General features: G+C 32.9%; 7 protein-coding genes and 1 pseudogene across 9 annotated transcripts; 4 read left to right on the top strand and 4 right to left on the bottom strand.

Moving 5' to 3' along the window:
- Positions 1 to 1,080: 1,080 nt before the first annotated feature.
- On the bottom strand, positions 1,081 to 1,791 carry LOC112093474 (annotated as a pseudogene).
- Positions 1,792 to 2,965: 1,174 nt separating this feature from the next.
- Positions 2,966 to 3,794, bottom strand: LOC21404097 (organ-specific protein P4). The gene is made up of 2 exons (XM_010107755.2): positions 3,717 to 3,794; positions 2,966 to 3,481 (listed from the first exon to the last, which is right to left on the bottom strand). Exons 1-2 carry the CDS (start codon positions 3,768 to 3,770, stop codon positions 3,170 to 3,172), a joined length of 366 nt encoding a protein of 121 aa, XP_010106057.2. The 5' UTR covers positions 3,771 to 3,794; the 3' UTR covers positions 2,966 to 3,169.
- Positions 3,795 to 26,559: 22,765 nt separating this feature from the next.
- LOC21404096 (BURP domain-containing protein BNM2A) lies at positions 26,560 to 29,393 on the top strand. Of its 2 annotated transcripts, none has more exons than XM_024172009.1 (3): positions 26,560 to 26,723; positions 27,366 to 27,476; positions 28,315 to 29,393. In XM_024172009.1, the coding sequence occupies exons 2-3, from the start codon at positions 27,378 to 27,380 to the stop codon at positions 29,131 to 29,133; spliced, it is 918 nt and encodes a 305-aa protein (XP_024027777.1). In that variant the 5' UTR covers positions 26,560 to 26,723; positions 27,366 to 27,377; the 3' UTR covers positions 29,134 to 29,393. The 2 variants fall into 2 exon arrangements, with proteins under 2 accessions (XP_024027777.1, XP_024027778.1); XM_024172010.1 differs by having other exon boundaries at positions 27,366 to 27,470; positions 28,315 to 29,392.
- A 13,010-nt stretch (positions 29,394 to 42,403) lies between these two features.
- LOC21404094 (BURP domain-containing protein BNM2A) lies at positions 42,404 to 46,232 on the top strand. The gene is made up of 3 exons (XM_024171978.1): positions 42,404 to 42,508; positions 42,708 to 43,202; positions 45,996 to 46,232. Exons 1-3 carry the CDS (start codon positions 42,404 to 42,406, stop codon positions 46,230 to 46,232), a joined length of 837 nt encoding a protein of 278 aa, XP_024027746.1.
- Positions 46,233 to 47,756: 1,524 nt separating this feature from the next.
- LOC21404092 (type IV inositol polyphosphate 5-phosphatase 11) lies at positions 47,757 to 50,599 on the top strand. Its single transcript, XM_010107750.2, has 8 exons — positions 47,757 to 47,800; positions 47,945 to 48,128; positions 48,227 to 48,357; positions 48,446 to 48,522; positions 48,607 to 48,732; positions 49,699 to 49,886; positions 50,027 to 50,164; positions 50,297 to 50,599. The coding sequence occupies exons 1-8, from the start codon at positions 47,766 to 47,768 to the stop codon at positions 50,459 to 50,461; spliced, it is 1,044 nt and encodes a 347-aa protein (XP_010106052.1). The 5' UTR covers positions 47,757 to 47,765; the 3' UTR covers positions 50,462 to 50,599.
- Positions 50,600 to 57,141: 6,542 nt separating this feature from the next.
- Positions 57,142 to 61,972, top strand: LOC21404090 (protein DA1). Of its 2 annotated transcripts, none has more exons than XM_024171980.1 (12): positions 57,142 to 57,810; positions 58,313 to 58,473; positions 58,841 to 58,931; positions 59,307 to 59,520; positions 59,627 to 59,747; positions 59,872 to 59,955; positions 60,197 to 60,316; positions 60,403 to 60,615; positions 60,799 to 60,861; positions 60,953 to 61,071; positions 61,265 to 61,323; positions 61,467 to 61,972. In XM_024171980.1, exons 2-12 carry the CDS (start codon positions 58,354 to 58,356, stop codon positions 61,811 to 61,813), a joined length of 1,551 nt encoding a protein of 516 aa, XP_024027748.1. In that variant the 5' UTR covers positions 57,142 to 57,810; positions 58,313 to 58,353; the 3' UTR covers positions 61,814 to 61,972. The 2 variants fall into 2 exon arrangements, with proteins under 2 accessions (XP_024027748.1, XP_024027747.1); XM_024171979.1 differs by lacking the exon at positions 57,142 to 57,810 and adding an exon at positions 58,012 to 58,033.
- LOC21404089 (probable calcium-binding protein CML41) lies at positions 61,887 to 62,964 on the bottom strand. Its single transcript, XM_010107747.2, has one exon. It carries the CDS (start codon positions 62,927 to 62,929, stop codon positions 62,258 to 62,260), a length of 672 nt encoding a protein of 223 aa, XP_010106049.2. The 5' UTR covers positions 62,930 to 62,964; the 3' UTR covers positions 61,887 to 62,257.
- A 914-nt stretch (positions 62,965 to 63,878) lies between these two features.
- Positions 63,879 to 65,944, bottom strand: LOC21404088 (lysM domain receptor-like kinase 4). Its single transcript, XM_010107746.2, has one exon. The coding sequence runs from the start codon at positions 65,875 to 65,877 to the stop codon at positions 63,904 to 63,906; it is 1,974 nt and encodes a 657-aa protein (XP_010106048.2). The 5' UTR covers positions 65,878 to 65,944; the 3' UTR covers positions 63,879 to 63,903.
- Positions 65,945 to 71,839: the final 5,895 nt, after the last annotated feature.

Genomic DNA, 71,839 nt, shown 5'->3' with positions numbered 1-71,839 from the left:
ATTTATAAAAATCATTCTCACTGTTTTTTATTTTCATTTTTGTTTTCAAAAGATTTGCTAAACAAATACGATTTGCAAATCGTTTTCATTTTCATGCCTCAAAAGATGTATAAAAACATTTTTAAAAATAGACAAAAATCAATTCCAAATGCAAACGTATCACTTGTCTACTAAAAGTTTGCTATCGTTCAAGTCACGTGTAACTTTTCTTATCGTTTAGCTCGCAAAAAAAAACAAAAAATCTAAACTCGTACTAAAAAAAAACTAATATAAATGTGGTAGATTTTGGCACCGCACAAATAGAGATGCAAGAATGGGCCAGCTGGGTCCAGCCTAGCCCGTTCTCCTTAGACCCACGCGAGCCGTGGGCCAGGCTGGCCCAACCCACTAATTTTGTGGGTCGGCCTGTATAAGAAGGACCTCGACCCAGCCCAAACCACGGGCCAATTTTACGTGGGTCAGGTTGGGCCGTGCCGCAGACCAAGATGGGCTATGCCATGGGCCTTGAATGGGCTAGCTCACTCAAGGCCCATCTTGGCCCATAATAGGTTTAGATGGGTCAGCCCATCTAAGCATGTAATTTTTAATTTTTAATTTTTGAATAGTAAATGGAAATATGAAAATGGATATTTTATTTACGATTACCTCATTGAATAAAAATCTTTTTAAGGAAAATCCAGTGAGACAAAACCTTAATAAGAAAAAAAAAAGTACAATCAGGATAATTATACATAAGATATTTACAAACTTACTAAAAAAAAAAACATAAAGATATTATGGGCCTAGATAGGCTAGGCTGGGCCGGCCCATTATAGGCCTAGACGGGCCAGGCTGAGCCGGCCCATCATGGGCCTAGAAGGGCCGACCCAGCCCGGCTTAGCCCATGATTTTTTATGGGTCATGCCGGGCTGGCCCATAGACTGATATATGTTGGCCCAGTTCAGCCCGCCAATATTTATGAGAGGGGCCGTGCCTTGAACAGTGACGGGCCGTGCCATCCCGACCCGTCACTGTGTCAGGATGGGCCTGGGCCGGCCCACGGGCCCCGGCTCCACGCACATATGAGTTTTTGTTGTTCCACTAAACATAATTCTCCTGAAAGTGTGCATTAAAAAAAAAAGTGACTGATCATTAGCATTGATATGATCTGAAGCTCTGGGTTGTGAAAAATGAAGAACAGCTGCGTAGTAAACCATAGCTAATTGGAAGTCCGTCAATGAAAAAAAACAAAAAAAAAAACAAAAAACAAAAAAACCATCCACGGGGCTTACCCTTGCATCCCTCAGCTTAAGTGTTTCAAGTACCGGGCAGCGAGAAACCAGATTTTCAAGGACGTCTTGGGCCAAGTTTACATGTAAAAGATCAAGACTCTTCAAGTTACTGAAACCTTTAAATGATGAAGGAGGTTTGAGAGAACAATAAGAAAACCGCAAGTAAATCAAACTTTGGCAATAAAACAAACAAGATGGCATCCTGTAGTAGTCGCCTAGTTCCCTGTAATTTATACAAGAAATGTCCTTGATAAAGCCTCTTGTAAGATGAACAACAATGCTCCATGGCACTATCAACTATGAACAACATTGCTTCAAATAGCTTAAACTTGTGTATTGGGCCGAAGTGAAGCAAGAGAACCTGATCTATGACACTCACAAGCTTATAGTGCTCCGTTCTCTGTTTAAATCCAAAACAGAAAGATAATGAAGTCAAATCAAGATTTGGAAGCATAGCCCATCTATACCACCACTTGCTTGACAAGATACTTGTCCTCGCTGCTTCCTAAATTGGCAAGCATCATATTGCATTATAGACATATGGCAGGTCTTCTTATCGTTTCAACCGGGAATAATTTTGTTGCAGTGTTCCTTTTTATTTATTTTTTATTTATTGTTTTTTGACAATATTTAGTGTTCCTTTAATTGCAATGTTCACTTTTACTTTAATAAATAATTTGAGTATGAGATTTGGCTTGGGACGAGTCTCCCCATTTAGTTAAGAAATGTGACTATAAACCTTTTATGTCAAACGTGGAAGAAAATCACTATATACGGCCGTAAGAAATGGCGGGATTTTCATTTTTTTTATAATTTATTTTGACACTGATTTCTTACTTATAGAGTGAATTTGTCTAAATTGCACTGACATGAAAGGACTACATTCACACAAAACATCATAGATGTTCTGAACTTTTAAAAAAAAAAAAAAATTGAAAACATGAATTAATGGATGACTTGCACACGAATCATTTTGGCATGGTTGGAGTATGCAAAAGTTAAAAAATTGATCCAACAATCACATAACGCAAAAACAAAGTCGTCTTTTTGACTTAACTTCACAATACTTGTTGCTCCAAGCAGATTTGAAAGGTTAACTCCTGAGACGATCCATCGTAACCGTCACACAGCACCATTCTTGCGATATTTGGTCAACTAATTGTTTGTCAGCTCCAGGGAGATAGCTGGTGATTTTGCACGGCCATTTAGAGCAAGCGCCACAACTTCTCAGTTTCCCTTATGCTTACCCTCCCAGGCATGATGAGTCTCAGCCTCCCTTTCTCCCATCACACTTGCAAAATTATAGACCTTTTGTTGCAATACATACATAAATAAATGTATAAATTTAACAAGAGTTAGTTGGCATCAGCTTCGGACTTCCACCACCGTCCCATGCATAATCAATTTACCGAATCCCAAAGTTATCAGAAAGTTTGATTTTTCAATCGACAGGAGTCAGTGTTGATGTGGAATTGCTCGATCAGTGAACTTTCTCAATATCGGTCAATTTATCTGTTAAATTGAATAATATCCCTAATCTGATCAACATTTTAATTGAGGTCAAAAGTCAAGAAAATGATTTTTAGTGCCTCAAAGAAATAATTTGAGGGTAAATGCGTTATATTTTTCATCTAGTCCAATTCCAAAATGGACTCAAACATGAGAAAGAGAGGAATTAATTATCATTACCACGGTCCACGCATGACATACCGTACTTATAATATGTATCAAGATATTCATAGATAAACATCACAAGTATCATATAAAACCAACATTTTTTTTTCACAAGGCGCTTCTCAAACAGCTTATTTAAACTTTAATTAATACATGACTGTTTGAGATCATTAGCGTAGAAATGATCACTATGATCATGGATTTGAATATTATTTTTGGATCCGTCACTCGCTATATTTAGAAGCTTGTGGACCCGGCTCCAAATCTTTAGCAAATTTAAAGGATGTTCCTGCTTGTTTGGCGTCAATATCATCAGGATAAGCTGAGACGTTTGGTGTTGGTTCAAAGTCATCAGTGAAGGAATTCTGATCATGAGTTCCATGACAGTCGGCTTTCTCATTCGAATTCTTCGGTGCCGACTCCAAATGATCATGAACAATAAGCCCTTGAATTTCCTTTGGCATTGGTTGATCTTTCATCACATTTCTCCAGTATTCTCCTTCTGCATCTTTTCTTGATTCTGAAGTACTAGCAAACTGCACCATACAACAGAGAAAATTACTATAAGAGAAAATGTTTTGACACATTACAAGTCATATTAAGTGGACTACTAATAAAAGTAGACTTCGTACTATATAAGAAACTTGAAAAATCATGCATATATAATATAAGTCTTTGTTGGGTTTCGCAAAGCCAACTTCATTGCATGCATTATATTTAAACCGCTACTATATATAATGGTACGTATAAGACATTGGCAAAAATGCTTACTGCTAGAAGAAATGCAAGAAGGAGAGCAAAAACGGCAAAATTAGAAGATTTCATGATGCCTACAACCTATTAAGTGAGGTTTTTGGTTTCTTTGTTTAGTAGGCTCGTGCTATTTATAGATAATAATATCAAAATAATATATGATCACCTGGCGGCTAGTTAGTATTAAATCATCTGAATTAAAACTTGTATTTGATTTCTTGCACAATTCATCCCGTGGGCCAGAAAATAGGCCAGTGGGGATCACTTTCATAAAACTTTTCCTTCAGAGGAAAAAAAAAAACAAAGATATTAGAAAAATCTCTTTACAGCTAACAAGTTTAAGTGCATGACACAAAAAGAAAGTCAGATCCACAATGATTTTTTGTTTTGTCTTTCCTTGCAAAAGATTGCATTTTATATCATTTCATTCTATAGATAAGAAGAGGGGATACCTCTTTCTAACTTTGGTACTTCAACTCTTTGTTTGCTTGCTTTCACTTTTTTTTTTCTTTCAAGCTTTCTTTTTTTTTTAATTTATTTATTTTACTTGCTTGTTTTAAACCTTTTATAAATTGTATTTTTCAGTTTTTTTTTTCCTTTCTCATTTCTTTAATTGTATTTTAAATTTTTGTGCTTTTTTTCTTCTTATTTTTTAAGTTTTTTTTGGTTTTCAAGCTTTACTTTTTTCCTTTTTTTATCTATATCTCGAGGTATGAAATTTTGTACTTCAACTATTTGCTTGCTAGCTTTCTTTTCTTTTCTTTTTTTTTTTTTTCAATTTCCATTATTCTCTTTTTCTTATTATTTTTGTTATTTTTTTGCACTATTTATTGGTTTTCTCTCTCTCTCTCTCTCTCTCTCTCTCTCTCTCTCTCTCTCTCTCTCTTTCATTTTATTTTCACGTTGCTTATAAAATTCTTTTTCCTAAAATTTTCCCTTTAAAGAGTGTTTTATTTTTGGTTTTTTTTTAATTTTTTATTTTAGTGTTGCTTATAAAATTCTTTTTCTAAAATTTTCTCTCTTTTTTTTTTTTTTCTCTCTCTCTCTCTCTCTCTCTCTCTCTCTCTCTCTCTCTCTCTCTCTCTCTCTCTCTCTCTCTCTCTTTCATTTTATTTTCACGTTGCTTATAAAATTCTTTTTCCTAAAATTTTCCCTTTAAAGAGTGTTTTATTTTTGGTTTTTTTTTAATTTTTTATTTTAGTGTTGCTTATAAAATTCTTTTTCTAAAATTTTCCGTTTAAGATATTTTTTTTCTCAATTATGTTTATGAGTATTTTATTTTGTGTTCTTCAACTCCTTGCTTGCATGCTGATACATAAATTGTTCTTCAACCTGTTGCTTGCATGTTTTTACTTGCTTGTTCTTTTGTTTTTGTTCTTTTTTAAATATTGTATTTATATTGTTTCTCATTATATATTATTTTTTGTCCTTCAACTTCTTGGTTGCATGCTTATATATAAATTGTTCTTCAACCTTTTGCTTAAAAGTTTTTACTTTAATACTTGCTATTTTTATTGTTTCTCTTTAAAATATATTTTTAATTAGTTCAACTCAAATTATAAGTTGAATTATTTGCATATTAATTATTTTTATATTTTAATAGAGAAATAACTAGCCTTATGCCCGCGCGTTGTAGCAGGTGATAATGTTGTGATATAGAAAGAATCGACAATTTTTATGGTAATGTATTTATATATATATATATATATATGTCTATATATGAAAAGTTATTTACAATGTTATTTACAATGATGTTGTTATAAAAAGTTATTTACAATGTATATGTACATATATACAATGTGTTTGAGTTTACAGGTATATGTATATATATAGTTTGATTTCTTCTTTTTATTTCCCTGGCTCTTTCTTAGCTGCAAAACATAAATTTTTGAGAAATTAGCATTGATAATTTTGAAGATTAAAAATATTTCAATTTAAGTATGGTTGTGTTACCTGGTTCTTGGACGTTTTCTTAGCTGCTGTGTTTCTTTTGAGTGAGAATTGAAAATAGGAAAATGTTATTAACATATATATGTGTAAAATTGCAGTTATTATTTTTTTATTGATGAGTAAAATAAATAAGTCGATATATTTTACCTTATAGCTGATTCTTTTGGGATTGGTGTCTGTGGTTCAATTGGTGGTAGCACTAATGGTTGTGTTTCTGCTTTAGGGCTGAAACAATAGAATATTATTTAAATATATATTTGAAATAGTAGATATTGTCTTCTATATACAATTGATATAAATTAGTAAAAATATTTTACCTTGTTGTTGGTATTTCTGTGGGAGATGTTTGTGGTGATGATATTACAGGTTGAGTGTCTTCAAATATCTTCAGTGCGATTGTATTTATCTATCCTCCTATTTGTTGGAAGTATATTTGGAAGATTTTTATTTGCCCTCTCAATTGGTTGATAATTGGTGGGATTGTGAACCGATCTGTAAAGCCTTCATCTATTGTTAGAGTGAAGCATGGTTTCTTGATGAGGGCCTGTGCTGCTCTGCCAAATATAGTTACATCCATATTTCTGGTACGGTCCTCGATTTTTGTGATTAATTTGTACCTATATTTTATATAGTAATAGATTGTATGTATGAAACATTATTTATAATAATTAAGGAAGGTACATAGATTTTTATAATAAATAATTTTTAATTTTGATTACCATGGGGATGGCGTTGTTTTTATATGCCCGTGACTATTACACCACCAACCGCTTCCTACTTCTCTTAATTGTTGATAACATTTAGGACATGAATTACAGTACCATCATTGGCTTCCTAAGAATTCAATTATTGTAGCTTTCACCGTAAATTTTAGGTCCTTTATAATTAAGAATAAATTGTCATCCTAAATAGTGTAGTTTTAAAGTAAAAAGAATGTGAAACCGTATAGTACTGACTTGATTAATTTCTTGTTGTAGCAATTTTAATTCATTGATTGTTTTTCTATTTGCTATCCTTTGTTCTTCGATGGATGGTGCTTGTGTTGCTGATGCGATTGGGAATTCAATTTGTTGATTTTGGTGGGCAAATCTGTACATGTAAAGTTAAAAGAAATTAAATAAAGAAGTAGTAAAAGAATTTTTTGTTTTCAGACTTTGTTGATTATTTTAGTTACCTTGTTTTTAGTGTTTTTATTTTTGGTATATCTGGATCAATGTAGAAAGTTGTTGCCGTTGTACTTGAGACATATGCATTGCCTGAAAAATTTATAATAAGTTGATTAGTGCTTTGTTATACATATATCTAAGTATTTTATGTCTATATAAAAATATTGTTTTGAATTGCTGAGAAAATACCTAAATATTGCTTAACCAACATTGATGTAAAAACTGCTACAACTGGTCCTTGCATCAATTTTATAACATTTTCATCAAATTGATCGGCTTTGTATCCCCATAATGTAACTTGGAGTTGTTCATTCCTGTTGGAAAGACAAAATAAAAGAAAAAGATTGATGTAAAAATCTGTTAAGTATTGCAAAAAATTTTGGTTTTTTGTAATTATATGTTTTCTCCATATGGTCAAAATAGAATTTTTGTAGAACTTATTTACCTTATATTTTGGATCATTATGGTGCGCCGCGTTGTTGAACTTCTGGCAACACTTGCTTGCTCGAGTATTTGCACTCCTGCTAGATAGCTATCACATCTGTATGCAAATGAATAAAAAATGTTAAGAATATATTGTTAAATTAATAAATGTTTCTTTAATCATAAAGAGTGATTGACATTACCACTTAAGAATTCTGTTGTTTCGATTATGTGTTGGAGTTGGTCGAATTCAACGAAGTAAAACCTATGAAATGGAATGGGCAATGGTTCGTCTGTAACTGGGGTAAAAGATATTGCACGTGCGAATTATAGCATTACATTGTGTGGTACAACTTTGTATGTTGGTTTGTTCTCACAAACAAAAAAGTTGCTGATGTCATATATATTGTCCAATTGGATTTTTTTCAGAAATAGTGTCTGAGTCACGTGCCTGAATTGATCCCTGGATTGCTTCATGCTGCGAGTGACAAAAATAAAAATGTTATTTATTTTATAGTATTTAATGTTAGATCAAAAATAATATAATGTAATATTTGCGAGAATTGTTACCTCTTCATCGACTAAGAGACAATCGAGGCTGATTAAACGTCCTGTCGTCAGATCATTGTTTGTCCATAATCTGAAAATTCTTGCCCTAATTCTTTCATAAATTTCATTTGGTTTCAGTGCATGGATTGGTGTTGTCATTTTGTTTAACTGTTAAAGAAAAGAAATAATTGTTTAATAAGTAAAGGAATAATTTTATTGGATATGTTTTTAGTATGTTTATAATAAAAGATTTTAATTATATAATAAATGGTGCATTACGATGATGGATATGTTTTAATTTTATTGATGATAAAATACTTTTGCTATATAAAAGAAACTATAATATGTATGTCTTATTTGATATTGTGTAGAATTTCTTTATAGATAATGTTTTTTTACATGATTTGGATATTTATTAATTGATTCGTGAATTAGTATATGCAATCCTTTTGGGTTTGTCTCTCGTGATAAAGCTACATATAATTGTCCATGTGTAAAAATTTCCCTTTCTAGATATAATCTAATTTTATTCAATGATTTTCCTTGGCTTTTATTTATTGTCATTGCATAACAAGTTTTGACGGGAAATTGCTTCTTTTTAATGTAAATGGCCATTTAGATTCATGTATGATCATTTATATTCTTGGTATATAGACTGTTTAAGTAATATCATTTGAGTTTATAATTTGTCCTTCCATAATTTTACTTGTTAATTGTGTAATGATAAGTCTTGTTTCATTACACAATCTGATGGATTGATTTAGATTTCTTAATAATATTATAGGAGTTTCGAGTTTAAGGTTTAGTTAATATGGTGGTATTCTATTAAATTCAAGGCTGTGTAGAAATTCTTCACGATATCAGAAATTAAGTTCATCTATGTTTCCAGATGAAGATACAATTGTATCATAACTATAATAAGATTTTAATTCTGTTGGGACCAAAGATAGTAGATAATTATTGATATCGTCTGCTATTTTATTTTTTGGGGTTACTATTGCTCGTTGTTTTAAATATTCAATGTTACTAAAATTGTTATTGAAATTGTCATAGATTGATGTTGAAATTTTTTCAATTGGATTTGATTGATAATGTAATATATATTTTTCTAGTATTTTTATCCATGTAACATCTTCATTTTCTATATCTTTTATTCCTTCATCGGTACCATCTCCAACGCTTAATATCTAGTTTGAAATGGCTATAAGTTCTTTTACTTCTTCACTTGTGTCATTGTGATGTTTTAATCTCATATTTTTCGTCAATGTTAGAATTCAAAAATGTGGCCATAGATAAGAATTATTTATAGTTACATTTATTATGTCCTCTTTTGTTCCTATGGGAATAACTGGTAAAATTTATCAAAAATCACCTCCTAGGACAACTGTTATTCCACCAAATGGATGATGATAGTTATTTCTTAAATTTTGAAGTGTCTTGTCTAATGCTTCAAAAGAATATTTATTTGTCATTGGTGCTTCATCCCATAATATAAGTGATGTTTTTTCTATTAATTTTTCTAATTGAGTTCCTTTTTAATGTGACAGGTAGAAAATTTATCTATGGATAGTGGTATTTTAAATCTAGAATGTGTTGTTCTTCCTTTAGGCAATAATACTGATGTTATCCCGGATGATGCAATGGTAAGAACTATCTCATTATTTGATCTAATTCTTGTAATTAATGCATTCCATAAGTACGTTTTGCTAGTTCCGCCGTGACCACAGATAAAAAAATGTTATTTTTTCCACGATATAATGATTCTAAAATTTGTTCGTAAATATATCATTGTTCATGATTTAAATTATGTAGCAATTTTAAATTTTCTATTTTTAATTTATCTGTGTTGTAATTAAGTTCTTCTCTTAAGAGTTTATTATTTAGGTCATCCATTAATGATCCAGTAGGAAGAGGTATACTAAAATGTGTTAAAATTGATGAGTTGAGATTTAAGAAATTTTTCAAATTCATATAATACAAAGTTATATAATTCGGCTTCAGGTATTTGAAAATGTGGATTGTTAAATAAGGATCTGAGTTTGTGTAAAATATCGTCCGTCATAAGCTTCCAATGTTTTTTGAGTAACTTTGTCGGATTTGTTACATTGCAAAATAATAGAAGCATGATAAATAATTATCGTAATTGGGTTGATGTTGACCAAAATGAGGCTTCTATTATTGATTCGCTCCATTCCTTGTCATCTCCTAATAAACCAAGTGCATAGCATGTTGCTTGTCTTGTTGGATATGTTACATTGTTGACTGTTCTAAGAGCCTCATAACTTGTTGCTCCATTTTGGTGATTCAGTAATAGTATTAGATAGTATAATTCTCCAGAGCTGGGATAGACATGAAAAGTTCGTCCAATTGTATATCCTGTTTGTCTTGGAAACCAATATTAATATTTGCTATTCTAAACATATTTAGTTAGAAATTCTATGTAGGTTAGCTTTCTGGCATTAATATCGTGTTTGTTTGTTTCCATCCATTCAGTAAGAGTTGTTCTGTATATATATGGTTGTCACATTATATTATTTAGGCGTTGATTAGAATGAATAATTATGTTTTACATTCTTGGCAAATGTATAGATAATCTTTGAACAGCTGGATTTATGTGATGTATTGGAAATTCATATAGTCGCCACATTGCTTCATATGGCGTTAGGTATCTACAATTTATATAATTGTTTATTTCGTCTACTTCGTGATAGGTAATATTGTTTGTTATTGTTTGTATTCATATTATTTTCTATGATTGCTCTTATTTTGTCTGGTCCTTTTGTCAAATATTTAAATAAATATTTTATGAGTATAGATTGTGAATAAATTTCAACATTGATATGAGCATGAAATTTCAAGCATAATTCCGTATTATAAGGAACAACAAATCTGTTGTCTAATTTAATGTTTTCTTTTTCAACATAAAAAATTATATTTCTTCGTTTGTAATTAATGAATCCAATTTCTTCAATTATTGTTTCATTTCGTAATTGTTTTGGAAACCTTTTTGAGCATTCTGAATTTTTCATTCATGGGGAGCTGGGTTTAATTATACCACATGGCCCATGTATCATGAATTCAGCGACGACATTATATTCTAATGGGTTATTGTTAGGATGAGGTATTTCTGCTGAAATGTATTTGTCTATTGCTGATGGTTCATGCAATTTTTCATCTTCGTGGAGCCAAAACAGAAAATGACGATGCGGTAGGCCTCATTTTTGAAACTCCACGACATATAAGTCTACAAAATTAAGAAGAAATTTTCTTTTTTCAATTTTTTTTAGCAAAAGAAGTAATAGGGAAAAAAGAAGGGTTTGGAGAAGATAGACTGACCTGTTATAACCGTCCCAAATGTTTTTTTATTTTTGATAATGGATAAAATGTGATCTACTTTCATTTTAAAAATTCTTGTAATGATGTCTAGTCTATCTTCAGGTTTTTGTCCTAGGATTTTTGCTAATGCTCTAGTAATTTCAGGCCATTTTGGATTACATGTGAATGTTATAAATAAATTTGGATTTCCACATTGTCTGCAAATTGCCATAGCATCTTGATAATTTTGGATCATATATCTTGAACTTCCTGCATGGCTAGAAGGAAGGATTACTCTTTTTCCTATCGCTTGTGCATCTATATTTCCTCTAGTAATAGCATCTTGAATCCGTTGATAAATGTTAGATCTTAGATTTTTCTTGATTTTTTTTATATAATCTAAGCGATCTCCTTCTATAGAAGCATATGCATCGACTACGTAATGTTAAAATAATCTGCCGCTTCGAAAAAGAGTAGTGCCTTGTATTTGGTGTTCTTGTAGCTTATAGCAATAAAATTCTCTCATAGAAATTCTCTTCCTTTTGGATTTGTTATTTGGGTTGTTTGTATTATATTTTAAATCTGTTTTATAACCATCTTCTCTATATGGAAATAATAAAGGGTATTGAAGAGCCATGTAACATGGATGTAATTTTGTAATTCTTTGTAAGGTATTTTCTCAATCCTGGATTATAATGTCTCTCCCTTCTTCATATCACCAATATCTCTGACTATTAATGCACCTATGTCATTTGAAGTAGGTAATTCATATTGATTACTATTTGTGTATCTTCTGCCTATAAGTCTTAATTTCATAGACTGTATCTGATCCTCTTTATATCTATCTCTTATCGTTCGAAAAAGTTTAACTAATTTATTTGTACTATCAAGCATCTTAATCAAATTTTCAGTTATTAACTTAACTAAGTCGCTTGATTGATCATTGAATGAAGGTGAAGTTACTCAGTTTTAAACTTCATTTTCTGTGTCATATATATAATTGTGCTAATCTTAGAAGATTGCTATTAACTGGTAAGAGAGATCTAATGAGATGATGTATTTGTCCATTATTTTGAAAATATAGGGACCATCAGGAGTTCTTGTATTTGTTTCTATATTAGCACCCAAGGATGTAAATGCAAACATAGAGTTATATATTTGAATATATTTATGAAAATGTGTACTTCCTGGCCCCCCATAATAATTTAGTAATTGGTCTAGTATAGGAGGTGTTTTTTTTTTTTTTTCATGAAGGGCAGAGTAATTTTTCTATTTTTACAACATAAGTTAAATTTAGGAGGGTTATTATTTTTGATCCATTCATTGAACCAAAAAAGTGCACCATAATATTAACAGGTGCAACAACAGTCTCCAAGATCGATGTATGCATTGTTGACACCTATGAAAAGGAATTAAGAACAATGATAGAAAAAATATGTAAGAAATTAATATTATGAGGGAATTATAATTACCTAAGCCTAATAGATATTGTAGATAAGGGAATTACGTTTTCCATTACGATTTTGCGATATTGGCGAATGAGATGCAGCATTCTCGGAGTGTTGTAAGGATGTCATCATTGTATCAAATCTGGATCAAGATGTTGTTGTTGATCTAGAATCAACACTTTGATTAATTTGATCCGAACATTCATCAATATTGATATTAAAATCTAGATCCATTCCTGAGATTACACAATGCGCATGTTGATTTGATCATGATCGTTTCTTTTTAATTCCTGTCTTATTCATCTCTTAACCATAGTATAACATTATCTAAGTAATTAAAAAAAAAAGAAAAAATGTCACTCTTAAGTTAATAAAATAAGCCTATAATGTGATATTTTATTTTATATTAAAAGTATTAGAAGTTTATTAAATCCAACTTAAGTTTTATTTGAAATCATATCCTATAGATTTATTGCTATATTATTTAATTAGGTTTTATTGTAATAATGGAATTTCTTGGTAAATTATAAAGACTACATTTAATGAATGTCTGACTAATTTTTTATTTTAGAAAACTATATTAATATGGATTCGTAAATATATAAGTAATCAGCAAGATGACTAAAAATTCTGACGATAAGTAGATGTGGGTTAAAAATAATCTAAAGTAACTGAAAGAAATGTGAAAGAAAGTAAACAATTGAGTTGTTTAACTATTGCATTATACAATGACAATATGTTCGAATGGCAATAAATAATTCATATGATTTTGTAATTAATGAAAGATGGGGTTGTCTATTCAGAGTTGTAATTTATTGTAAATAAATTAATATCAACACATATATAATAATCTTGTATGTACAATAATGTGATTCAACAATATTAATGAGACTAAATATAATATACAAAATAAATAAATAAAATAAAAGTACTATATATATTAAACGTCGAAGGAAATTATATATAAACACATAAATTCATATTTGTATTTCTTTTTGCTCAGCATCATGTGTCATCTACGAACAAAGGGTTAAATATGTTCTGTCATAATATCTAATCATAATATATATATATATATATATAAATCGCATAATAGATCAATAAATAATTAACAGGACCAAATTAAAAAAAATTAAGAAATTCTAAATGTTATAATATTTTTATATAGTAATTGTGGCTCAGATATTAAGTATTGTCAGTATTGTATGACAAATTAACTGAATTATATTGTTATATCCATTTTATGGCTACCTGGCTATAAATTAGCGGTAACTACATAAAGGCCTAAAAATTACTCAGATATCATATTTGCCATACAAATTCTGATGCGTATGTGATAAAAAACCAATGGCTTGTGTAAGATATGCAAATATGCCCAAGAGCTACCAAGTCAACAGAAAAGAAAGGAATGAAACAAGAAGAACATAAAAGAAGGAATGAACACAACAACTGTACGTATAAGGAAGAAAGAGTAGACAGAGCAAAGGCATGAGAGAATCTGTCAAGGGGTGTGAACAAAAACAGAACCCAGAAATAAGTATAAGGAAACGAAACCAAGCGGAAATAAAAGAGGAAATATTATTTTAGAAAATAAGTTTTAAAGTAATTAAGACAGAGACACTAGATATACAATCTGGAGCTACTAAGAAAATCTAAGATAAAAAGACCAGCGTCATTTGTACACTGAAAACCAGGATTATATGATAAATACGGAAATAACTTAATAAAATATAATAAATAGAACTTGATGAAATCAAAGTTCAATAAAAGGCACTTACTGGATAATGGGTAATGTTTTGTCAGTAAATGCACAATATTAAGAGGTCTGTAATTCATGAAAAAAAAAGAAAGAGAAGATGCCAAGTTTGTAGTAAATAACGTTGACTAAACAGTTTTAGTAGGGATAAATGAACAACATCACATCTTAAATGGAATGAAATTAATGACTGCAACTCTTGGATAGATTATATAAAATTCAACACATTGAAATCGCCCATAACCATCATTACCGCAGTATATATATGTTTTTACATAAATAGGTAAGTGTATAAAAGAAGTACTAAAAAAAATGCATATGTCATTACTATTTATGAATATAACACAAAGAAAAAAGTAGTGAAAGGATTCAGTATGAACAACGGAGATTAAAGGAGTATAGGCAAGTCAATAATCGTACCTGCAATGCCACAAACACTGCCTTAAGCAAAAAACACCAAGCAACCAAAGGCAGGTGAAATGTACAAAGCTTAAAGGGCTGAGCAATAAATGAACCAAAATGCAGTACAATGGCCAAAAAAAGAAAATGTGTTAAAACACAAATGAAAGATATCATATATAGATATATTGGATACAAATATGCATATGACATAAGTGAATAATAAACAAATACATGAGAATTATATACTGGTGAAAATAAAAAAAAAAACACAACTATAAGTTACTAACATTTACTGACAATAAGAAGGGGCTTTTCTAAGCATTATAGAAAATACGATAAACTTGCAATACAATAAAAATCAATGTATTGAGCAACAATACAACAATAAATGAATATAGTTAGCATCAATAAAACATATAGGTATTAAAAGATATGACATATATATGTATATATTGGATACAAATAGGCATATGACATAGATGAGTAACAAACCAGTATATAAGAATTATATACTGGTGAAACTCAGAAAAAGACAACCATGAATCAATAGCATTTATTAACAATAAGAACAACCTTTTCTAAGTATTATAAAAATGACACAAAGCAGGAATAGAACAATAGATCAATATACTTAGCATTACAATAATGTGAACCAACAATATTAATAAGAGTAAATATAATATACAAAATAAATAAATAAATAAAATAAAAGTACTACATGTATTAAATGTGGAAGGAAACTATATATAAACACATAAATTCATATTTGTATTTCTTTATGCTCAGCATCATGTGTCATCTACGAACAAAGGGTTAAATATGTTCTGTCATAATACCTGATCATAGAATATATATATATATATATATATAAATCACATAATAGATCAATGATTAATTAAGAGGACCAAATAAAAAATTCAAGAAATTCTAAATACTATAATATTTTTATTTGTAATTACGGCTCATATATTAAGTGTTGTCAGCATGGTATGGCAAATTAACTGAGTTATATTTTTATATCCATTTTATGGCTACCTGGCTATAAATGAACGGCAACTACATAAAGGCACAAAAATTACTCAGATATCATATTTGCCATACAAATTCTGATGCGTATGTGATAGAAAACCAATGGCTCGTGTAAAATATGTAAATCTTCCCAAGAGCTACCAGGTCAACAAAAAAGAAAGGAATGAAACAGTAAGAACATAAAAGAAGGAATGAACACAGCAATAGTATGTAAATAAGGAATAAAGAGTAGACAAAGTAAAGGTATGCGAGAATGTGTCAATACCCACATTTTATGTAGGCCAGCTTGAGAAGAATAGGTGAGCCTTGTTACAACATAAAATAGAAAGAGAAGTTTGTAATTTGTTATTAAAGAGGGAGGGGAAAGAAAACAAATACATGACCCAGAAAGGAATATAAAGAAAAGAAAGCAAGAGGAAATAAAGCGGAAAATATTATTTTAGGGAATAAGCTTTGGAGTAAAACAATAGAGAAGGAAAGCAATGAAACCCCAAATCAGCCAAAGCAAGGAGTAAGTAAAAGCGAATGACGAAATGAAAGAAGCTGCCGAAGAGAAGAAAATGGAGCAAAATATTATGGAAGCAAAGTAATGAAACTCTAAACCGAGGAAATTACAAAAGCGCCCACGTACTAAGGAAGAAACAAAGAAGAAAGGAAAAGGGCAAATCTGGAAAAACAATGTGCTGAAAACACAGAAATGCCCACGTTCAGAAAAGAGAAGAAAGAAGAAAAGCAAAGGAAAAAACCGGGAAAAAAGTTACTATACAAGGAATTGTGTTCCGTGAGAGGATGAACAATGTCAACGGGGCTAGGGACACCAAATATGCAATCTGGACATACTAACAAAACCCAAAACAAAAGGACCTGCGTTATTTGTACACTGAAAATCAGGTTTATATGATAAATAGATAAATAAGTTAATAAAAGATAATAAATAGAAGTTGATGAAATCAGAGTTCAACTTTAGTAGAAATATATAATCCAGTATGGTTAAATCAGTGAGGAGCAAAATGACACTCTAAGGGTATTTAAAAAGCAAACAAGAAAGCAAAAAGGTAAGTTCAGAAAAAGCAAGCACCAAAATAATAAAATTGCCCACACTCAGGAAAGGAAAAAGGAGAAAGAAAAAAGAAAAGCAAAAGACAAACCGGGAAAAAAAAAGGCGCTTACTGGACAATGGATAATGTTCTGTTAGTAAATGAACAATATCAAGAGGTCTATAATTCATGGGAAAAAAAGAAAGAGAAGATGACAAGTTTGTAGTCAATGATGTTGACTAAATAGTTTTAGTAGGGATCAATGAACAACATCATAGCTTAAATGGAATGAAGTTAGTGACGACAACTCTTCGACATATTATATAAAATTCAACATATTATTCATTTATATGACATAAATGAATAATAAACAAATACACGAGCATTATATACTAGTGAAAATAAAAAAAAATAAAAAAACACAACTATAACTTACAAACATTTACTAACAATAAGAAGAGGCTTTTCTAAGCATTATAGAAAATAAGATAAACCTGTAATACAATAATAAATCAATGTACTGAGCATCAATACAACAATAAATGAATATAGTCAGCATCAATAAAATATATAGGTATTAAAAGATATGACATATATATGTATATATTGGATACAAATAGGCATATGACATAAATGAGTAACAAACCAATACATAAGAGTTATATACTGGTGAAAATCAGAAAAAGACAACCATGAATAAGTAACATTTATTAACAATATGAACAGACTCTTCTGAGCATTATAAAAAAATAACAGAAAGCGACAACACAGTAATAAACTAATATACGCAGCATCAATGAAACATAAGGATATTAATTAGCAATAGTACCTGAAATATGATCAACAGAGTGTTAAACAACGAATCTCAGCCAACGAAAGAAAAGTGAAAGAGGTAGAGCAAAGGCAATAAGGCAGTAAATAGGCAAATGCACAATAAAGGAGTAAATGAGGGGCAATATAGTAGAAAGACAAAGATGTCAGGTGCAATAGAAACATATAGGGTATCTTGAGAACTCATTAATGTTCTACACAAATAAAAAGAAGAACATGATGAACAATAAGGTCACATCTGGTAATGCAAAGTCGGTGAATAATAAGGTCCTTAATCGAAAGAGAAAAGAAGGAGTAAAAGACAATTAAAAATATCTACACCATAAACATCAACCATAAAAAGATCAAATAAGAAATAGCAACAATGAGGAAAATAATAAGATAAGAAGCAGCCGAAGCAAGGAGTAAGTAAAAGCAAAAGACGAAATGAAAAAAGCGGCCGTAGAGAAGAAAATGGAGCAAAACAATAGGGAAGCAAAGCAATGAAACCCTAAACCGGCAAAATTACAAAAGCGCCCATGCACTAAGGAAGAAACGAAGAAGAAAGGAAAAAGGGCAAATCTGGGAAAACAACGTGCCGAAAAGACAGAAATGCCCACGTTGAGAAGAAAAAAAAAGCAAAAACTAGGAAAAAACTTACTTTACAATGAATAGTGTTTCTTGAGAGGATGAACAGTGCCAACGGGGATTAATCGAAAGATAAAAGAAGGAGTAAAAGACAATTAAAAATATCTACACCGTAAACATCAACCAAAGAAAGATCAAATAAGAAATAACAGCAATAAGGAAGATCAGAAGATAAGAAGCATCCGAAGCAAGGAGTAAGTAAAAGCAAAAGACGAAATGAAAGAAGTGACCGCAGAGAAGAAAATGGAGCAAAACAATAGGGAAGCAAAGCAATGAAACCCTAAACCGGCAAACTTACAAAGGCGCTCACACACTAAGGAAGAAACGAAGAAGAAAGGAAAAGGGCAAATCCGGGAAAATAACGTGCCGAAAAGACAGAAATGCCCACGTTCAGAAAAGAAAAGAAAGAAGAAAAGTATAGGGCAAAACCGGAAAAAATTACTGTACAATGAATAGTGTTCTGTGAGAGGATGAACAGTGCCAATGAGGCTTTTCTTTAGTGTATATATAATTTCAAAAAAGTTACAGCGGGGACGTGCCATAGGCACATTTCCCAAGCTAGTCCCATCAAGAAAACTATAAACTATTATCATTACCCGCACTTACATATCACCATGCTAATTCATTTTTTCCAATTCTACTAAAAATATTTCCTAAATAATGAAGCTATATTTACTAATTTGAGAAGAAATTAGTAATATTTATAGGTTTTATTATTTTGTAGTTAGGGCCCAATCTCAATGTATATTAGAGCAGAATTCGGTCATAACCTATGACGATCTTAGATATTTTGCTTATAAGCAGAATTCTCAAAATGAAAGGACCGAAAGCATATTAAAATTAAAGAGATATATACTTATATATATATATATATATAACTTGAAGATATATATACATATATATATATATATCTTAATTGAAACGCGAGTGCTATGTACATGTGAATTGTATTTTTTGAAAATACACTTGAGAAAAGAGATATTTAAATGGGAATACATTTAAGAAAAATTAACTAGAAGGATGCATTGTTGGATTAATGACATATTTAAGTGAAATTATTTTAGTGGAAAAATTGCAAAAAAATATTAAAAAATTACAAGGTCACGTCAAATGTAATAATGTATTAGAGGAATATGGAAAAAAATATTTAGGTAGGGATACTATCGATACACAATAAGGTAGATTTAAAAAAATGTACGTTAATGAAGCATAGTTAAAAATAAATAAGATGTTAGGGTGAAACAAAAATAAATAAATAAAAGCAAGTAAAGAGGGACGATTAAAAATGAAAAACAAATGAGGGAAACGACTAAGAGAAAGAATAGGAAAGCAAGGAGGGACAAATAAAGACATAAGAGATGAAAGAGAGAATAAAGAAAAGATAACCACTTTCAACCAAATCAGAAAAAAAAAAAAAAAAACTTGTTCAAATTGGGGCTGTATATTTTTTAAGCGGGCCCCTTCAAAAAAAAAAAAAAAAAAGAAAAAAAAAAAAAAAAACTTGTACAAATTGGGGCTGTATTTTTTTTAAGCGTGCCACTTCAAAAAAAAAAAAAGAGAGCGAGAGAGAGAAAAACGTAAGATGAGTGTTTGGAAGTTGGTATAGCCCAACAAAAATTTAAATAGTATATGAGATATCCAATGACAATTTGATCATTTTAAAAAAAACTAAACCAGAAAATTTAAAGGAGGGGATACTTTTTGTTTTTTTTTTTAAAACACAAGGGATACTTTTTAAATTTTAAAAAACTCAGGAATAAAAGTTATATTTAGATAAAATTGGAGAATACTTTTTGGATTTTCTCAATATTCATTTTTCATGATCTTTTGTAGCAGCTAAATAAACCCAAGACTCTTAAGAACATTAAGAGTAGATTTTCATTGAAAAAAGTCTCTTTGAAGGTTTCTAGACTCTGAAAATGATATCTTCATGACAACTCAAAAGACGCGATCAGATAATCTTTTCACTCTGATCTGTAACATAAAATAATGCAGCACCTCTTATTTTATTTTATTTTATTTTTTGTTTTTTGTTTTGTTTTAGGGAATGTGTTACCTCTTGCCACCTAATTAATATTAAATACCTAATACTCATATATCATTAAGATTCGTCGCATCGTATCATGCGTGCAAGTTGTTTATTGGGATTCACTCACCTATCACTAAATACAATACCTCATTTAATATTTGGTAAATCTTTTCCCTTCATTTCATTCTAATGAATTTTCCACGTAAAGAAATTTAATCCTATCGTCGATTGAATGATTGTTTTGTCATAAACTAATATCAATTTGGTTGACACTTTTTAACATGTGATGTTCTGTCATTTTCTGCCAAAGATATTGTCGGATATTAGTGCCAGCTACTGCTGTCTGTAGCTCTTGTCATGTTTCTAATAATTATTTGAATTTTATAATTTATCATATTACCTTTGAGGAAGATCATGCAGATCAGTCTATCTGGATTGGTGATTTCACGGGAATGATTTTTAGAAATTAGAAGGCCAATAATAACATTGCCTTTACTCGGCCTTAATGGGACCGTACGTCACATCTCATGAATATTTTTTAATTCCTCAAAATATTCAAGATTATGTGATATGACGATTGCTCTGACGTGGCTTAAATTATCTTAAGCGAATTATTATTGCCATGCAAAACACGAGGTAAATGTCGTAAACTTATTTATGAGAGAGATTGGCCTAATTAGTTCACGGCCTAAACTGGAATACAAATGATAGGGTGAGATTATTAAAAAATTCCCAATTAATATATACAAATCAAGCTCACCCTTGATTTGTCTCTAAAATAAACAACTGCTTCTGATGTTTACAGTCTGTTTTCCATCTCAAGAATGCGTCTTTCAATTTTCAATACCTAAAAAACATTCAAGGTGTTTTTTACGTAGCTCAAATTGTTTTAGGATTATTCTTAATAGTACCAACTCAATTTTAGGATCCTTTCCATTTTGTTATGTGAATTTATAAATCTTATCACATTTTATCATTTGAGTTTTGAATTTGGCTAATTTAACTCACTGCATTAAAATTTCCGTTAAAAATGGAAAAAGGACTTGGGTGAGGTTATATGGTCTTTTTTCGTTTGTTTTTAATGGAAATTTTTAATAGAAAGGGTTCAATGAAACTAATTTAAAGTTTATGAAATAAAACATGAGTTTTTAAATTTAAGAGGCAAAATGAAAATGATCTTACAACAGAGTATATAGAATAAGAGGAAATGAATTATTGCATGAAGACAAGAGGGTAAAATTGCATACGAGAGGTGGGCCTAAAATTTACGACTAAAATAATGTACAAGTTTGTTTGTTTGTTCGTTTTTTTTTTTTGAAATGAAAAATAATGTATATGTTAGGACAAAACTAATATATGAAATTAATCGAGATGACTTTTGATTGGTCTCTAAAATGTACCGCTTATGAATTTTCATGTCCGTTTTCTTCCATTGAGATGAGATATCAATTGTTTTGATAAAAGTGAAACGATTTTATTAAAATCTTTCTGCAAATCTTTTAGGGGTCACAATATATGAGAGCTAATCAGAGGAGTGCAAGCAGGAGAAGGAGTGCATATGACATAAATGAATAATAAACAAATAAATGAGCATTATATACTGGTGAATATATATATATAAAAAAAAAAAAAACACAACTATAACTTACTAACATTTACTAATAATAAGAAGAGGCTTTTCTAGGCATTATAGAAAATAAGATAAACCTGCAATACAATAATAAATCAATATACCGAGCATCAATACAACAATAAATGAATATAGTCAGCATCAATAAAATATATAGGTATTAAAAGATATGACATATATATGTATATATTGGATACAAATAGGCATATGACATAAATGAGTAACAAACCAGTACATAAGAATTATATACTTTTGAAAATCAGAAAAAGACAACCATGAATCAGTAACATTTATTAACCAAAAGAAGAGACTTTTCTGAGCATTATAAAAAAATAACAGAAAGCGACAACATAGTAATAAACTAATATACTCAGCATCAATGAAACATATGGATATTAATTAGTAATAGTACCTGTAATATGATCAACAGAGCGTTAAACAACAAATCTCAGCCAACCAAAGAGAAGTGAAAGAGGTAGAGTAAAGGCAATAAGGCAGTAAATAGGCAAATGCAATAAAGGAGTAAATGAGGGGCAATAGAGTAGAAAGACAAAGATGTCAGGTGCAATAGAAACAGTTAGGGTATCTTGAGAACTCATTAATGTTCTACACATATAAAAAGAAGAACATGATGAATAATAAGGTCATATCTGGTAATGCAAAGTCGGTGAAAAAACTGAGAAAGTATTTACAAAAAAAGACGCTAAGAAAAAAGAAAACAAATGAAAGGACAATACTCAGGCTAAATTTTTTCCTTCCAGAATAAAGAAGGAATAACAAAATCACAACACAGTTAATACCCCTGTTGTAAGAAGGACATAAATCATTAACCTAAGAATACAAATCAACATACTAAATATTATAAGTTATTACAATAAAATCAATATCTATCAGTCTTTTTTTTTTTTAAATCTTTTGCATGTTTCAGAAAATAATAATCTAACATGAAAAAAAATTTTCCTCCCTTTCCTTCTCACGCTGTCAACATATTTCAAAGGATAAAAACCACGGAAAAATAATATCACGAACTCATTTAACGCTTCTACAATAAGACGGAAACAAATCATCCATCTAATAGTACAAACCAGTATCGTAGACCTTACAAATCAGCACCACAAATCAACATATAAAGAAATGCAAAGCAGATTAATCTAACCAAACTTAGATCCAAAATTCAGGAAAATAAAAGTCTGCAAAGGAATGAAAAAATTTGCACTCCACTTGTAAAAATCAGCCACGAACAAAACAAACAATCATTCACAAACATGTACATATTTCAAAAAACAAATAAAAAATTATAACAAAACTTCCAAATTAACAATGACTAAATAAAATTTTAAAAACATAGCCGAAGAAGACTAATTTATTTAACCCAAAAAAAAAGTATTACGCCAAACCCACAACAATAATCGAATAGAGAACACAAAACAAAAAAGAGAACACAAACAAAATATGAAGAAGAGGATGAATCAAGAGAGTAAAATAGAAAACCCAACCAAAATCCCCAATGGAAACAACGGAAACATGCACGAGAACAGTAAAAATCTCACCCAAATTCCTTCATCGAAAGAGAAAAGAAGGAGTAAAAGACAATTAAAAATATCTACACCGTAAACATCAACCAAAGAAAGATCAAATAAGAAATAACAGCAATAAGGAAGATCAGAAGATAAGAAGCATCCGAAGCAAGGAGTAAGTAAAAGCAAAAGACGAAATGAAAGAAGCGACCGCAGAGAAGAAAACAGAGCAAAACAATAGGGAAGCAAAACAATGACACCCTAAACCGGTGAAATTACAAAAGTGCCCACGCACTAAGGAAGAAACGAAGAAGAAAGGAAAAAGGGCAAATCCGGGAAAATAACGTGCCGAAAACACAGAAATGCCCACGTTCAGAAAAGAGAATAAAGAAGAAAAGCAAAGGGCAAAATCGGGAAAAAAAAGTTACTGTACAATGAATAGTGTTCCACGATAGGGTGAACAGTGCCAACGGGGCTTAATTGAAAGAGAAAAGAAGGAGTAAAAGACAATTAAAAATATCTACAGTGTAACATCAACCAAAGAAAGATCAAATAAGAAATAGCAACAATAGGGAAGATCAGAAGATAAGAAGCAGCCGAAGCAAGGAGTAAGTAAAAGCAAAAGACGAAATGAAAGAAGCGACCGTAGAGAAGAAAACGGAGCAAAACAATAGGGAAGCAAAGCAATAAAACCCTAAACCGGTGAAATTACAAAAGCACCCACGCACTAAGGAAGAAACGAAGAAGAAAGGAAAATGGCAAATTCAGGAAAACAACGTGCCGAAAAGACAGAAATGCCCATGTTTAGAAAAGAGAAGAAGAAGAAAAGCAAAGGGCAAAACCAGGGAAAAAAATACTGTACAATGAATAGTGTTTTGTGAGCGGATGAACAGTGCCAATGAGACTTTCCATTAGTATATATATAATTTCTTAAAGTAAATATACTTTCCTAAAATAATTTTTTTCTAAAACATAAAGGCATGTAAATTGTTAAGTAAAAAAAAAAAGTTACAGCGGGGACGTGCCTTCGGCACATCTCCCATGCTAGTCCCATCAAGAAAACTGTAAACTATTATCATTATCCGCACTTACATATCACCATGCTAATTCATTTTTTTCCAATTCTACTAAAAAAATTTCCTAAATAATGAAGCTATATTTACTAATTTGAGAAGAAATTAGTAATATTTATAGGTTTTATTATTTTGTAGTTAGGGCCCAATCTCAATGTATATTAGAGCAGAATTCGGTCATAACCTATAACGATCTTAGATATTTTGCTTATAAGCAGAATTCTCAAAATGAAAGGACTGAAAGGATATTAAACTTAAAGAGAAATATACACACACACATATATATATAACTTAAAGATATATATACATACATATATATATATATATATTAATTGAAACGTGAGTGCTATGTACATGTGAATTGTATTTGTTGAAAATACACTTGAGAAAAGAGATATTTAAATGGGAATACATTTAAAAAAAAATAACTAAGAAGGATGCATTGGATTAATGACATCTTTAAGTGAAATTATTTTAGTGGAAAAATTGCAAAAAAAAACTAATAAAAAATAACAAGGTCACGTCTAATGTAATAATGTTTTAGAGGAATATATGGAAAAAAAATATTTAGGTAGGGATACTATCGATACACAATAAGGTAGATTTAAAAAAAATACATTAATGAAGCATATTTAAAAATAAAAAAGATGTTAGGGTGAAACAAAAATAAATAAATCAAAGAAAGTAAAGAGGGAGGATTAAAAATGAAAAACAAATGAGAGGAAGGACTAAGAGAAAGAATAGGAAAGCAAGGAGGGACAAATAAAGACATAAGAGATGAAGGAGAGAATAAAGAAAAGATAACCACTTTCAACCAAATCAAAAAACAAAAAAAACAAAAAAAAAACTTTTTCAAATTGGTGCTGTATATTTTCTAAGAGTACCACTTCAAAAAAAAGAGGGGAAGAGAGAAAAAAAAACGTAAATGAGTGTTTGAAAGTTGGTATAGCCCAACACAAATTTAAATAGTATATATGATATCCAATGACAATTTGGTCATTTTAAAAAAACTAAACCAGAAAATTTAAAGGAAGGGATACTTTTTGTTTTTTTTTAAACACAAGGGATACTTTTTAAATTTTTAAAAAACTCAGGAATAAAAGTTATATTTAGATAAAATTGGGGAATACTTTTTGGATTTTCTCAATATTCATTTTTCATGATCTTTTGCAGCAGCTAAATCAGCCCAAGACTCTTAAGAACATTAAGAGTAGATTTTCATTGAACAAAAGTCTCTTTGAAGATTTCTAGACTCTGAAAATGATATCCTCATGGCAACTCAAAAGACTCGATCAGATAATCTTTTCACTCTGATCTTTAACATACAATAATGCAGCACCTCTTATTTTATTTTATTTTTTTGTTTTTTGTTTTTTTGTTTTTTGTTTTGTTTTAGGGAATGTGTCACGTCTTGACACCTCATTAATATTAAATACCTAATACTCATATATCATTAAGATTCGTCGCATCGTATCATGCGTGCAAGTTGTTTATTGGGATTCACTTAGCTATCACTAAATACTATACCTCATTTAATATTTGGTAAATCTTTTCCCTTCATTTCATTCTAATGAATTTTCCACGTAAAGAAATTTAATCCTATCGTCGATTGAATGATTGTTTTGTCATAAACTAATATCAATTTGGTTGACACTTTTTAACATGTGATGTTCTGTCATTTTCTGCCAAAGATATTGTCGGATATTAGTGAAAGCTACTGCTGTCTGTAGCTTTTGTCATGTTTCTAATAATTATTTGAATTTTATAATTTATCATATTACCTTTGAGGAAGATCATGCAGATCAGTCTATCTGGATTGGTGATTTCACGGGAATGATTTTTAAAAATAGAAGGCCAATAATAACATTGCCTTTACTCGGCCTTAATGGGACCGTACGTCACATCTCATGAATATTTTTTAATTCCTCAAAATATTCAAGATTATGTGATATGACGATTGCTCTGACGTGGCTTAAATTATCTTAAGCGAATTATTATTGCCATGCAAAACACGAGGTAAATGTCGTAAACTTATTTATGAGAGAGATTGGCCTAATTAGTTCACGGCCTAAACTGGAATACAAATGATAGGGCGAGATTATTAAAAAATTCCCAATTAATATATACAAATCAAGCTCACCCTTGATTTGTCTCTAAAATAAACAACTGCTTCTGATGTTTACAGTCTGTTTTCCATCTCAAGAATGCGTCTTTCAATTTTCAATACCTAAAAAACATTCAAGGTGTTTTTTACGTAGCTCAAATTGTTTTAGGATTATTTTTATTAGTACTAACTCAATTTTAGGGTCCTTTCCATTTTGTTATGTGAATTTATAAATCTTATCTCATTTTATCATTTGATTTTTGAATTTGGCTCATTTAAGTCACTGCATTAAAATTTCCGTTAAAAATGGAAAAATGACTTGGGTGAGGTTATATGGTCTTTTTTCGTTTGTTTTTAATGGAAATTTTTAATAGAAATAGTTCAATGAAACTAATATAAAATTTATGAAATAAAACAGGAATTTTTAAATTTAAGAGGCAAAATGAAAATGATCCTACAACAGAGTATATAGAATAAGAGGAAATTAATTATTGCATGAAGACAAGAGGGTAAAATTGCATACGAGAGGTGGGCCTAAAATTTACGACTAAAATAATGTACAAGTTTGTTTGTTTGTTCCTTTTTTTTTTTTTTGAAATGAAAAATAATGTATATGTTAGGACAAAACTAATATATGAAATTAATCGAGATGACTTTTGATTGGTATCTAAAATGTACCGCTTATGAATTTTCATGTCCGTTTTCTTCCATTGAGATGAGATATCAATTGTTTTGATAAAAGTGAAACGACTTTATTAAAATCTTTCTGCAAATCTTTTAGGGGTGGAAATATATGAGAGCTAATCAGAGGAGTGCAAGCAGGAGAAGAAGAATGGATCTTGCAGTTGCTTCTTGGCATATCATACTTCTTTCGCTACTTGTCCTGGTAAAAGTTAAGACTATTTCATATTTTATTTCATTCCAATTCAAGTTCTTTAGTTGAAAACCATTGAGAAGAATCAAGTATATATATGATCTGTATAGCACATGAACAGTAGTCTTTTTTTTTATTTTTAAAAGATTAGTTAGAGTTTTACGCTCAAGAAACTGAAAGAATGATTTAGATATATGCTGAATAAGTAATACTCATCACCAGCTAAAAGAAAAGAATGCATGTGTGCGTGTCTGGAAAAGGGATAATAAATTAACTTGATTAAGAACAAAGTAGATTTATAAGGGAGAATCTATTTGTATTTACTAAATTCTAAATATTGAAAACAAAAAAAGAAAGAAAAAAATTATTTGTTTCGAAATGTTTTTATATATATGAGATGAATCTATGACCGATATGGTTCAATTGCAATATTTGACATCACAAATCTGTATATTCCGTTTACTATAGAAATTCACATGGAATTATTTCGAGTAAAAATAGTTTGTTCTTGCGTATCTCGTCCGATTTTTCAAATTGTGAAAATTTCAATAAACTTTATATATGTACGAGTTTTCAATGGTTATATTGCCATAAGTGGTTACCATTAAATATAAAAATTTAATGATATAGTGTGATATGAATTTAATTTAATTAATTATCATAAATTTTTTTTAGTCAACTATCCAATTTATTACAACTGTCAAATCAACATCTTACATTTCAAATAATGATATCCATCAATCCGCAAATAATAGAGTAACTATTAAAACTACAGAAATATATATATATATATATATTTATATTTATATTTGTCTAGGTTTATGTACTGATCATTATTCTGCGGATAATTGCTCAGGGTACTGAATCTAGGGATGTCCCTAGTGATAATAATATAATACAGCTCCCTAGTAGTAATACTGAGTATATTGGAGATCATGATCATCATCAATCTGATCATCCCAAATCCCATATGCATCACATGGACAGTAATAATGTAAATATGGTTTTCTTCACAATGGAGGACATGGAAGTTGGCAAAACAATGCCAATTTATTTTCCCAAGATAGATCCTTCAACTTCTCCTCACTTGTTGCCCAGAGATGAAGCTTCTTCAATTCCTTTCTCATTAAAACAACTTCCTAACCTTCTCAAGAAGTTCTCTTTCTCAAAAGACTCTCCCCAAGGCAGTGCCATGGAGGACACACTCAAGCAATGTGAGAGTCCACCCATCAAAGGCGAGACCAAGTTCTGCGCTACTTCCTTAGAATCCATGATCGATTTCATACGTCGCATTTTCGGAGACGATAGTTTTAGTGTTGTGGCAACTAATTTCTTTACCAAGTCAAGTACCACTTTCCAAAACTACACTATTTTGGAAATGCCTAAAGAGGTTTTCTCTCCCAAGATGGTGGCATGTCACACCTTGCCTTACCCCTATGCAATCTACTATTGCCACTACCTAGAGTGTGAGAACAAGGTGTACAAGATCTTATTAGGTGGAGAGAATGGAGACAAGGTTGAAGCTGTTGCTGTTTGTCACATGGATACATCGCAGTGGGGCCGTAATCATGTGTCGTTCCGTATACTTAAAACTGAGCCGGGGACTTTCCCGGTGTGCCATTTCTTCCCGGCCGAGCATCTTGTGTGGGTTCCGAATTCCCCTACTTCAATGTAGTACTAATTTCAGCGTGGTATAAGTGTGTCCCATAATATGAGTGTGGTATTTGCTTATAAGTGTAAAATGTTTAATGTTCTGCAGACGTGCTTCTAAAGCACACAACAAAAAATAATGTCAGTCAAATTTGCCATTAAAATAGACTCCTCCACTGTGAAGTTTGAACCCTGTTTAGTGCTTGTTTCTCGATCTTTACGAGCATATGCTTTTGTACAAGATGAAATATTTCATATATAGTCAACAATTATATGATAATTAGAGTCTTCAAATTAAGCTTTGACAATCAGGCTTTTGAACTGGAATTTAGCCATTTCAGTCCACTATGTGCTGCTAAATTAGTTTATATATGATTGTCAGTTTTCTCAAAGGTCCAACGAAAGTCCAAATTAAAAAGACCTAGTTATTCAGGAGACTTAATTGCAATTTAAATCCCTTCCCTTTTTTAACCCTTGAGTTTATAAAGCTTCAAGTTCCGGCGAAGAAATTAATACTTCCAATATAGATTTGAAGAACTAAAATGGCAGACACCTATATTAGATAAATATTAATACGAGAATCTACGATTAACCTTCATTTGTTTACATACATGTAATCCAGAATGTTTTGAAATTTGAATTCTGTGCTGAGAACCGGAATCACAGTCAGATACATTGAGCAGTAGATAGGACCCTCTTTGACAGAGCTTCCTAGAAGTTTTTTTTTGACTTCCTAAGACTAGAAGCCACTTTGGTAAGTAATTAGATGCAGTATTAAGGGTCCGTTCACTTCACTGATTCGAGTTTGTAATTCGAGTTGAGATGTGATTTTGTGTGAGAGCTTTTTTACTGTAGCAAAAAAATTAGATGTGACTGTTTCTGAGAGCTTTTTACTGTAGCTAAACTCAAATTCTAAACTCGAATCAGCGAAATAAACGTGCCTTAGCTTTTCAGAAAAACTTTAATTAAAAAGCTCTTCTGACTTTTAAACATACAACAGAGTTTAATAGGCTTTATTTTAACAATTTTATTACTTATTAGAAAATTTCAAAACTATGCTTACTAATTTAAGTTCTTTTAAAAATATGGTTCGAAAAGTCACCATTTTTATTTTTTCTTTTTTTCTTTTTCTACTTACTAAAACAAAAGCAAAGGCCCATAATGTTTTTAAGTTAAAAAACTAAGGAAAATAGTAGAAAATAGACCAATATAAAAAGCTTAAGAAAGTATATAGGCCAATTTTTAGTTATAGAAATTAATAAGCCATAACTTGTCAAGTTATGGTTCAGAACTAGATAAGTTATGGACAAACTTGTCAAGTTATGGTTCATAGCCAGACAAGTTATGGACAATAACTTGTCAAGTTATGGTTTATAACTAGACAAGTCATGGACGAAAATAGTGATTTGGCCTATTTATTAACTTATGTAAACTATTAGTCTATTAATTTTAATTCATCTCAAGACCTATTTTTCTCTTTCTCCCAAAAACTAATACTGAGATTGCAGCAGAGGTTTGGGCTGGATCACATATGTGGAAAATTAAAAATGTAGGCGAAGTTTTCTGATCAAAGAGATTTCATTCTTGTAGGAATCTAAAGTACTTATTCATGTTTTTTCGAGCGCTTAATCGGAGAATTATTTATAGCATTTAAAAGACCTCATTTTAACCTCTCAAGATGCCATATATGCAGCTGAATAAAATATAGTGCCACTGAAGTGGATTTATGAATAGTTTTCTTGTATATTTCTGTTGCATTGGATCCATCCCATCCAAAATGTACTAGAAACTACAATGTAATCTAGAGGGTTACTAAAAAAATCTTTTCTTGAGAGCTTGCTTGGATCATATTCAGAATTTCTTGAGAAAATCCAAGTGGATCAGAAAAGAAAGAGAATATTCTCTCAGAATATTCTCCGACAATTGGAGGTGGAGACGTCCGACTATCTTAATTTGTTAATTCTAAAAAAATATTCTGAAAGAAAATAAAAATAGTATGAAAGAATATCAAAAACATTCTGCTGGAATGCTCTCGGACGACTAGAGTCAGAGATGTCCAGCCTTCTTTGTTGACTTTAGAAAAAGTTTCTGTTGGAATGTAAAACTGTTCAATATTCTACCAGAATATAACTCTGGCGCGAGCAACTAGTGCCAGAGACGGTTGTCGATATTTGTTGAGAACAAAAATAATCTGGTAGAATATCATGAAAAATATTCTACTAGGATACCATCCAGTGAATTGTGTTGCACAAATCTTTAATTTTAAAAATTTTTGACTGAAATGTAAATATGAGATCCTTTTTGTAGCATTCTTATTAAAAAAAAAAAAATCAAATACTAACTCATAGTGTTAATAGTATATGAATTAAAAGCACCAAAAATCTTTTTAGAAAATTTTCCTTAATTTACTTGTCAAAATATAGGAGAAAGAAAGATAATAAATACTTTTTTGTTTAAGTAATACTTTTTGTATAACTATACTTTTTGGAAAAAAAAAAAAAAAAAAAAAATTAAACATACAGTTGTGAATATTTTAGCCAATGGCAAATTATTTATGGGATTGATAAAAGATAGATTCAACATACAACAGCTGCTTAGAATTAGAGATCAAACAAGGGAATAGAACCCCAGGAAACGATCTAAGCACAACAACCTACATAAACACTAAATCATGAAAAATTAAAAAAAGTTACGACCAGAAGAAGATATTATTCAGTAGCTAGCCTAGAATTATGCATGAGCCTTCTATTTCAAACGACATGTCGTCTAATAATAATGGGATCTTGCTATGTATATATGTGATTCCGCTTCAGCCACGTGTGGTTTGCTTAACAAGTTCTTTGGGTTCTTCATAAGATTGCATCATGTGATTCTCTCCTTGAGGCTTGGAATGGCTTCGGTATATGATAGCATTGGGTCGAACGTCGAAGTTCTTGACAATCAAACGGTCCCATTTTGTTGTACTGGGGAGATCAGACGGCAAATCTTGATTGAAAAGACCGTCTCTGATTGTTTTTGGCATTACTTGATCTTTCGTCTCGCTCTTCCAGTAGTCTCCCACGTCTTTTCTTGCATAGCTGAGATTGCCCATCTGCTAATATTATACAAAGAACAAGTATATGAACTATGTTGGTTAATTATTTTCTCATAAATAAATAACGAGAGAAAATAACTGATACAGCCGATTATATTGGTTATATTCGTATAAATTTAGGCTTGAAACGGAAATACTTGAAATGTATATATACTCTAATGACTTAAATATACGTTTTGATCCATTTCAAGTTTAGCAAGTAATTGGAACTAATCTTTAAGAAAAAAATAAATTAGTTGGAGAACAGTATTTTGAAGAACTTTCCGTAGCTAGAGAATATGTATAAAAATTTCTTAAGAAGAGAGAAATTAATTATGCATAAATAGAGAAGAGAATGAGGAATGCAAAAATCGACTTCATTTTCCTTTGCTTTCACCAACTAAATGATATACAGATACAAATGAACTTTGAAAGGCCGTATACTCCAAACTCTGATTGTTATAGCCTTTTTATAGGCCAAACACGATTTCTTTTTTCTTTTTCTTTTTTTAAGGAAAAATGAATCCACTGGCTTTTTAGGGGAAATAAATGCATTGTTTTCATTTTCGATCTGCGTTTCATAGGACTCATTATCTGAACAGTTTTTGTGTTTAAAAATATAGTGTCTAAATCAACAATATCATGCTACATCATTTAAAAAAATTGAAATGTTCTTCACTTGATCTTTTCCATGCTTGTTCATAAATTTTATGACAAAATTATATGATTAGTTAAACACTAAGTGGGACACCAAAAATTAATTAATAGGTATAAATCTCCTTCCATATTATACAATTCAAATGTTAATACTAATTATATATTTAGCATTAAAAAGTATGATTTGGTATGTTATTTTTCTTTTTCCTCTAATGCATACTACTACTTGAAATGCTAAATATACTTTTTCCTATAATTATTAAGCTTTGAAAGTTGTGTAAACTTTTATTTTTAAAATACTTAAAAAATGCAAAAGTTGCATCAATTACATGAAAAAAGTAAACATTTTAACCAATAGTAATCAAATGTCAAATTTTTCATTTATCACAAAGTATAACATATGAGAAATTTGGCACAATAAATAGCATTGCAGGAGAGTGTTTTTTACACTCAAATGTTAAACTTACAATTGACGCATTAATTATAGTATTACATTAGAGATACTCTTAGCCTAAGGGCCCGTTTGGATTGGATTAAAAAAAGTTGTGTTTGGCTTATTTAGTCCAAATGCCGCTTTTGAACATGTTTGGATGGCCAATCTTAGAGTGCTTTTGACTTTTTAGCATTTTTAAAACTAGTTATCTCTTTGGTGTTTATGAAAAAGTGTTTATGAAAAGCTTTTTTATTTACATTTTTAACCTTTTATTTGTGAACAATTAACAAATTAAATATCTCATTCATATCCTTTTATTACGTTACTTTTTATAACAAGAAGTGTTTTTGACTATTTTATCCAAACAAGTTTAAAAGCTCTTATTAGACATAACAGTACTTTTTCAGGCACTATCCAAATACTAATTAAAAGACCCCAACTTATACTTAGCTGTTTCTATTACTTAAAAAGTACAAACACAATCTATCCCAAATGGGTCCTAAAGGCTTTAGCGATTTAGGGTGGCAATTTTAGAATTGGGCAATAGTAGTAGTGATTACAATCATCGATATTATTGATTTCAACTATATAACTCAAATATAAATGATTTCCACGTACGTATCTTCACACACACACACACACACACACACACACACACACACACATATATATATATATATATATATTAGGAACTAAAAAAAACACGTGTTGAAAATTAATATTTTTTCATTGCGCGCACTTTTGTACCTTCATGACCAACTGGAGAGAACATAATTTCATCCGGTATTAATGCTAAACAAGAATTATGTACTGCAAATATCTTGGTACTAGCTACTTCAAATTATAACACTTTGTGCAGGGAGATCTGAGGGCTTCTGACAATTAGCTGATTATTATAAATAGAAAAACTAGGGAGGTGTAAATGGCGTTAGACATCAAAAGTCTCCTATGGTATAAATATAAGATGATTAGTGATTTATAAACATTTAGATCCCCTTCCTTTATATGCCGATTTTGTAAGAGTGGGTTTTGTGTACGTTCTAGATTTGTAGAAATGGCCTCAAGAAGTAATGTGCATGTCAACGGAAGCTATTGTAACTTTGGTGCTCATGTAATATAAACGTGATAATCATTTAGATCACCTTCAATATCATAGTGACTAAAATCGGCTTAAATGTGGAATAGGCTTCAAAATAAAATTTTTCCAATATTTCTAAGGCCGCAGATGATCGGATTTCTTATATATCCTTTCCCATTATGAATGAATTCACTTATTGTGTGTTGGTTTGTTGATATTGCAAAGAAAAGTGCACCTGTACGTGACGAGTAGTATTAAGAACTAATAGAGAAAAGATTTTATACGCAGTCCATTTTTTCTTCATTGTAAAAGTTATGGCGCTCAGCACTGTTGTTCTCATGATATTAGCATATATTGATTTTTTTTTTCCTTAAAACACCTGTCAATCCTTATTCAATTAATGATCACATTCTACTAGATTCAGCACAGAACCTTGTCATAGCTATATATTACTTAATACCAGGAGATAGAACTAGCAAGTGATCATTTACAAGAAAATTTGGCGCAGAAAATCTTCATCTCGTTACTACTGACAAGCATAAAGTTAGCCGTTGAAAGCGATCATTTACGATAAACTTATTCGCCATCTTTGTCGCTGAAAAGTGAAAGGATACAGAAACTGCACATTCCGTACGAGCAAAAATCCCCTGGTACTTGAATAGAACTTTCTTGATCAACGTTATAATTAATTAATAGACAGAAAAAGACGCTACTTTGTTGTTTTTTCCACAGCAATCAGATTTGTATATTCAGAAAAAGAAGAGATTTTTTGTTGTTCTGCATGCATGGATCCTAAACACGCATTAGTTGGGAGGAATACAGTTGAAAATTAAAGGGGGAGTTGAATGCATCGATTCTATGCATAGATCCAAAAAGATTTTTTGGTCAAAGCGTTCGTTGCTAGTATTCTTGATTGGATTTATTATACTGAAAAAGATAACATAGGACAGAATAGGCGTTGTCCACGGGCGCGGTTTCTTGTAGTTTGAGACCATATGCGTCATTATTAGTGTTTGTATTTCCTTAATTTGGAATATATTCTCATTTTCTAAATAATAAAAAAAAAGACATGCATTAATTTGAACGTTATACATATTCAATAGAGTTGAAAACTGAAGCAGAAATTGTGTGGATTCAACAAAACCACTTCTTATTAGTTATGACTATTCTCTCGTTGATCTTCAGAATGATGATACTGTTGTTGATAATAACATTATGGGGCCTAAGATATAACAAATAAATATTGATGATCAAACGGCGGGAGATTCATATAACTCAGAAGAGACACAAACTCCTGACACAACAGATTATTCATCAACAAATCATTTTCATTAATTCAGGTTCGGATTATTTTTGCTTCTACTCCATTCCGAGTTTAATTCACAGTACTACACCACCTGAAGTCAACATTGAGGTTTTATCTAAGAATGTTGAGTAATATTACCTTCGATCACTCTTTGCATTGACCATGGAGGAGAAAGCTTAAGTCCTCAACATGAATCGGCTTTCGTTAATTTCTAAAGAGTCGTGGGCTGATTTGGGTGATGCAGAAGATCATGATGAAAAATCAGTAGAGAAATAGACATAGCGCGGTCTTATGATATTTCGTACACTCATCCACGTTACATGCATCTAATTATATAAGTTTAAAACGTTTTATACCATAGTGTAAAAGAATTTTTCTTCAATGAACCAGCCCTAGCTAGGACCTCTTTTTTTCCTCTTCTTCTATTCTCACTTTTGGCGATCCTTCTCACCAATGACAAAGATTCTTATAGCGATTTCTCTTTCCAATAAGATTTCTTCGTTTTCTTTTCTTTCTCCTATAGCTTTAGCATTTTCATAATGAATTAAAATAATTATCCATTCGGATCTCATTCTATAGTTGTGAGTTGGTGATAAGTTGTATTTGTTGGATCTTTGAATCCGTATTTTATATTCCAGGAATTATCACACCAAATTACTAAGAAAATAAGTTAGAACAAATACATGTCTCCATTGGTGCAACCTTAATCTCCAGTAGAATTCTCTAAGACAACGAGCACAACGGTTATTGCCTTCCTCAGTCAAATCTCCTTAGTTCTTTAATGGGGTGTTTTCTCTCTAGATGGGGAAGATTGAAAACTGCCGAATGATTTGATGTATTGGGGACCATAACCTAAGTTTCTTTATATATTGCCCCATTAGGCTCCCATTAAACCTAATTGGATCAATATGGGTATCCACCCATTCAGCCCATACCCTGTTAGGAGACTATTTGGCCTTTTCATAATTAGATCACTTAATTAGCCTAATTAATTAAATAGCTTAATATAATTATGGAATAAATATGTGGCCCCACAATATAGGAAACTCATGTTTCCTAACAATCACCCACTTGGACTACGTATGATTCCTGAAATAATTATATCATACATAATTCCTTAGGCGCGCAACCGTATGCTATTTATCCTTAGTCTCCACTTAAGATACAATCTGGTTCATCTCCTATATTAGCATGAGATCATGGCGGTCTTTGTCACCCTCAAATGCAACTAAACCTCCCATGGTCACCATACCAACATATTCAATGACATAGATCGAGTATGGATGACTGGTATGGAAATACATGCAATGTGATCTCCAACATGCCTATTTCCAACTTGTCCTGCTCTATTCTTTATGAGATCAATCCGTAATTTTCAAAACATAATGCAAGATTGCAAATAGAAAATTAACACATTCAGAGGGAAAATTATAAAACTGTAAATCCATCTTTTTTATTCTGCAGAAAATAAACAACTAAATGTTTATGTCATAGAACATCTAAAATTAAAATCAACTCCCACTAAACCATAGTATTCTCAAATAAAATAACACCCATATGAGCAGTGTGCTCGTGAAAGGCCTTGGGTGTTAAGCCCTTAGTTAGCGAATCCGCAAGCATGGAGTTTGTCCCAATGTGTTCTATCCAAATCTGACCACTCTGAACTCTTTCTTTAACAACAAGAAACTTAATGTCTATATGCTTCGATTTTGTAGAGCTTCTGTTGTTATTAGAATATAGCACTGCTGATTTATTGTCACAAAATATCTTTAACGACCTCTCAATACCATTAACCACACGCAGTCCCATGGCAAAATTTCGCAACCATATCCCATGATTAGATGCCTCATAAAAGGCTATGAATTCTACAGCCATGGTTGAAGAAGCTATGAGTGTCTGCTTGACACTCTTCCAAGAAATAGCTCCTCCTACCATCATGTAAACATAGCCTGACGTGGATCGCTTACTATCTTGGCATCTAGCAAAATCAGAATCAGAATACCTAATAATCTCTAGTCTGTCTGATCTCCGATAAGTGAGCATGTAATCCTTTGTTTTTTCAAATAGCGCATAACCCGTTTGGCTATTTTCCAATGATCCACTCATGGGTTACTTAAGTATCTGCTCAATACTCCCACTATAAATGTTATGTCGAGACGAGTGCAAACTTGAGCATACATTAGACATCCTATTGCTGATGCATAAGGAGTCTTTTCCATTTCCTTTATCTCAAGTTCATTCTTGGGGCACTGACTGAGACTAAACTTGTCTCCCTTAGCTACGGGCATATCTCCTAATGAACAATTCTTCATGCCAAATCTATCTAGAACCTTTTCAATATAGCCCTTTTGTTATAACCTAAGGATACCTTGAGAGTGATCTCGTAGTATCTGAATTCCTAATACAAAAGAGGCGTCACCAAGATCTTTCATCTCAAAATTCTTAGTAAGAAATTTCTTAGTTTCGTGCAATAAGCCTATATCGCTGCTGGCAAGTAATATGTCATCAACATAAAAAATTAGGAAGATGAATTGACTCCCACTGAACTTGTGATATACACAATCATCGACCGCATTCACCTCAAAACCATAAGAAGTGATAACTTGATGAAATTTGTGATACCATTAACGGGAAGCCTGTTTGAGACCATAAATGGACTTTTTTAACTTGCAGACCATAGACTTTGAATCTCCAGATACAAAGTTTTCTGGCTGGACCATATAAATCATCTCATCAATGTCGCCATTGAGAAACGTTGTCTTAACATGCATCTGATGTAGCGTTAAGTCTAAATGAGCCACAAGTGCCATAACTGTCCTAAAAGAATCTTTCAAAGAAACCGGAGAGAAAGTCTTTTTGTAGTTTATGCCTTCCTTCTGAGTGAATCTTTTGGCAACTAGACGAGCCTTATATCTTTCGATGTTACCCTTCGAATCCCTTTAGGTCTTAAATATCCATTTACAACCTATGGGTTTTGTTCCTTTAGGCAACTCGACAAGATCCCAAACGTCATTGTCTTTCATAGATTTCATCTCATCCTTCATGGCATAAATCCACTTTTGAGCATTAGAACTTTGTAAGGCTTGTTGGAAGTTGATAGGATCATCTTCCCCTAAGCCTACACCATCTTCATGTTCTTGGAGAAAGACAATATAATCATCTGGAATCGTACTTGTCCTTTCTCTTGTGGATCTCCTTAATGGCACTTCTTGAGGTTGTTGAGTTTTCTCTATAGGTGCTGCATGGGGAACCTCATTGTTGTCTTATTCCAGAGTTGCATCTTGAACAATGGCTGGTATTACAGCCTGGTCATTGACAATAGCAATATTGTGAAGAGAAACGTAATCTTCTTCCTCAAAGACAACACTCCTTACTTTATCTTCTCCCCAAAACTCGACATCTTCAAGGAATCTCGCATTTTCCGTCTCGAAGAAGGACCTAGTAGTGGGATTGTAAAACTTGAAGCCCCGAGAGCGTTTGGCATATCCAACAAAGTAGCAGCTGACCGTTCTTAAGTCTAATTTTTGTTCATTTGGCCTATAAGGCATTGCCTCAACTGGACAACCCCAAACATGTAAATGCCTAATATTGGGCTTCTTTCCAGTCCACAGTTCATATGGGGTTTTGGCCACTGCTTTGTTTGGAACCCTGTTAAGGATATAAACTGCAGTCTTTACTGCTTCTCCCCAAAGTGATTCAAGCAAGGAAGAATGACTAGCCATGCTTCTCACCATGTCTTTAAGAGTTCTGTTTTGTCTCTCAGCAACACCATTCATGCTAGGTTTGCCTGGCATTGTGTATTGTGGGACGATTTCACATTCTTTTAGGAAGATAACAAATGGCCCTGGACGTTGTTCACCTAATCCGTCATATCTGTCGTAGTATTCGTAACTACGATCTGATTTGGCAGCCTTAATTTTCTTACCTAGTTGAAGTTCAACTTCGACTTGAAAACGTCCACTAACTGTGACTTCTCATGTATTAAGTATAGGTAATTGTATCTTGAATAATCATCTATGAATGTAATGAAGTATTGTTGACCATTCCATAAAGCCGTAGGGAATGGTCCACACATATCTGTATAAATGAGTTCTAAGACGTCTGTAGCCCTAGGGGACCAAGAATTCCATCACTCACAAGCCTCTGAATTATCTGTTTAGAGATATGATCTAAACGCTTGTGCCATAGGGTGACAGAATTCTCATTTAATTTTCACTTTGTACCTCGTGCACTAGTGTGCAAAATTTCATTATCAGCAGTAACAATATCAAGCATACAAAGATTATCAATTAAGGAACCAGTACTAACAACATTTAAATTATGAGAAAGACTAACTTTATTATTTCTGAAAGAACAAGAATAACCGGATTTGTCCAAACTAGAAATAGAAATTAAATTCCATCTAAATGACGGTGCAACAAAAGTCTCAATCAAATCCAAATAGACACCAGTCTTTAATAATAATCTAAATGTTCTGAGAGCTTCAATTGGAACTTTCTTGCCATCGCCCACAGAGATGAATCTTTCAGCATCATTTGGCGGTCGGCTCCACAGGCAACCGTGCATAGACATACTAATGTGAGTAGTAGCACCAGAATCTACCCACCAAGTATCCTTAGGTACAAAAGCTAAATTAACTTTAGAACAAACCATAATGAGAGTCTTTCCTTTCTTACAGAAATAGCAAGTGAATTTCTCATCCCGCTTCTTTACTTTCTTCTGATTGGGTGTTCCTTTTGCAGTATCCATGGCTCTCTTTTTGTTCTTATTCTGAGAGGTTGATGCCAAGTGAGCACTTTCAGTCTTATCTCGCTGAAGTCTTTCCTCTTCTTGCACACAATATGATATGAGCTCATTAACAGTCCATTTTTCCTTTTGGATGTTATAACCCACCTTAAATTGGCTGTATTATGCAAGAAGAGATTTGAGAACTAAATGCACAAGAAAATCCTCGTACAGCTCTAACTTTAGTGCCTTTAGTGTCCCAGCGATGTTAGACATCTCCATAATGTACTCCCTTATGTTCCATTTTGCCTTATACCTCATGAAAATGAGTTTATTCAGAAGGTTACTCGTTTCTGACTTTTCATTCTTGGCAAAATATTGCTCAAGTTCTTTAAGGAACTTCTTGGCATTAGTTCTCTTAGTAATAGAGCCCTGAAACGCCTCCGGAATGGAGCGTTTCATCTTGGGGCACTGACTGAGACTAAACTTGTCTCCCTTAACTATGGGCGTATCTCCTGATGAATAATTCTTCATGCCTATTGGAGATAAAAATTCTCTCATTAATTTAATGTGATGACCGCTCTGATACCACTTGTTGGATCTTTGAATCCATATTCTACATTCCAAGAATCATCACACCAAATCACTAAGAAAATAAGTTAGAACAAATACCTTTTCTATTGGTACAGCCTTAATCTCCAGTAGAATTCTCTAAGACAACGAGCACAACGGTTATTACCTTCCTCAGTCAAATCTCCTTAGTTCCGTGATGGGGTGTTTTCTCTCTAGATGGGAAAGATTGAAAACTGCCGAATGATTTGACGTATTGGGGACCATAACCTAAGTTTCTTTATATTGCCCCATTAGGCTCACATTAAACCTAATTGGGTCAATATGGGTATCCACCCATTCAGCACATACCCTGTTAGAAGACTATTTGAGATTTTCATAATTAGATCACTTAATTAGCTCAATTAATTAAATAGCTTAATATAATTATGGAATAAATATGTGGCCCATAATATAGGAAACTCACGTTTCCTAGCAGTATTTACTCATATCTTAATCTGTTGTGGTAATTTGTTTAAATTTCTTTTCATTTTGTTATATTATTGTGTGATTTTTGTTAGATCTGTATCTTTTTAAATGTCACATCAAGAAGATTTTAGGCGGTATCGAGGTTAACAATAAGTTTATTATCTTATTAATCAGGAAAGCCTACACTGGATCATGCAGAGGGCTAACTGAAAGAGCTAAAAATGTATTTCTTGTATGGAGCTCAATTTTGTCTTTTGCGGAGTTACGTGCCCACCAACTGAAAAAAGCACACGAAAAACACCTTCTTGTGTGTGTTTATTTATTTATAGAAACAATAATTGAACTATTAAGATAAATAACTTGTTATATCAGTCTTGATTTTTTTGTCCAAGATTTATAATAAATATTTGTTTAATCTGATTGAAATTGCCGCCTTATATAAAATTGAAGCAAACAAATTAATGGAAATAGAAACAACTGTATACACTTTCCAGAGAGGTAATGAGTTCTATGTAAAATATATCTAAGATAGATGTTATCGAGTGTCAAACGGGTTGTCATCTATTTGACCGAGTGCAGGCCACCAAAGGAGATGTGGGGCCTGTGTTTCCAATTGAGATTTTTTTCTTTTTTTTCTGGCTTTCGTTCCTTCACCATTCTCTATTTTTTTTCCATTAAAAAAAAAAAAAAAAAAAACTAACTTTTTGTAAACAGCTAATATGGAGTTTCCTGTTTCCTTTTTTTGTTTTTAAATTACCTTGTGCAGAATATATTTAGTGAGGGACTCTTTTCTATCAGAATTTTTTCTAGTAGTATGGCATAAATGAGACAGTTATTACTAACACAAGGCCCAACTTATGTGTCTATACAACAATTATAAATATCACAACCAAGTTGAAAACAGTTTTTCCCTTTATAAAGATCTTCTTCCTCTAGTATAAATTCATCCATTTCATTTCTCTACTCACCTTTTCAAAAGTTGAATATGAGCGGAAAAATTCGAAGGAGTTTCGGCAACCGATCGAGAAAGTCGCGTTTCGGTTTCGGAGTTGCTTCTTGGAATCTTTTATTTCACATACTAGTTGTTCTGGTAAAGTATAAACTTTCTTGATCATTATTTTAGTACTCTCTTATCCCTTTTTGTTCTTTTAAAGTTGGAATTTTAGTATGTGTATCCAGATTTATGCTACTGATCTCTCTTCTTTTCATTTTTCTCTTTTTCTTTTTTTGCAGCTTGTTGATGGTAGTGAATCTAGGAAGATGAGTGAAAAATATAAAATTACTTGCAGCTCCCAATCAATAATGATGAGATCAAAAAAGGGGTGAGTCAAAGAGACCCTTCCCAAATGATTTTCTTCACTTTGAAGGACATGAAAGTGGGGCAAAATATACCTATTTACTTTCCCAAGAAAGACCCTTCAAGTTCTCCTCACTTGTTGGCCAGATATGAAGCTTCTTCAATTCCATTCTCATTGAAAGAGCTCCCTAACCTTCTCAACTTCTTCTGTTTCTCTCAAGACTCTCCACAAGCCAAAGCCATGGAGAGCACTCTAAGCTTGTGTGAGATTGAGCCCATCAAAGGGGAGACCAAATTCTGTGCTACGTCCTTGGAATCCATGCTCGATTTCGTACGTGGCGCGTTCGGGTTGGAGGAGAGTTTCAGTGTTGTAACAACTACCTTCTTGACCAAGTCAAGTACAACTTTCCAAAACTACACTATATTTGATGTGCCTAAGGAGATATTGGCTCTCAAGATGGTGGCATGTCACACCATGCAGTGTACTATTGCCATTACCAGGAGAGTGAGAACAAAGTGTACAAAATCTCATTAGGGGGTGAAAATGGAGATAAAGTTGAAGCTGTTGCCGTTTGTCACATGGATACCTCGCATTGGAGCCGTGATCACGTGTCGTTCCGTGTGCTTAGGATCGAACCGGGGACTTTTCCCGTGTGTCACTTCTTCCCGGCCGATCATCTTGTTTGGGTTCCTACACCTAGTACCAAGTGACTTTTTTGAGTCACATAGTACTACTATGTGTGTATTGCCTAAGGACCAATGCAGTGTTAATGTATGTGAAAAGGATTATGAATGCTAAATTTATGTTCTGGAGTTTGTATTTAGCTTGGGAAGAAGCCAATGTTGATGTTTTATGAATTTCTGTATGCAAGAAAAACAAAGTCTCAATGAGGGCTTTTTTTTTTTTTTTTTTTTTTGGTGAAAATGAAATAGAACCAGAAAAGGCATTCTGATATTTATAAAGGTTCATAACAGAAAATTTGAATTCTCTGCCATTTAACTATACAATATTGGTAAATATTTGAACCCAGTGTGCTATATTAATATATAAAATAGTAGATAACAACATAAAGACCATGGGAGGGAACGTTTCCACATACAACCAGAATGAAAATAACATGAAGATGCAAGGGGAAAACACGTTACCAAAAAGTATTAAAAAAAAAGGGAGTGCATTGGTTACATAGGCCATATCATTAGTTGGGGTCAGAAGATCAAACTACAAATAGATCTCCAATAAGTGAAAGTAAAAAGAAGGACCAACGGATGCTTAATTATAAACCCCAGGAAAGCATAAAGCTTAGAAACTTATAAAGTAACTGTAAAAGAGGCCATAACTCCAATTTTAGAGGCTATAGACATTGAACAGTAAATAAACAAACTGACCTAGCCAATAAACTAAGGAACCAAGACATATTAGATATGCTACAAAAATATCTATATCACCAAGACATAAAAGAGATTTCAACCATAGATTTAAGCTACATTCAAAACCAAAAATAACAATCGCTTTTGGCAGCAACAAACCCTACAGATGCATTATGTCAGCCAAATCTCTATAGCCCCAATAACATATGTAGGTGGCAGATCATCTCAAAAAATTAAAAAATCAATTAAAAAAAACTTCAAGATAAATTATCACTTGGGACCAGTGCCATATCGCATTTTGTGATTAAAGTGAAAAAAAAAAGGAACTTTTGTTTACGCAGCTATAATAGATAAGTAAGGAAGCAAAAAAACGACAAAAGTTCAAGTTTCATTGATGAGGAATGGCTAAACATTAAAAAACTTACTGACTCGAAAGGTTTGAAATGGAGCGAAAATGTGGCAACTAGCGATCCCGCGTAAGATAGTAAAGTTGAGTGAACAAATAATTATAGATGACTTTATGAGCTACTGTAGAGAGTAGACTCGCTTTTTTCACTGTGATCCTCAAAACATTTGTATTAGCTTTAAAGTACATGAGAAGTGTTGCAACTTGGTCTTCCTTTGAATTTTAGAGTGCGCTTGGAACAATGTAATGTCATTATTCGAATCATAATTCGTGACTCGTTATAGTATTTTTTTCACAAAAAATACATGTGAACCGAGAATGATTCTGAATCATAATTTTAAATCAATGAACCAAACGTCTCCTTAGTCAGCTTATGAGCCGAGGGCTAACCTTCCCAGGTGCACGCGCAAAACAGTGTGAGCGGGTATGGCCTGGGCCTCTGTTTGCAACCAGTTACTGGGCCTGGTGGCTGGTGGCTGGTTAAAAGGTCAACAAAATATGCTATAAATTCAAGACAAAAAAGTGGGAGCACGACGGAAATAATGTATTTGGGAAAGATAATTAAAATTAATAGAAGATATTAAGAATTGTTTAGTAAATAGCAGAAAAGCTTAAATTAAATATTTTAATACACTGCATTATCGAAAGTGCCCATAAAAAATACTTAAAATTTAATAATATGTCACGCTCTCTTTCTATGGTTCCCTCTTTCTCTCTTATCTTATGCACCTCTCTTTATCCTTGTGCAGTGTGCATCTTTCTTTTCTCGCCCTCTCTATGTCTCTCTCTCTCTTCCCCTTCGCCATCTGCCATCTCTGAAATGCCGACGCCGTCACGAGCTTTGATTCCACCGTCACCGACTTCACAATTCTGGCACACTGTCTGTGGTTTTGAGGAGAGAAGGAAGAGGAAGAGGAAGAGGAAGAGGGAGGAGATAAAGGGGGTATTTCTAGTGAAGGGCATTTTTGTATTTTTAAAAATTATTTTCCAAAATTTGATATTTTTTCGTATGTTTTCTTCAACTAACATTTGCTTATTAAACTCTTAAAAAATTTATATTCTCAACTATTTGTTTGCAAAAAATTGTGCCATAAATACAATGACATATACAGGTTGTCGTGTGCTTCTTAATTTTCTCCAGGAGAATATAGAGCATTAATATGAGAAGAATAAGAAATGTGTCTCTTAACTCTTTTTTTTTTTTTTTTTCAATTTTACGTCCTATTTAAGAATATTACCCTTTTTTTAAGGATAAAATTTCATTCAACTAAAATGTTATACAAACACCAATACTAATGCAAATGATCCTGTGGTACACAATATAAAATACTCAATAAAACTGATTCTATCAGTAAATTCTGAAAAAGCATAAGGAAGACAACACAAGACGAGACCTAATACCGAAAAAATTCCACTTTATTAATCTGAATACACACATAGTAGTACTATGTGACTCAAAGGCAATACACACATAGTAGTACTATGTGACTCAAAGGTAAGTCACACCATGCAGTATACTATTGCCATTACCAGGAGAGTGAGAACAAAGTGTACAAAATCTCATTAGGGGGTGAAAATGGAGATAAAGTTGAAGCTGTTGCCTTTTGTCACATGGATACCTCACATTGGAGCCGTGATCACGTGTCGTTCCGTGTGCTTAGGATTGAACCGGGGACTTTTCCCGTGTGTCACTTCTTCCCGGCCGATCATCTTGTTTGGGTTCCTACACCTAGTACCAAGTGACTTTGTACAATCGATAAGGCTCTTTTTAGAACCAGCACAATCGATAAAAGCTTTCGATCCATCAAGAGCATGTAACATGTAGCTCTAAGGCCACCAAACATCTCCGCCTAGACTCATAGCTAGCGAAACTTCTAACATGTTAAGACCGAAATCTCGCGGATAAAAAACAAACGCAAACAATGGAAGAACCACCTTCATTATTACAAACAAATACTAAAACTACATGGTAGAAATATCATCGCCTTTATTAAACTAAAACATAAACAACTAAAACTGCAAGTACGATTGTCGTAAGCCTTCAATGATAGTATATAGCAGACAAGAGGACCATCAGAGTAGGAAGAACGCTTCGCGAGACAAGCGGCGAAGCCGATGAGATGCTTTCAAACAGCAGAACGTGAAACACATGTGCCACCACTGTGAACATCCGGAGCCAACACGACCACCTCCAAAAGAAGCCCACTACCGTTTGGAACAAAATCCCAAAAAAGTATGACCACTAGACGAGAAATACGCCAAAAAAGTCTCCAATATGTCCGAAATTCATCCTCTAAACTAAATTAGATCCATCCCAATAAAGCCATCTCACCAAAAACTACCACTTCCATCGAAAAGCCCACAACGATACGAGCCTTGTAACTAATTTTCAGGACCGAAGGTCCAACGACGCGCTCAGAGGCGGTCTCAAAACTCCTACCAACTCACTCTCTCTTTTTCTCTCTCTCATTTTTTTTTAGGGCGGGCCGAATATTACCCATTTTAAGTTAATGATGTTTACTATTGAGTGTTAAAAAATACTCATTATCAACACTATTAATTTTGCATATTTGTTCATTTTAATGAATGTTTAGAAACATATATTATGGTGGACTAGAGTATGCCTTACCCTAAGAAACTCCTTAATATATAAAAAGAAAAGTGTGGTAGAAGATCTTATGGCATTCGAGAAGGTTCATAAATGTCCGTGCTTTTTTCTATGCTATAGTGATAATTAAGGTAGTTTTTTTATCTTTTTTTTTTTAATCCATGGAGTTGTGATTGAAGTTGTGTTACCCTCACTGTTTTTTCTTTTTTTTTTTTGGCTGATTAAGAGATCAATCCTACATGAACATATGTCATACAAAAGTTCATCTTAATTTCAGATGCAATAAAAGTCATATGTACGGCACTAATGGACAGGCTCGCTGGTCATTTTCATCTTTGATTCAACTTCTTTGCGTTTGTCAATTACGTGCAACCTAACTCGTGGAAGAAAATCCAAATAGGAGAAACATATCCGATCATTTTACAACTTTGACTTTCCTTCTCTAACTTCACCGCCAAAAAGCCAAGTTTCCAATACTCGATTGCGAACATCACGTATTTAAACTAGGTCAATGATTGCAATGATAACCTAATTCTCTATCTCACAACATTGCTTGAAGTTTTTTATTAAAACATTGAAAAGCTCAAGTTTATACGTAAATATGTATATATATATATATATATATATAAGCGTCGCCTAATTAGTTTGTTGAAGAACGAAGCAAGAAGATGGGAAATTTCAGCTCCATTCATGCTAGTAAAGGGTACGTATCCGTGCAGTTCCGTCGACCATGCTCTAGCTAGGACATCAGTTTTTAACTCTTTTTTTCCCCTTTTCCCTTTGTTTAGAACTTTATCTTATTTTAGAAGTCAAATTATCCGTGTTTGAAAAATTGATTACATTTTAGATTTCGCCCTGGAAGGTCCAAGTGGAAGGGAAGAAAAAGTTATTCCAGAGACGGCAATTCCACAAGTACCGATCATCATCATGGCGGAATAAGGACCATAAAGGCGGATAATCTTTGTGAGCTATCGACCGAAAATTCAAATATTTGCATTTGCGTTATTACCTGGAACATGAATAATCTGAAGGTGAGGATGCTATGTTTTTTTTTTGCCTAGCTAGGAAATTATTGATCTCATAGTGGTCATATTCTCACTTATTGTTTTATTCTCTTGCCTTTCTTCAGGTCTCTTCAGAAGATTTGGCAGACCTTGTGGGGGACAATCGGCAGTTTGATCTTCTCGTTGTAGGTCTGCAAGAAGTGCCTCGCCGAAACGTTTCATATCTTCTCCAGGAAGCTCTCGTTGAGTCTTACACGTAAATTTCTCTTTCTTATTGATTTACATAGCCCTTTTTTTTAATCAGTACAATTAAAATAACATGAATATTGAGATAATTAATGAAGGCTGTTAGGAGAAGCCATCATGCAATCTCTGCAACTGTACGTTTTCGGGGCAAAGAAGTCAGATTTGTTCATCAAAGGTGAGCTATGCTGTAGTTTTCTAAAACAAATTGAGTTTCTCAGCTTAAGTACTATTTGTAATATGTTACATTGAACTTGGACAGAAGTGAAGGTGGATAAGCATTCGGTAGGGGGTTGTGGAGGAGTTATAAGGAGAAAGAAGGGAGCAGTCGCAATCCGCATCAAGTACAAAGGCATCCACATGATGTTCGTTTCTTGCCATCTCTCCGGTAAGTTAGCCCTTGCTCATCGGTCATGATCTATTTGTTTAGGTTTTCGTCTGTATTGAGCCTCTTAATTAAGGAAACATTTTTCTTTCTTTGTCCACTTAGATATACAGAAGGGACACGTTATTTCTAGAATAATTTAATATTCTTGTCTATTGATTTTTGAGTGAATTTATTATAACTAATATGTGTCGTTTCGGATTAAAATTTTGCTCTCTTTTGAAAAAAAAAAAAAAAAAAAATGACATATCTTCTCCCACAAATTATTGTTGTCTCGTGAGAAACGACTGACATACTTTTGGTCTTTTAAACTTATTTGTTGCTGGAAATAAAACATGTCGCTGTTTGTTTTTATGTAGATTGTTGTCGTTTATGTAAACAAACGATGTGTGGTTTATGGTAGTTCGTATTGGAAACCGAAGTGTCCTTTAAAAGTCTGAATGTGGGTATCGTTACTGCAAACGACACTATCGTTCTCCTGTCATAATTTTATGTCGTTTATAGAAAATGACGTGCATTTCTAAACGTTCTTTGTCGAGAAACGACATACCTTTTAAACTTATCTGTCGTTTACTTAGGCAACAGAAATGTGATCTATTAAAATATTTGCATCGTTCACGTATCTTAACGGCATTGGAAAAACCAGGCGGTGCATTTTTAAGAAGGCACTGGTCTGGATTGCATGTCGTTTTTTCATTTAAATTTTGCTTCCATTTAGAGACGTGTCGTAACTTATTTGACTTTGTTGTCGTTTATTCTAGAAAACCACATGTAGTTTACTATCATCAGTTTATGATTTAAAAGTTGGCGTTTTCAAGTTAATTCAATTTTCCCGAAAAAAAAAAAAAAAAAAAAAAAAAAACTAAAATCATGTTCTCGTCCAATTTAATAGCTAATGTCACGCATTTCATTCTTCAATAGCAATGACTCGTTAGGATAAAATGGTTTCGTTTCTGTAACATATTTCAGCTCATGCACACAAAGTGGAGGAGAGAAATTCGCAATGCAGGCACATATCACACTCGCTCTTCTCTAAAGACTGGAACCCTTATGCCAGACCCACCCAAATCACCGTGTGGTTGGGAGATCTCAATTACAGAGTTCAAGGGATCGCTAACCATCCTGCCAGAAATCTAATTCACAAAGGCCTTCACAAAGTAAAGCTATTATATATATATATATATATGTATGTATAACAAAATTATCTTATAAAAAAAATCCCCGTGAAATGAACAAAATTTAGTTTGCTTTTCATAGAGTAATGTTTTTGTAATTTTATTTTTCATATCCTCCACAGCTACTGACGTACAAGGATCAGCTCCTTCAAGAGGCTGAAAGAGGGAAGATTTTCGATGGATATTGTGATGGTACATTGACGTTCAAGCCAACATATAAGTATAACGTTGGAACCAGCAACTATGATACAAGTTATAAGGTACACAAATGCGTGGATCTGTGTGAATTGTGATGGTTAAAAATGTTTAAAATTAGTCTTCTTTTTTCATGTTTTTGGACGATACAGTTCTTAGAGTTCTTTAGCTAAAACATGTATCTTTTCATTTCACAGGTGAGAGTGCCATCGTGGACGGATCGTATTTTGTTCAAGATTCAAGACATCGATCACAGAGATGTAACTTTGCATTCTTATGAATCAATGGACGATATATACGGTTCTGATCACAAGCCTGTGAGAGCCCACCTTTGTTTAAAACAGTTCGGCAAACTCTCATAATTGCCACTATGTTATGTAACACGTTTGATCTTCAACAAACGTCAACATCCCTAATTTCCTAATTTGGAGCAAGCATCCAGAAGATATAATTGGATGCATATGTATTCTTCTGATTGCTAAATACAAATTATATTGTTAGAGCTCATTTTCTGAAATATTATTAGGACGTATATAGTGGTATATTATATATGTCACTATCATTACCAAGATAACAATACTAATTATCTATCAGTGGGCAGTGGCATTAGGGTGTTGTGCAACGCAATATAAAACGGTACACATGTCTCGTCGAAAATGGGAAAAACACAAAAAAGAAAAGGAGTAGTAAAAAAAAACATTTTTGATACATTATGTTGAAATTATATTAATATATTATATTTGTCCCACGTGGTGTGTATACATAATGTCAGTTGTTGACTTATAAATATGTCAAAAAGATGTAGTTTAAACTAAAATTATGGATAGAATTTACTGTCAAATAGTATAGGTTAACAAAAAGGATATTAAAGTTGTTAGAAGCCACATTATTAATAATACGCTTGTTCAGTATTTTACTTTAGTAATCTCAAATAAGATTCATCTAAGAGAAAAGAGATTTTTTCTGCAATATATTTTTTCTATTTTCTCTCTATTTGTTCAGATAAGCTGCTGCAATCATTATTTATCTGTGACAATCTTTGTAATAGGTTTTTTCTTATATTTTCTCTCTATTGTTCCGATAAGCTTCAATCATTTTTTGCCGGTGACAATAAGAGATTTTTCAATCATTAAGTTGCAGTATCACTAAGGCTTTGTTCATTTCACCGATTCGGATTTTCAATTTTAGATTTCTACAGTTAAAAATTCTTTAAAAATATCACATTTCAGCTCGAATTAAAAACTCAAATCTACTGACAAACGTGGCCTAAAGGTTTAAAACTTGCACCCTACTGTAGGGAAAACACAAATATACCCAAAAATAAATTGGGCAGAAAATAATATAATCTGTCATTGTTTTCAACAATGCTATTATTTATGCCATTAAAAAAAAAAAATTGATACCACTATTTTTTTTTCCATCTTTTCTCTCGCTTTCTCTATTTCTTCTCTCTCTCCCGTTATCTCTTCATCTCCCTCAACCTCTCTCTCACCTCTCACCTTCTCTATATCTCTGTTAATGTCGGCCGAACTCCATCACAAAGGCGGACCATGTCGATCTCAAGCTGTTGCCAACGAAGATCGTGAGTTGCAGCGCCAAATTCGCCGGAATGCATACAAAGCTGTCGAAACTCGAGCTCCTCACGCAAAGTTGTCGGATATGGACAACTCAATCTCGAGTCGTTGGATCTGCGTGAAGATTGCAAAGCCGCCACTGTTTTTTCGGCATGCTCTGTACGATTTCTGTCGCAGGCTTCTATCAGCAATCGAAAATTGTGAGTATGTTGTCGTCGGCGCTTGAGTGGAAACGCTCTGAAGCCTCCTCAATCATCTCTGTCATGAAACGGAGGACATAAAGGGTCTCGGCCATCAATCTCCCATGGAAATCGAGACGAGATCATCATCGAGATCTCGACCATCGCATCAGAGTGTCTCCGAGCTGTTTCTCTCCGTCACCGTCAGGAGGATAGAAAGAGAGATGCATTCGTAGAGTAAACTTACTTTTTTGTTTTTTGAAAATAACCTACCAGAATATCTAAAATAACCTAGCAGAATATTTTTTTAGTGCCATAAAATAATGATGAATTTAAAATTAATGGCAAATTTTTTATTTTTTATTTTTTATGGCATTCTTGATCATTTCCCCACAATAAACACCCTTATGGTTGTAACCTGTCACTTGTGAGCGAGTAAGGCTTAAGAATTTAATTTTTTCTTTTGATAAACAATGATAAAAATGCTCTTTTCATAAAACGTACTTAACGGTCATGCAGTGAGGTGTCTTTATTTAAAATAAAATAAAATAACAGGAGAATGTATTGGCGTAAAACATTATAGATTATGTCTATATAATTTAAGCAATAATATAAGGGGTTCTGTGCAAAAAACCAAAATTGTATATTTGATAAAAACAATTATTTTTAGGCCTCGTTGATTTTGCGGATTCGAGTTTTCAATTTGAGCTGAGATGTGACATTTTTTTAGAGTTTTTAACTGTAACAGAAAAAGTTAGAGGTGACATTTACTGATAGCTTTTAATTGTTAAAACTTAAAATTAAAAATTTAAATCGGTGGAATGAACGAGTTTTATTTTGAAAATCAATATGTATATTGTTGGAAATTAATATGTATGCATTGTGGATGAAATCAGTTTCATCAATTACTGAGAGTTATTTGTTGGAATTTTTTTGTGCATTATTCTTAAAAAATAAATAAATAAATAAACTTTTCTTACTATTCCGGGCACGCATGGATGCGCCACCAAGGGTGATGGCTAGCATGCGTTGAGTTTGGGGATATTGATTATAAAATTAATTTGTGTATTTGTTAGAAATTTATATGAATGTGGTCAGATAATTAATTTTCGTATTTATTTTGATGTGTTTTTATAGTCCATTATTGCAATAATAAATATTAGAACAACTAATTTAACAAATTCTAATTAGTTTTAAAAGGGAGTTTTGAGAAATAAAAAATTAAATTTTGTCATTATAGTGAAAATTTGTATCAACTTCTCAAAAAATTAATCTGAAAATAAGGGTAGAATCGTTATTCTAAAGAGAAAAAAATGTGTGATAATCATTTAAAAACAAGTGAGTTTCATTTTCAGGGAAAAAAAGAAGTAGTCGGATTTGTTTTTAATTTGTTAAAAGGAGGATATTTTTGTCATTATTTAAAATAAGATTAATTTCATAAAACCTCTTGAAGTATGTATCTTATTTTAAAATGTTCCCTGACTTTTTAAAACAGTTCAAAACACCCATTAATTTACAAAAAACTTTTCAAAATACCCCTTCTATCCAACTTCGTCTATAATCTTAACGGATTTACTGACGTGACAATTATTAAAATTTATTGAAACTATTAAATTCTAATTAAATACATAAAATGGTTAAATATTAAAAAAAATAGGGAATAAACAAAAATGTTTTTAAAAAATAAGAAAACGTTAAAAAAATAATTTTCTGGAAAGATTTGAAACCAAAAAAAAAAAAAAAAAAATGCCCCAACTTTCCCTTCCCATCAAAATTTCATCCTCTGCGCTCGTTGCAATTTTTTTCTTGAAATACACGATCTATGGAGCAACAAGGATGTTCGCTGTTTGTGTGAGAGAGGAGAGCAAGTTTGGGTTTTTACAGACAAGACCAAAGATTCATCATCTAAATGTGGCGATATATTGTGAGATACATAGATATATTTTGGGATATATAGATCGGACAATTGTGGTTGTTGTTGGTTTTTAATCGGAATGGTTGTTCGTGAGGGAGGCAGTGCGCTTCTGAGGTTGTTTGACTGGGTTCGCGGGGGAGTGCTGCGATTGTAAGGTGGCGACGGCGAGAGTGGTACTTTGAAATAATGTACATGAGGCATTTATGAAATTAATTCTTTTTTTAAGAACTAAAAAATAGGTTAAAATGAAAAAGTAAAGTTTCATTTTGGGTGCAATTTTTATGGAGTAGAAAAATGTGAAAAAGAAAGGAAAAAAAAAGTGTGAAGAATCTCTAAAAGAACTCTTAAAAATAAAAAAGAATAACGAAGATGACCGTTGGATAAAGATTCCAAACTCACTTAGTGGCAGGACAAAAAAGATCCAAAACTTTTGCTATGAAGAAAGGTAAAAAGGAAGATCAATAAAGATAGCAAAATATATATTTTTTTATTTAAGTGACAAAAATAATTTGAAAAAACATAAATATAAGGTGGAGTTGTTGATAGATGTAGCCCTGTAATTAACGTGGGGTATTGTTATTTGCGTCATTATCATAAATCTCAAACTCTTGTGACTCGCAGTTATACAACAATATGGATATAAGCGTCATCTTAATTCTTACCAGTTATTAGTCATGAATCAAATTCGTCCTTCATTTAAAATAGACTCTTGTGAAGTGAAGCTGTCAAAGGTGGTTCCTTACCCGCTTATATCACATTGACATATGGCAAGAGTCAGCAAACGAGAATATTCACCTTTTTTTTTTTTTTTTTCCTTCGCTACCATGGTTTGGGTGATTATATAAATAAATAAATAAATTAGCATGTTTTTAAGTGCTTTTCCCTCCAACATTCGACGTGCTTAGAGCACTTTCAATATAATACCAAATTAATGTGTTACTATCGAATTTTTTATGTTAGAATAGAAATCACTCGCGAAGTCATTTTAAACCAAAATGGTTTATGTTAAATTTAAAAGATAAATAAATGTATGTGTGTACTGTGTAGTGTCAATGTCAACAAAACAAAGATGGCTTTACTAACTTTCCTTTTTTTTTTTTTTAACCATTAGAGTGCCAATTATGGTTGGGGGACGTCTATTATTCCCCCTTGTCTACTCTTTAGACATTTTTTTCATAACATTTACCCAAATAAAAAATTACTTTAAAAGATAAAAAATTTTAAAACATTCTCTTTACACACCTCACATTATTAATTTAATAAACATACTTTGAAAATTAATAAATATATTTTCTCTCGCATTTTTCTTTTCCGAAGACTAATCAAATATTGCAAGTTTGATTCTTATATAGTAACATTACCACAAACTTCGAAGGCATCCACATTTTTTTTTCTCACTTTTTAAATTTTAAATTTTAACATGTTGCATTGTGACCTAAATTATATGAGAATGTTGGTTGTTGATCCCTCTAAGACTCGTTTGTTTTCCATCATGTAGTTGTGATGCGTGCTTACACTTTAATGTTCATCATCAAACCTTTTGTTCAAATTCGCATCGCATTGTGTACCACTTTTGATAACATAAGAAGATGTTTTCCTCAACCTATATTTCATCTCAAACAAACATAGTCATAATACCGCACGAACAATGGGATTTTCCCCTTCACACTTAGAAAGCACGTAATCAAGAAAGACGAACAATGTGTATATATATTGGTATAAGATACGTAACAAGAAATGTGGGGAAAATTTTGAAAACATAAACGGTTATTAAATAAAAAGGGTCACTGGCTGATTAGTGGATGAAAAAAGAGGGAGAAAAATAATACAATTTAGTTATAGGTATATTTTGAATAACAAGAGGGGTGTAAAAGGTAATAAATGAAATTTAAAATTCAATTGGTGAGTGGTTTTATAAAAAAGTGTGGAAAAAATAAAGGGCGTGTCTATGGTAGGGTGACCTCTTTTTTCTCTACCGGTGGGGTGTGATTTAAAGGCTCGAATTCAATCTCAACGAGGGTCTGTGTGGTCTTTTTCTCATTTAATTATAACCTAAAAACAATAAAAATAATTATAAAATCAACACTTTCTTTTACTAAAATATAATTTATCACTCCATATTTTAAGGGATTATCTTCATAAATGCCCCCTGAACTATGTATCTTGTTTTAAAGTGCCTTCTAATTTATCAAAACAGTTCAAAACACTCCCCGATCTATACAAAATAGATCAAATTGTCCTTTCTGTCTACTTCCATCTATACTACTAACGGAATTGCTGACGTGGCTCATCATTAAGTATTAATTAAAGGTATTAAATTCTAATTAAACCTAAAAAATGATTAAGTATTAAAAAATAATAGAAAATAAATAAATGACGAACCTCAACCTCAGCCCTCCAAAACCCTAACCTCTAATCCCCAAATCTTTAAACTGTTGGAGCTCAATCGGCGATCCTAAAACCTCTCAAGTCTGACCAAATCAACGATGTACAAGAGGGCTTCTCCACCCCAACTCCTCAACCAAATAATGACAATGGCGATCTCTCATTAGTTGCCTCTGCTGCAACCCTCGTCTCTCTGTCGCTTTTGCCCATTGCAGACCCCAGCTCGAGGAAGATGAACGGTGGCGAGAATGCAGATGCTCAAGTCTATAGGTTAGGGGGACCAAAATCAAAAAACTCAAGTCTGAGAAAGTGTGGATGCTCGGGTTTGAGAAATCCTCATCGGGTCCTTGAAACCCAAGACTCCGTCATTACATTCTCACCCACCCCTCAAGCTCTGCGCCGCGCCAACCCTCTCCAGAAGCCATCACGAGCCAACTAACCTCATCGCAAACAAACGGCAGCTAGCCAGCCCTCAATGTCGTAGACACGTCGTGTTAAATCTGATAATGATATCTAGAAGGTGATTTTGTAACAAGTTTGGCGAGAGAGAAGAGGAAAATAAGAGACAAAAAGGAAGATAAGAGACAAAGAGAGAGAGAGGTTTTTTATTTGAAATAATTTTTTATATTGTTATTTTTAATATTTAATTATTTCAACTAATTATAATAGAATTAGATGGAAATAGTATTTTGAACTATTTTTTATAAATTAAGAAGTGTTTTGAACCGTTTTAAAAAATTAAAGGTATTTTAAATCGATGTACACAATTCGGGGTAATTATAAAAATAATCCAAAAATAAAATATTGCTCAGTCATGGGACGCAAGTTGGCCAACGAAAGTACACAACGCGTTCCACAAATATAAATATAAAAATAATAATAAAATATCAATCCGTAAGCAGAAAGAGAAAGTAGTTTTGAAGACTTCTATTTATATATTTATTTATTATTTGTATTAGATATTGTTAATGATGAATATTATTGTCGTTGTTGTCTTTTGTTCTTATTTTCGTTTGCCCTTTTACGCTTTCCTCAAGGGCATTGCTGGGTGTCTTGTCGTTGAAGAAGTTTCAAGGTTCCCCCACCCAGAAATATATGCTTTCCCAACTTCAGGAATATAATTGATTTTCCCCATCTGGGTTTTAATGGAACTCGTCAATCCCTTTTAAGTTAAGACTTGAGACAAAAAACCTTTTGAAAACTCCTACATTTTTCTCCAAATTTGACTTTCAAATGGCGTACAATTGAGAAACTCTTCTTATTCTCCTATTATTTTGCTTTGCTTTTATACAACTTCTCTCTCTTTCTCTCTCTGTCTCTCTTCTTTTTTATTTAGGATTTATTCTGTGCACGTGAATGATCGAAATTATTTCCTTTTCCCATTTTCCTCTGCGATTGTTCCTTTGCCCTGCCAGATACTGCTCTGAATCGAAAGAAACAATAAAAGGGTATCCTTGTTTTTCTTTTCATATCTGTCCTCCTTCAATAGATTATTCATTTACCTCAGAATAAAGAGGCTCCGAACAAGAATATATAATTGTATATATTTTTTTCTGATGAAACTGTAAAACAAATGTTGCTTTTGAGAGAGTTGGGATCATATCTGATCTGGGTCTGCTCTACTTTCACGGTTCCTTTGGTTTGTTGATTGGTTAGAGGTGAGTCATTCCTCCACTATTTGATTCTCTTACCTTTTTTCTCCCTTTCTTTTCTCCTTTAAGCTTAGATTAAATGTTAAACGTCATCAATTTAATGATCATAGTTTAGGAGAAGAAAGAATCTCTCTCTATTATATGTATACATAACCACACAAATATAAAAGAGTTTGATGCTCAATTTCCATTTTCTAGCCGGGACATTCCTGTGAAGCAATAATGCCTTGTGGGGTTTTATTTTTTATTTTTATGTTATATATTTCCTGATAAATTAATGAAATGGTTATGCTAATGAAATTGTTTGACTTGAAATTCTTTTCTCACGTTTTTCTGTATCGTGTAATAGTGTTTGGAAATTAGATTTTGAAACAAGAAATTGCTCGCAAACAGTCTGTGTTTCTTGTTCCTCATGAATTAATGTCACTTGGTTATAGATAATTATTTCTTTCCCAGCTTTTTTCAGCACAAGTTTCTGATTTAAGTTAATCTTATCATTTCTCTGCAGTTAGAGATTTAATTGGCCATGAGCAGATAACATTGCGCATTATGGGTTGGCTTAGCAAAATTTTTAAAGGCTCTAGCCAAAAAATTTCTGAAGGTCATGGTGGCCATTACCATGATAGATATGGAGAGGATCCAACTTCTTATACTCCTTCCCATTCAGGGGTATTTATGCCTATCTTATCTTGCCACTTGCAATGCTCTCTTATGAACTTTAGTTCTTCAATCTCGTATAATTAAAGGTTTCATGTTTTTTATTACTTTCATCGAGGATAAAACATGCATCAATTTGTATGTTACAACTAAGTTTGCTCTCATAGTTAACATTTTCACGGGTGAGCGGAAAACTTAAAGAGATACAAGCTCTCTACAAGTAATGATTTTGTCATAGAAAGAATGCAAAATTCTTTGGTCTTTATGCAAAAAAATTGTTCCTTGACAGATCTTTTTAGATTTAGTTTATTTATTTTTTTGTCAGCTCTCTTATATGCTTAACCTCCTTAACCAATTTCAGTTTGGAACTTGAATGTAGGAAATGTGGTCAGGAAATGAGAATGAGGATATTGACCGAGCAATTGCACTGTCTCTCTTAGAAGAAAACCAAAAAGGAAAAAGGTTAATTGGTGAGTACTGAGTGATTTAGCTAGTGCATGCTCTTCAGTTCACGTTATGTAATGCCGTATGCTCAAACCATTACATTGCTGGTGCATGCTCAAACCAGTATCTTGTGATCTTTTACTCGTTAGTATATCACTTTTTTCAGTCTGAATAAGAATTCAAAATCTCTTAAAAAAATGTGTTCCAATATTTTTTAATTTCAAGAAAATGGTATTATCTGTCAATTAAATAGATGCATTGATGCAATGGCATTGAGCCATTAACTTTCAACGAAGCAATAGAGATTCTCAGTTTTTTCTTTGAAGATTTTTTTTATTATCCCTTTAGTCTTACGATAAAAATGGCTAAAAGTTTGAACCAAAATTTCCAATATTGCCTAGATAATGAGTCTCAACTGGAAGAAGATGAGCAACTTGCTCGAGCTATACAAGAAAGTCTTATTGTGGAGTCTCCTCCCACATATGGAAATGGATATGGAAATGGAAATGGATATGGAAATGGATATGGTTATGGAAATGGACATGGGAATGGGAATGGGAATGGTAACCACAATATATATCAACCTATCCCAATGTACTACCCAATGGGGTACAGGTATATGATTCTTTAATGGACCACCGAATCACAAGTTAAATATAGCTTTTCAGCTATTATACTTCCCGAACACGTCTGAACAAGAAAACTCTTTTCTTTTTGGTAGGATATGTGCTGGTTGCCAAGCCGAGATTGGTTATGGACGCTATTTGAACTGCTTGAATGCGTATTGGCATCCAGAATGTTTTCGCTGCCATGCTTGCAACCTTCCAATTTCTGATTATGAGGTAGTTGCCAAACATTCTAGTAGGCGAATAACACAAATTGTTTACTCTATGTTGTTTTACTATATAGTATCCGAGACCTTGAATACTCTTGTATTGCTTACACATATTTTCCTCCCCATTGCAGTTTTCAACATCTGGAAACTACCCCTATCATAAGTCTTGTTATAAGGAGAACTATCATCCAAAATGTGATGTTTGTAAACACTTTGTAAGTATTTTCATACACAAACTTATGTAAATAGCTATCTATATATGTTTATGTGAAATCATAATTCATAGCTAGTACATTTGGTAGATTCAAAAACGCCTTTTTTAAGAACATGAGTTTTTGAGTTTAATGTCATCGTCATGTTGCTACAACTAAAGACATTGATTCGATCTAATCTCTTTAAATGTATCACTCATTGTCAGTTGGTGTTGCTTCTTTTGTAATATATATCTTTTGACAGATTCCAACAAACCATGCTGGTCTTATTGAATATAGGGCACATCCATTTTGGATCCAGAAATACTGCCCTTCTCATGAACATGATGGTACTCCTCGGTGCTGCAGCTGTGAAAGAATGGAGGTCAGTCGTTTTTCATGCAACTACAAGGAGAATGACATTATTATCGCAAGTTGCTAATACCATGATGCATATTTCATTTTATGCAGCCACGAGACACGCGATATGTCACCCTTAATGATGGTCGAAAGCTCTGCCTAGAATGCCTTGACTCTGCAATCATGGATACCAGTCAATGCCAACCTCTCTATCTTGATATACAAGAATTTTATGAAGGTTTAAATATGAAGCTGGAGCAGCAAGTTCCATTACTCTTGGTTGAAAGACAAGCACTAAATGAAGCAAGAGAGGGAGAAAGAAATGTAATTGAACATCTTTCCATGCTTATGTCAGAATGTCAATAGGAATTCTTATGCCCAATAGTTTCTCTATGGTCCAGATGTGGCTTCCATTTCTGTCCATAAGTCATAGTACATAGTTTGTTCGTTAAGCATTTTTTCTTCTCAAGTTTGTAGCTAAATCCCATTCTTTCTCTGTCATGTCAGGGCCATTATCACATGCCTGAGACCAGAGGTCTCTGCCTTTCCGAGGAACAAACTATTAGCACTGTAAGAGTTCTTGAAATTATTTTGTTAATTTTGTCAAGAAGAATTTCTAATTACTCCGCAAGTGATGTTTCATTAACCTCAAAATCATCAGATATCAAGGCGGCCAAAGTTTGGAGCAGGAAACCGAGCCACGGAGATGCTAACAGAACCATACAAACTCACACGTCGCTGCGAGGTGACTGCGATTCTAATATTGTATGGGCTCCCAAGGTATTCTTCTGTTTTTTGCGCTCTTTGCATTTGAAATTTCGTACAAAAAGGGGATCCTATGCAATGCTGAAATTAACGTAGGCATAAACTAGTAGGAAAAAATTTCGTCAAAAAAAAGTACTAGGAAAAATTCAGGAAATTTAGCATTATGATACTGCGTAAGTGAAATACATGTTTTTTTGGCTATATGCAGATTGCTGACAGGGTCAATCCTAGCTCATGAGATGATGCATGCATGGCTACGGCTCAAAGGTGGTATTCTTTTCAGTTAATATAGTCTTCTCTTCTTTCTTTTCAATATAACTTCAAATTCAAAGAATGAGAAGCATATGCCTATTTTCACTTGAACTGATTCTATTGTTAAACCATCTAAAAACGCTTATGTTTTCCTGAAGGTTATCGAACTCTGAGTCAGGATGTTGAAGAAGGAATCTGTCAAGTTGTGGCTCATATGTGGTTGGACGCAGAGCTCATGTCTGGATCAGGCAGCAATGTAGCGTCGACCTCATCATCATCCTCATCATCATCCTCGCTGTCATCATCGTATTCTTCAACTGCATCGAAAAAGGGAACGAGATCTCAGTTTGAGAGGAAGCTTGGGGAGTTCTTTAAGCATCAGATAGAGTCAGACATTTCACCAGTGTATGGAGATGGATTTAGAGCCGGTCAACAGGCAGTGCACAAATATGGTCTTCGCAGGACCCTCGACCATATTCGAATGACGGGGACCTTTCCTTATTGATATACCCGATTCTTTTCTTTTTCTTTCTTTATTTTTTCCTTCCTTTTAGCAGAATTAAAGCTTGCTCTTTTGATTTTTTTTTTTTTTTTTTCAACTGATTCGATTGACAGTGCACAGAATATTCATTCAGTATAAAGCAGGTTTTAGTGGTGCTGGTTCTATGGTTTTTCGTTGTAATGCCATTATTGATTTTCCCACAGCATGTATGTATAGCTCCCAGCAAAGGAAAAAAGCAAGAAACAAAACAAAGAAAAATATGCGGAGAACGCAGAGAAACAAAACAGAGAAAGATAAATCTGTGGGCAACACAACACAAAATTCCAATTTTATTGATTAAGCCGAAATATCTAATTTTCCAAAACGACAAAGAAATTGTACAGACACCAAAAAAAAAAGAAATATTTGAATATCAAGAAAGAATTTGTATATGCAAGCAGAGAATCATCAATTTGAAGTCATCATATGGAGGAATTCATGGAAATCAAGGACACCATTTCCATCAAGATCAAAGACCCTAATCATGGAAATACACTCTTGATATGATTTGGCATCTCCAAGCCGATTAAGCATCCTTTGCAGCCCTTTCGGGGTTATGCATCCACAGCCTTTATCAGCCTCAAACATCTGAAAAGCCCGTTTCAAATCATCGTTTGCCTCGCCTTGGTCTCGCTCCATTAGCCTCACAAAATCTTTAAACGCCAAGAAGTTATCGCCATTGCCATCGAACTCAGTCACCGCAATCTGAGCCTCCTCGGAGGACATGGAGTCTCCTATGGAGGCAAAGTAAGTGCAAAGCTCCTCGCTCGAAATCTTCCCGTCTCCGTTGGCATCAAAGTGACGAAATACTTTTTGGTAGTCTTCTTGTATAGAGCGGATTTTGGTTGCAGTAGAGGGAACTTGGGGTTTGGATTTTGAACCAAAGTGAGGGAGGACTAGTTTGAAGTTGCTGGGTGCGAACCATTTGTGGCTGTGGGGTTTGGAATTAGAAACTATAGCAGCAGCCATGGAAGTGTGATCAGGTGTTTTTGTGTTGTGTAATGCTATTATGCATGGGAATATTGAGTTGTGTGTTGATGGGATTATATATACGATATACACACACACACACACACACATATATATATATATGTATGTATGTAATATATAGGATAAGGTTGAGGCCATGCAAATTGCAAAGTATCCGTTTGAGGATAATGGGGGGGAAATGAAATGAATCTTGTTTTGGAGAAACTGCGGCGAAAGTGGTGAGCGGGTGCAGTTTCCGTGGGCGAGATAAGTGTTGGGTCGCTACTTCATAGAAAGCGGACGAGATACATGAGACTAGAGACATTTGTCTTCTACTCGTAACGTTTTAACTTCGAGCGTGACACAAGCGTGTGGCTCTAAAATGTCTCGTTGATGGGGCTGAAGCTGCCAAAAAGAACTTGCCAGTTGCCAGTGCCACAGCAACGACAACTTGGGGCCCTCAGGGCCCAAATTCAAGCTCCTTTTGAAAAATGATTTTTTTTTTTTTTTTTGCTTGATTTTGAAAAATGATTTTGTTATGAATAATCACACCGCGTAAAGAGTTGGGTGATAAGACTTCTGAGTTTGGACAAATCTGAACAAGTCAATTTTGTTTCCATCTTCAACTTGTTGATGGATTTCACTTCTTTTAAATGAAGTTAAGACGCAAAGACGGATTTCTTATTAACAAATTCACATAATTAAGCATCCTTTAATTGGTCTTTTAATCCCCCGAATATGCCCCGGCATTGGTTTTTTTTTTTTTTTTTTTTATTAAATAAATATGAATATAGCGTCAATCATCACCTGGAAGCTAAGCAGCCTTTAAGTCTCAGTCATTAACCTAAATATAAAAATGAGGTAGGTCTCCGGTTCAAGGCCTTAACCAAACGATGGAGAAAGTGAGAGAATAATAATGATTCATGTGCTGCCTAAAGATAATACGATTATCTTTCAACTTCCATAACGGACAAAAAATAAATAAATAAATAAATAATGTATATATATTCACATTAATTGCTTGAATAATGAACCATAAAACTTATATTACACAGCCGAGAAGGGAAAAAAAAAAATTACACGTCCTACAAATCAATCTTCTGTAAATGATCTGCCTGAATTTTTGACAAAGTTGAAACCACCTCAGCCATGCTTGGCCTACTCTCCGGTTCTCTCTTCAAACAAGCAACACTTAACTTAGCCAGCCTCAACGCAAACTCTCTATATCTATTATCTTCTTTAAGACTAGGATCAATAAACACGCCAAGATCAGCTTCTGGACAATCTCCTTCCATGATCTCCACAACCGCTTTCGAAAGCAGCACCTCTCTCCCATTTTGTACGGCAACAGCATTTTTCCGAGTCATCAGCTCCAACACCACCACCCCGAACGCAAACACATCAATCTTTGGAGTGGTGATCCCGGTGGCTAAGTACGCAGGATCCACATAGCCTCTTGTCCCGACAACATGACTCGCTGTTGTCCTTTGCGAATGATCGGTACTGGTACTAGTAGTGGTTGTCGTTTCAAGATCCATTGCTGGTCCTGCGAGCCCAAAATTTGCAATCTTTGCCCTCATATTACCGTCAAGAAGAATATTGCTGCTCTTGATGTTTTTATGGACATAACCTGGTTTAGTGAAGCTGTGAAGATAGTTAAGTCCATGGGCAATATCCAAAGCAATCTGAATCCTCATAGCCCAACTCCAGTTCTTTTCCGAGCTACAGTTTTCGCATAGCCATTCTCTTAGTGATCCGTTTTCCATGTACTCAAAGACTTGATAGAAACGGTCATTGTATTTGCACACACCTTCAAGTTTGATCAAGTTGAAATGGTTAAGCTTCTTCAGAATGTTCACTTCCTTAAACACATCTTTCCTCGTTCTCTTCACGGCCAGAGTTGTGTCCTTCCCAAACACGCCGTAAAAGACAGAACCCTTGATTTGCCTCTCGGAACTGAAGCTCTCCGTGGCCTTCTTGATCTCCTCTATTTCATACACATGTATACCTTTCTCAAAGCTCGCGATTTCCGCACGGAGATCCTCCGGTGATAACCGTCTCGTTCCCATGCGAGGTAACAATAACCCTTTTGGTCTCTTCTTGTAAACCAGGAAAAAAACAGATAAAGCAACGACCAGAACTAGAAGAGAACAACCCGCCGTGATTGCGATAACCACGTAAAGTTTTCGCGTTGATTTCTGCTTCCTTGGATCAGAACCAACTAGCGGAGGAAAAGTTGGTGCTTTAGTATCATCATCACTATTTTGGATTATAGTTAAGGAAGTACTTGAAGGTTCAGTTGGAAGAGGAATGAGAATTGGCGTGGAGGTGAAAATGGTTGGATTAGGATCATCCTCCGAAAACCCATTTGCGTAAAGTATGCTTTTTTCAGTTACATTGAATCTTTCACCAATATCTGAAACGGATTCTCCACTATTAAGTGGGTACGTTAACAAATACTTTGTGCCATTTCGGAATTGGTTCCTAGTAGGACAAGCACATCTAAGAGGAACTTTCAGTTCCATGCCAGCAATCAAATCCAGTTCACCTTCTTTGTTGTCACGCATAAGAGAATTGCATGTGGACAAACCTTGTAATATGTCGTTTGCTAAGACGTAATATGTTTCAGAGTCACCGATGATTATTGAGGTGTTTTTTTGGTAGTATTGACCGGCACAAGAACAGTCCACCGGAATTATCACCTCCTTGTTTGTTGGGAAGAGTTGAGATTCCGTGACGTTGTTGACTCTAGCGAGCTCTTTGGGGCTTGAAGATGTGAGGTTAGAAATGGTTTTGACGGAGTTATAAGGTGGTTTGGATTTGAAGATGAGGAAGGCTTGGCAAAATCGCTTCTCGCCATTGCAGGCGTAGAGATAAGGTTGAGAATTATTCCCTGTTTGGTTGTTACTATCGCAGTCTTGTGATGATATACCTGTGTAATCTTGTTGGCTGTGGACGTTCATAGCTAGACAAGTCATGAGTATGTAGAAGGTTAAGAGAATTTGGGCCATGGTGATCAAGGTTTTGTTCTTTTGAACAATGGTTGATTGGATGATCATGAGAAAAGTTGAGGATTGAGTAATAATGATATATGGAACGGAGCAACCAATCTATGGTAGCAATGTAAGCGCGTTTACGAATATAAAATTTAATGATAATAAAGTTTTTGTTTTATTGACTTGATTTGGGAACAATACAATATCGGTTCTTGACTTGATCAAAACTTAATTATGTTTAAATAATTAGTAATAGTGTCATTGGTATGGAAGAACAGAACATTTTGAAAGTCTAGCTAAATAAGTTGCACAAGTTTTGCTGGCTCGTAATTCATGTTTGTGTGTACTAAGACAAAATTTCATAAAATCAATTCAAGCTTTAGACCTGCAATGTGTGCATAAATAGAAGAGGAAAATGAGTGAACTTGTTTTTTGTTTTTTAGTTTGATGAACAAACAAACAAACAAAAAAAGGCAATCTACTACTTTCACTACAACAGTGGTCCCAACACAACGAAAAGTCGAAAATGGAGTATAATAAAATAATTAAAAAAAAACATTTATCCACAATAACTTCGTGGTTACGCCGATCCACGCGGGAAAGAACAAGAATAATTAGTAAACTATATTAAGTCTAGAATGTTGTTAATTAGTCTCTGTTGATTATCTAAGCACTGGTCGCCAAAACACTAGACCAGACCGAGTAATATATTTCGCCTCCACCAAGAATTGGTCAATTCTATGGTTATAAAGCGACAAAGCTAAGCAGCTCCGAAGTATAGGTTTGTTATTGGACCATCGTGTTTGATAAAAATATATTTCGCTTTTGTTCCTACTTCTACGTCCGGAATGAATAGAATTGTAAGGATCACTTAAGCCAGAAAGAAAAGTAAGGACTATAGAGGAAATCGTTATACTATACAATAGTATTCTTTTTTTTTTTTTTTTTTTTTTGCTTTGAATATACAATAGTCTACTCACATAAAAAACAAGTATTTCCGAGGAACATAATTGGTCATTTGGCATATATAGGCCCGTTTAGTTCGCTGATTCGAGTTTTTAATTCGAGTTGAGATGTGACTTTATGTGAGAGCTTTTTACTGTAGTAAAAAAGTTAGATGTGACTGTTTTTGAGAGCTTTTTACTGTAGCAAAACTCGAATTCTAAACTCGAATCGGTGAAGTGAACGGTATCTTTGTAGAGCACTTTGCTTTGCGGCTTCCCTGTTAACTTTTTTTTTCCCTCCCCATTGTTTATCATTTCTTTTGGAATGGATTTCTTTATTTAATTCCGTTTCCTCTATTCTTGCCTTTCTTATAATGTCGTTTATGTTATGAAAATTAAGAAAATACAAAATTAAAAAGAAAATCTTTAGAGAGAGAAATTAGAAAGAGAGTTTCATTAATTTTGTGATGATATACAAAATGAAGAGATTTAGTGCTTATTTATAAGAAAGTTTTCAGTACTATTCACAGTTACTATTTATACAGTACTTACTATTTGCACAGTAACTTTCTGATTTGCACAGTAACCTTCTGATTTACACAATAACTTTGACTAACTTGTACAATAACTTAACTAAATTGGACATCTACTATTCATAACCGTTTATATATTATTCATACATTGTTGTCAATTTTGGTATGATGTGTTTGTAATTTTTTGAGTACAAGAATAATTAATGAAGAAAAAAATCAGAAATACTATTTAAGATGATAAAAAATATAATTTATGTCACTTTACTCAAAAATAAGTAATTTTTATTTAATTAATAAAAAGAAGATAAAATGCTATAATAATATTCAATTATTTAGAATCACATAAATTATAAACTTTTATAGAAGCACATCAATGATTAGACTATGTACTTTTCTCAATAATGAAATCTTTTTACGTCATGAACGGATCGAGCCTTTAATTTTTGTTCTGTGATGATGATTTTAAACATTGGAGAGTTTAAACTACAGGTGCATATACTGGTGATACTAAAACAATACTACTATTCCATTAAATATGTACTAATTCTCAATATGTTAATATTTGTGTGGAAAATTTTAAAAGTAAGCGACTGGTCGTCCCTCTAAAAAACGACAACAAAGTTTTATTCAGGCGACAAAATATATAGCATATGTTATGAAAACTAAGAAGAAAACTTTAGAGAGAAACTAGAGAGAATGAGAATTTTATTAATTTTGTGAAAGTATATAAAATGAAGAGTTATATTTATAAGAAAATTTCGGCACTATTCACAATTATATTTACACAGTACTTACTATTTATTGACTGACATAGTAACTTTGACTGACTTGCATGGTAACTTTGACTTGCATACCTTCACAAGATTAATGAAACTCTCTCTCTCTAGTTTCTTTCTCTAAATTCTCTATCTCTCTAGTACCTCCACATGTGAACAAGCTTTTCTTTCTCTACATAGAAAGTAGAGTAGGTTTTCTCTAGCATTTCATCATCTATGATATTTACTCCACAAATTTCAGTTGCGAAACAATTCTAAACATGGCAGAGTTGTAGTCGTTGACTTTCTTAAAATCCTAGAAACATAAATTGTTCCACTCATTGCGAGTGGCAGCTGCTCCACCATGCTGTGGCTATGGAGGTAGGGGTTGCCGCCACTGGAAAAGCGCAGAAACCGGGGTTGGGAGTACGACTTCTTTCTGGTGGTCATATCTTTCCTTTAGATTCTTCCAAAGAACAAGTGGATCTTTAACTGTGAGATATTTCCATTTTAAACCTTCATCAAGATGATTACGAAGGAAAATCAAAACTTGCGCCTTTTCTTGTGGTGACTTGGAATTATTTTCTTTAATTGTATCGGTTAAACCTATTGACTCTAGATGCATTTCTACATCTATGATGCAAGACATATAATTATTTCCCGTGATGTTGAGTGCAACGAACTTAAATTTAGTAAGATTTGACATGGTGATAACTATAATAGAATATCGATATGATAAGAATCACAGTATTATTATTACAATAGAGAGTACAATTAAAATTATATGTTAATCATAATAGTAATAAATAAAATGAGAAATATTACAAGCATGAGTATTGTAAGGAAAAACTGATATTTGTATGGAGAATGATCTCCAATAAAAAGAGCAAAAGTATAGAAAACTGCTACTAAAATAACAAACATCATCACTATATTCTCCATATCGTGAATAAGAATAGTGAAGAGAAGATGAGAAGTGAAAGATAAAAAATTAAGATGGGAGAAGAGAAGATGAGAAGTGAATTGTATGGGTTAAGAAAAACCACATTTTATAGAGTAAAAACTAGCCGTTTATAGCTGTTAATAGTGGTGTAAAAATCCATTATATTACCGTTAGAAGTGGAAGAAAAATTACAATTGTATACCTCAAACGATGTAGAAAAATAGACAGATGAGAATAGTAATATGCATGCAGAAAGTGCAATGAGATATTATTACATGCAGACCTGCAGACGGCATAGTCGTCCAATTATGAGAATACAAACACGCCAAACTACTAAGTAACCCTTTCGAATGGTGTATGATGATAAAATTATAAAAATTATAATACGTTTGTGACATAACCCTCCTTTGTATGAATATAAAATAATAGAGTATATTGACATATATTTCACTTGAATTAATAAGGGTAGAAACTTGTAGTAGGACTAGGGCTAGGACCTACTTTCTTTGACTTTAAGGTTGATGCTTGTAATTGGATCAGAATCTCCTTTCTTTAAATTAATGAATGTAGACAATCGCAGTAGGAATAGAACGTTCGTACTGATAACGTGTTATGAAAAATAAGAAAATGCAAAACTAAGAAGAAAACTTTAGAGAGAGAAACTAGAGAGAGAGAATTTCATTAATTTTGTGAATGTATACAAAATGAAGAGCCTTAAAGCTTTATTTATAGAAAAATTTTCAGCACTATTCACGGTTACTATTTGCACAGTAAAATTCTGACGTGAACAGTAACGTTGACTGACTTACATAGTAACTTTAACTAAAGTGGACAGCTACTATTCATAACAACATATACTATGTAGGTCATTTTTCATTTAAATGACAGTTTGCTGAACTAATAATGACGACATTTCATTCCAAATGGCTTAATAATTTTCTAATAATTTTTAGAAAAAAGAGACAAATACTCTTTTAGAGTGCATAAATCTAGATTTTTATCTCTTATTTTTAATTAATATTTTTTCAGTCAAAATTATTATATTAGTCGAAAAGGTATTATCAAGAGTTTAAGACTCATGCACTCTTAGGTAAGTTCACAATTCTCTCATAATTTTTTTACATAAAAAAGATACATTGTTTTTGTGTGACTCATAAACAACTTGCCGTTTTACCACTGAAATGTCAAAAATAACTTAAAGGTAACATGTCGTCTCTCGAGAAAAGAACGACAACAAAAAATATCGCTTTGTAATGGGAACGATACCAAGCTTTTTTTTTTTTGCTGAATAACAACATCAAGCTATTAAACATAACAATGTGTCATTTTTAAGATGAATATTAACGCTTCGTCTGTAAAAAATTACATCACACGTCGTCTTTCGACCTAGAGGTGTCAAATGGGCTGGACGGTCCGACCCAACCCAGCCTGTAACAATAAGGATTCAACAGGCCCGATACGGTACTGTTACGGGTCGTGTCGGCCAGGCCCGTTTGACAGGCTAGGGCTGGGCCGCGACTTCTCAGCCCGCGGCCTAGGCCCGGCCCTAGCCATTGAAGCTCGCGACCTGGCCCACTCCTAGTTCGGCCCAAACCCTGATTCGGCCCAGCCCACACACAATTTGGCCCACGAGGAAGCCCGCTAGAAGCCCGCGAGAAAGCCCGCCTTAGCCCGCGAACCTTATGACCGTTGGGCCCGGGAAGGGCACAATCTGAAAATGTGCCCAAACATTGCCTATGGGAAGGGTGCAATAAAATTAGATATTTATGCGTCACGGCACATTATGTTGATGATGAATGGGTTTTACAAAAGAGAATAATATGTTTTCGTTTATGTCCATTTTCTCATAACGCAAATGCTATTTTTGAACAATAATGGAAATTTTCAGGTTTTATGGAATAGAAGATAAAATTTTAACTATTACTTTTGATAATGCATCAGCTAACACGACTGTAATTAACATGTTTAAATGTAGTTTGAAACCAGCGTTTGGTGGTGAAATTTTTCATCAACAATATGCATGTCACATAATAAATTTAGTAGTACAAGCAGGAATTAAACATATTTCCTCTAATCTAACAAATGTTAGAGAATCTTTATCCTTTATATCTAGTTCTGGAGCTTGGCTTCAAGAATTATGACAATATTGCAGGAGTAGCCAGATGCACCTAAGAAAGTTTCCAACTGATGTGAGACAAGGTGGAACTCCACCTACTTAATGTTGAAGACAACACTTACGCATGAATAGCTCATCACAACGTATGTCAACAGTAATAACGATCAAATTTTAATTTTCAATACATATTGGAGTATTGGTGAGTACTTTTTAAAATTTTTAGAAGTGTTTTACAATGCTACTGAATTACTTTCTGAAGTTTATTATCTTACTTCACATTTAGCTTTGCATTAACTTTTTAATATTTCAGAAACATTTTCTTATTATAAGGATATTGAACTTTTTGGAACTATAGTTAAGCTAATAGAAGCTAAATTTAAAAATTATTGGTCCGGTTGTCCTATGTTATATGCATTAACAACTATTTTAGATCCTAGATGTGGAGTAGAATCTTTAATGATTGCTACAGCATAAAATTTGGGTATTGATATGCAACTAACTATTACTGATGCTAGGAAAATGTTAGAAAAAGAATTTGGTTTGTAATAAGCAAAATACAGAACATGTCAAAAAGAACAAGGAACTTCGACATCAACTAGCAGTTCGGGGCCTAAAGGCTCATCGTGGAGCTTCTTGAAGAAGAAAGAGAAAATGTCAAGATCGTCATCAATACAAACGACTATCGAACTGGTAAAATATTTTGAATCAAATTTTATAATCGATGACAATAAACT

Source organism: Morus notabilis, unplaced genomic scaffold, assembly GCF_000414095.1.
Source record: "Morus notabilis unplaced genomic scaffold, ASM41409v2 Scaffold630, whole genome shotgun sequence".
Classification (NCBI taxonomy): Eukaryota; Viridiplantae; Streptophyta; class Magnoliopsida; order Rosales; family Moraceae; genus Morus; species Morus notabilis.
The sequence above is the reverse complement of the archived record's forward strand: the minus strand, read 5'-3'. Positions and strand labels throughout refer to the sequence as shown.

Bases quoted from the DNA above. Each gene is read 5' to 3' on its own strand.
- LOC21404097 (XM_010107755.2), bottom strand. From the start codon at position 3,770: ATGAAATCTTCTAATTTTGCCGTTTTTGCTCTCCTTCTTGCATTTCTT. The intron at 3,482-3,716 runs GTAAGCATTTTT...TGTATGGTGCAG, and splicing joins TTCTTGCATTTCTTCTAGCA to TTTGCTAGTACTTCAGAATC.
- LOC21404096 (XM_024172009.1), top strand. From the start codon at position 27,378: ATGAGAGCTAATCAGAGGAGTGCAAGCAGGAGAAGAAGAATGGATCTT. The intron at 27,477-28,314 runs GTTAAGACTATT...ATAATTGCTCAG, and splicing joins CGCTACTTGTCCTGGTAAAA to GGTACTGAATCTAGGGATGT.
- LOC21404094 (XM_024171978.1), top strand. From the start codon at position 42,404: ATGAGCGGAAAAATTCGAAGGAGTTTCGGCAACCGATCGAGAAAGTCG. The intron at 42,509-42,707 runs GTAAAGTATAAA...AATTACTTGCAG, and splicing joins TTCACATACTAGTTGTTCTG to CTCCCAATCAATAATGATGA. The intron at 43,203-45,995 runs ATTGCCATTACC...GGTAAGTCACAC, and splicing joins GTCACACCATGCAGTGTACT to CATGCAGTATACTATTGCCA.
- LOC21404092 (XM_010107750.2), top strand. From the start codon at position 47,766: ATGGGAAATTTCAGCTCCATTCATGCTAGTAAAGG. The intron at 47,801-47,944 runs GTACGTATCCGT...ATTACATTTTAG, and splicing joins TCCATTCATGCTAGTAAAGG to ATTTCGCCCTGGAAGGTCCA. The intron at 48,523-48,606 runs GTGAGCTATGCT...GAACTTGGACAG, and splicing joins GTCAGATTTGTTCATCAAAG to AAGTGAAGGTGGATAAGCAT.
- LOC21404090 (XM_024171979.1), top strand. The intron at 60,317-60,402 runs GTCAGTCGTTTT...CATTTTATGCAG, and splicing joins GCAGCTGTGAAAGAATGGAG to CCACGAGACACGCGATATGT. The intron at 60,862-60,952 runs GTAAGAGTTCTT...CAAAATCATCAG, and splicing joins AGGAACAAACTATTAGCACT to ATATCAAGGCGGCCAAAGTT.
- LOC21404089 (XM_010107747.2), bottom strand. From the start codon at position 62,929: ATGTGTGTGTGTGTGTGTGTGTATATCGTATATATAATCCCATCAACA.
- LOC21404088 (XM_010107746.2), bottom strand. From the start codon at position 65,877: ATGATCATCCAATCAACCATTGTTCAAAAGAACAAAACCTTGATCACC.